The following is a 72,089-nucleotide window of genomic DNA, read 5'->3' as shown; positions in this document are numbered from 1 at the left end:
GCCAAAGTAAAAAAAAGATATAGATAATAAGAAAAGAGCTTTTAGTAAATATAAAAATGAAGGAACACTATCATCGTTTAAACTTTAAAAAGAATATAACAGAATATGCAAAAATTGAAAACAAACGACAGATTGCAAAAGATAGCAGGACCAACCCCAAAACCTTTTTCAAATATATTAATAGTAAAAAGGTTCAGTCCGAGCATTTAAGCCCTTTACACAATAATCTAGAGTAGGTGACTGGGGACAAAGAGAAGGCAAATTTATTAAATAGCTTCTTAAGCTCTGTGTATTTAAAGGAGCAAGGGGGAGCTCTTGTCCATAATGGGCATGGTATTGACACAGCTCCAGATGATCCACATTAGCTCACAATTGATATGATCCAAAAATAAACAGAATAAAGGTGAATAAAGCACCTGGACCGGATGGTATACACCCACGGGTCCTTAAAGAATTGAGCTCTGTCATTTCAAAGCATTGTTTCAAATTTTTAGGGACTCTTATGACTGGCTTAGTACCACTGGTTTGGCGTAAGGCCAATGTGATGCCAATCTTTAAAAAGACGTAAAAATCTTTACCAAGTAATTACAGACCTGTTAGCTTAACTTCTATAGTTGGGAAGATACTGGAGAGTTTAATAAAAGACCACATAGAGGAGTTCTTGCTGGAAAAAAATATTTTAAGCAACAGACAGCATGGATTCATAAAAGACAGAAGTTGTCAAACAAATCTGATTTCTTTTTATGAGAAGGTGAGTAAAACCTTGGACAGAGGAGTGGTGGTGGACGTGGTATACTTGGATTTTGCGTTTGACACAGTTCCCCACACACAGCTAATGTGTAAGGTAAAGTCTACGGGCTTGGAAAAATCTTTATGTAAATGGATAGAAAACTGGCTAAAAGATCGTATTCAAAGAGTAGTGGTTAATGATTCATACTTTGCATGGTTAGGGTTGTCAGTGGTGTACCCCAAGGTTCAGTGTTGGGACCCTTACTTTTTAATATATTTATAAATGATATAGGGTCTGGGATTAAAAATCCCATTTCAGTCTTTGCAGATGACACCAAGCTGTGCAGTGGAATAAAGTCCTTACAGGATGTCTTCAATTTACAAGCCAACCTCAATGCACTGTTTAATTGGGCAACTATGTGGCAAATTACGTTTAATTAAGTATAAATGAAAAGTCCTTCTTCCCAAAATGTGTAATCCAAAAAAATAAAAAAAAATCTTCTGCCAAAGAAATGTGCTTCCACCATCCACCAGTGCAAAAATCAACATCAACCGCACTCACCAGATATTGGTGAGTATTGCGCCTATCTGGTGAGTGCAGTTGATGTTGATTTTGCACTGGTGGAAGCACATTTCTTTGGGAGAAGATTTTTTTTCATTTTTTTTATTACACATTTTGGGAAGAAGGACTTTTCATTTATACTTAATTTATTTTTATTTTTGTGTACACACTTTATAAAAATTTTTGGACACTTTATAAACTTATTTATTATTGATGTTGATTGATGTTAGTTATGTGGTGAGGAGGTTTTGTGTTTTGCGCTGTTTATTATTATTTTTATTAATTGGTGTATTGCACCGGTGTGCAGCAGCATACCTTTACCTTTATCGCCTATTGGAAGTTTTTGTATGCTGGGGTTTGTGATATATAAATTAGGTTTAATGTTGATAAATGTAAGGTTATGCACTTGGGGGCTAAGAATATGCATGCATCATACATACTAGGGGAGTACAACTGGGGGAATCAATGGTGGAGAAGGATGTGGGAGTTCTGGTAGATCATATGTTTAACAATGGCGTGCAATGCCAAGGTGCAGTTTCTAAAGCAAGCAAATACCTCCTTTGTATTAAAAGAGGTATAGACTCCAGAGAGCGAGATATCATTTTACCCCTGTATAAAGCATTAGTAAGACCTCATCTGGAATATGCAGCTCAGTTTTGGGCACCATTTCACAAAAAGGACATTGGAGAACTGGAGAAATTGCAGAGAAGGGCAACTAAACTGATAAGAGTCATGGAGGAGCTCAGCTATGAGGAAAGATTAGAGGAACTGAATTTATTCTCTCTTGAGAAGAGGAGATTAAGGGGGGATATGATCGACATGTATAAATACATCAGTGGTTCATATAGTGAACTCAGTGTAGAGCTATTCACCCTGAGGTCATCACAGAGGACAAGGGGGCACTCTTTACGTCTGGAGGAAAAGAAATTCAATCTCCAAACCAGGGACAGACTGACCATTTGGAAACTCAGGCACTGCCCGAGGGCCTGGGGTCAGTAGGGGGCCCTATGAGATGCCCCTGGCACCTTTTATATAGGCTTTTTTGAGTTTGGCCAAGGACACAGGGGCCCCATGATCCCCTATTGCCCGGGGGCCCCATGAATTGTCAGTCCGCCCCTGCTCCAAACACGGAAAGGTTTCTTCACAGTGAGAGCTGTGAAAATGTGGAATAGAATCCCTCAAGAGTTGGTTCTGGCCAGCTCAGTGGAATGCTTTAAAAAATGCCTGGATTGTTTCTTAGATACACAGAATTTAACTGGATATTAACATTTATAGGTAAAGTTAATCCAGGGAATATCCAATTGCCTCTCAGGGGATCAGGAAGGAATTTTTTTCCCTGCAGGAACAAATTAGATCATGCTTTAATGGGGGTTTTTTGCCTTCCTCTGGATCAACTGTGGTTATAGGATTATAACTATTTTTTTTCAATGGTTTAACTGGATGGACTTTTGTCTTTTTTCAGCCAGACTAACTATGTAACCTGTACAGGCTTTTAAGGATTCACCTATAGCCAATTTTTAGTTACTGTTGCCATTTCACAGGCATGTGCAATTTTAAATCTTGACATGTATTTATTTACTCGATTCAACAACCTGTTTTATATTTTAGCAAAACATTGGGTATTAAACTGTATTTGTGGCCACTAAAATTATTTAGGTGTATTGTTTCCTGAAAATTTTGTGGCATGACATAAACAATCGCAACAGCCACCATTTTATTATCCATGGCCTCTGCTTTCAGAAAGTGTTTGAGGGTTCTAAGAAAATTTCTAGCAAAAAAATACATATTTTAAAATGAATCTGAAAATGTTTAAAAATGCCCCAGTAGGCAAGTGGTTAAGAAAGTGTACTATGATAACTGTTATTTTTTTGGGGAAAAGGAGCCTTCCTGCATGAACTATCTCCAGTGGCCATTTGCAGACCCTAGGCCCCATACCATTACCAAGGCAATGATCATGGTGTGTGGTCCAAAAACTAGTATGCAGCCAGGAAGGGAATTTGAGAGGGTTATTTTAAATCTGCATGTTAAAGTAGGCTTCTTTAGGACAGGTTGCTTTTAAGTGACTGTGTCTATTAATGTTAATATGAACAGTTTTGTGTAAATTTCTTTTAATGAAGGGGAAATGTCTATCGCTGAGTGTTTTTCCCTCAAAGGTCCCAACTATCTTCAAGTTTTTCAGATGTGAAAAGACAAAAAACTGCAATCAAATAGCTGTCAGCAGTTGAGTATTAGTTGTGTTTTTTATTCTACACCCTGTTCCAAATTATTATGCAAATTATATTTTTCTCATTTACCTAAATAATTGATGTAAATAACAGTCAGCATAATTCTCATGTTATTAACTATTAAGAGTACAATTCACATTTTATTAAACAAACCTCCTAATGATAACAGTATTTTTTTTAAACATAAAACACTTACAATGCACTGTTCCAAATTATTACGCACAGTAAGTTTCAAAACACTTTAAAGGTTGTAAAGAACTGAAAATTGTCATTTGTTGTGTTTGCAGCATATTTACTGAAATCAAAAACTATTTCAATCAAACTTTTAACAATATTTTAACTTTTTAAACATTTTAACAGGTCACGTTACATTGTAACATAGGACCCCTTATTTGATAGCAGCTTCACAAGACTTGCATCCATTGAACTTGTAAGTTTTTGGACAGTTTCTGCTTGCATTTGTTTGCAAGATGTCAGAATAGCCTCCCAGAGCTGCTGTTTGGATGTAAACTGCATCCCACCCTCATAGATCTTTTGCTTGAGGATGCTCCAAAGGTTCTCAATAGGATTGAGGTCAGGGGAGGATGGAGGCCACACCATGACTTTCTCTCCTTTTATCCCCATAGCAGCCATTGATGCAGAGGTATTCTTTGCAGCATGAGATGGTGCATTGTCATGCATGAAGATGATTTTATTACGGAAAGCATAGTTCTTCCTTCTGTACCAGGGAAGAAAGTGGTCAGTCATAAACTCCACATACTTTGCAGAGGTCATCTTTACACCTTCGGGGACCCTAAAGGGGCCGACCAGCTCTGTTCCCATGATTCCGGCCCAAAACATGACTCCACCACCGCCTTGCTGACATTGCAGCCTTGTTGGAACAGGGTGGCCATCCACCAACCATCCACTACTCCATCCATCTGGACCATCCAGGGTTGCACGGCACTCATCAGTGAACAGGACTGTTTGAAATTTAGTCTTCATGTATTTTTCTGCCCAATGCAGCCATTTCTGCTTTTAAGCATTGGTTAGTGTTGGCCGAATGGAAGGTTTATGCACAGTTGCAAGACTCTGGAGGACTCTACACCTTGATGTCCGTGGGACTCCAGAGGCACCAGCAGCTTCAAATATCTGTTTGCTGCTATATAATGATATCTTAGCAGCTGCTCTCTTGATCCAATGCATGGATCTGGCATAAATCTTCCTCAATGTGCCTTTATCTGCACGAACCCGTCTGTGCTCTGAATCAGCCACAAATCTCTTAATAGTGCGATGATCACGCTTAAGTTTTCGTGAAACATCTAATGTTTTCATACCTCGTCCAAGGCATTGAACTATTTCACTCTTTTCAGCAGCAGAGAGATCCTTTTTCTTCCCCATATTGCTTGAAAATGGTGCTCTGCTTAATAATGTGGAACACCATCCTTTAGTAGTTTTTCCCTTAAATTGGGCTCACCTGCCAATCTAATTATCACATGTGTCCAAGATTGTTTTCAGTGATCAAAAGAGCCCTGACACACAATGCCATCCATGAGTTAAACTGAACAACAAAATATTTAATCTTTGTGACACATAAATAGAATTTGCATAATAATTTGGAACAGAGTGTATTCCTGGGGGATCTGACATTAGTGAATATGGAAAACCTATTCACGTGTTGTAACATAAACTAACTGACCATGTTCCAAATAAGTTTACAGACTCAGTAAATCATCACATTAAAAGCTATTTTCCTATATTCTTTTTTCACTTTCATTTACCTGATCTTCAGTGCAATGACAATGTATAGAAGAATATCCTCTAATTTTATGTATTGAATAGTCCTCTTGTGAAAATATTCTGTTTTTTAAACCAACCTTATTTCTCCAAACTTTGCAAAGGAATTTGTCCTTCAGTATTGTTGTAGCCCACAATACTGTACACAAGTATCACTTTGATGTTTTTCTTTTAAAACAGTGAAAGAATGGGTACACCAAGGTCAAAACAAGTGTTTGCTAAGCCTACATTATATTGTGAAATAAAGAAAGAACACATCTCTAAGTATCGTAATGTAAAGGCTATATATATCTTGTTTATTCTTCAAATGGACTAACAAGGACAAAGATACAAATCTGACTGGAGTTTACAATGGAATCCAAGTTATTGTGTGCATGGGGATTTTAAAGTAATGTGCTATGTTGAGTAACCTGTAGCAGAATCCATATTTCATTGACATAACTTCAGAAACTTGAAATAAGAGTTCTATGACTTAACATGATACTTTGTACTGCTACTTTATATGTCAGTCTTTGTTTTACAGTCTCTAAAACAAAGACTCTTTACTAGGGTCTGACATTGGTAGTTAGGGATTAGCTAAACTGTCCTGTTTTGACAAAACGTTTGCTGAAATTTCCTCACTTGGAATGGGAATGTTCAATGTGGTCTACCAGTTCAGCTCTTTGGACGTACTATGTACATCCAAAGAGTGAACCTTTAATCACAAGTAGAGATGAGCGAAGTATTCAAAAATTCGATTCGACTGATTCGGCGAATTCGTGGAAAAATTTCGATTCGAGTCGAATATATTCGCTGTGAATTTAACTTAAAAAAGGGTGTTTCTAGGCTTCAGAGAGACTTAATATTAGTGCTGAACACTGTACCTTTAATTTAAATGCCCTTGGAGTCTGCTGGGGAAGAGAAATAATACTGTCAGTCAGTATGACATGCAGATGAGTGCCGTCGATCTTAGAATCACCGCACACTTCACTCATTTGGGCAGTCACGGGGCCAAAACCAGAGTGTGGAGCCACAGTGTGGCGGTGGAGGCAGCAGCAATGGGAGGCCATACAGCACCCTATGACAAAAATGGAAACCACCAGCAGTGTGAGGAGACCTGAAAGTGGCACATGGCAGAGTGTGGCGATAGAGACAGCAGCAATGGGAGGCCGTACAGGGACCCATGACACACTCTGGACCTGGCAGCAGCATGAGGAGGCGGTACAGGGGCCCATGGCAGATTACGGGCCTGGCAGCAGCATGAGGAGTCGGTACGGGGGCCCATGGCAGATTACGGGCCTGGCAGCAGCAATGGGAGGCCGTACAGGGACCCATGACACACTCTGGACTTGGCAGCAGCATGGGGAGGCGGTACAGGGGCCCATGACAGATTACGGGCCTGGCAGCAGCATGAGGAGTCGGTACAGGGGCCCATGACACACTCTGGACCTGGCAGCAGCATGAGGAGGCGGTACAGGGGCGCATGACAGATTACGAGCCTGGCAGCAGCAACTTGGACAGGAGGACGTTCAGCTTCTGCACCGTCTGGTGCGTGCTCGCAAACTGTTGTCTCTTGGAAACGGATTCCAAGAAAGACTGCTGACGGAATCCGTGAAGAGGAGTAGCAGGAGAAGGAGCATCTGAACGAGCGGAATATGCCAACAAGAGACAACAGGGGCCCATGACAGATTACGGGCCTGGCAGCAGCATGAGGAGTCGGTACGGGGGCCCATGGCAGATTACGGGCCTGGCAGCAGCTATGGGAGGCCCGTAATCTGCCAGCACCCTATGACAAAAAATGGAACCCACCAGCAGTGTGAGGAGACCTGAAAGTGGCACATTGCAGAGTGTGGCGATGGAGACAGCAGCAATGGGAGGCCGTACAGGGACCCATGAGAGACTCTGGACCTGGCAGCAGCATGAGGAGGCGGTATAGGGGCCCATGGCAGATTAGGGGCCTGGCAGCAGCTATGGGAGGCCCGTAATCTGCCAGCACCCTATGACAAAAAATGGAATACACCAGCAGTGTGAGGAGACCTGAAAGTGGCACATGGCAGAGTGTGGCGATGGAGACAGCAGCAATGGGAGGCCGTACAGGGACCCATGAGAGACTCTGGACTTGGCAGCAGCATGAGGAGGCGGTATAGGGGCCCATGGCAGATTAGGGGCCTGGCAGCAGCTATGGGAGGCCCGTAATCTGCCAGCACCCTATGACAAAAAATGTAACACACCAGCAGTGTGAGGAGACCTGAAAGTGGCACATGTTTGGGGCATGATTCATGGCGGATTTAGTCAGTTGTGTCAGGAACTGGTGGTTTGAAATCCAGACTAATCCACGCCTGATTCATTTTCACAAACGTCAGTCTCTCCACACTTTGGGTGGACAGTCGTGTCCTCCGCGGAGTTGCAATACCTCCTGCCGCACTAAACACGTGCTCCGATGCCACGCTACTGGCCGGACATGACAGCCTTTCAAGGGCAAATTCAGCTAGTTGGGGCCAAAGGTCAAGTTTCGTTGCCCAGTAGTCAAGGGGATTGTCTACCTCGGTTGGCAGGGTGCTGTCCAAGTAGGCCTAAGCCTGTTGTTTGAGGTCCTGCTCCAGGTCCACCTGATGCTGCTGCTGCTGCTGCTGCGGCTGGTTAGTAGTTTCCTCACTGCGCTGGTGAAGAAAGCTACTCATCATCGACTGCAGACTGAGGCAGCCGCTGCTGGTGGAGCTGCCACTGCTCCTACCACCCCACCCCTCCCCTGCTGCCATGGCAGCGGAACGCGAGCGCACAGGGCCCACAGTGTCTGAGGATGGACGTTGGCACAGACAGGCAGAGACCAGCTGACTACATAGGTGGTTTTTATAGTACGTTATTTTGGCCTCCCTCTCAGCAGGTGTGAAAAAGGCCACCATTTTTGAACGGTAGCGAGGGTCCAACAAGGTGGACAGCCAAAAGTCATCCCTCTGTCTGATGGTTATTATTCGGCTGTCGCTACGCAAGCAAGCAAGCATGCTATGGGCCATTTGTGCCAAGGAATGCGAGGGACTCCCTGCCTCCATCTCCACAGCATACTGCCACGGTGCGTCTGGGTCCTCTGTCTCCTCCTCCTCTACCAGATGCTCCTGCTCCTCCACTCCTGTCCGCTGAGTGGAAAAACCACCCATTTCACTCAATAATTCCTGAGCACCAATGTCCTCCTCTACCTCCTCCTTTTCTTCCTGTCCTGCCCCCACAGGGGTCATGTGGCATTGAGATCTGTGCGCCACGTCTACCGCACCCTGACCAGCCATTGTTAACAGCATTTGTTCCAGGACGTGCAACAGAGGAATGACGTCGTTCATCCCATAGTCCTGCCGACTCACGAATAGCGTGGCCTCCTCAAAGGGCCTGAGCAAGCGCAGGTGTCACGCATGAGCTGCCAATGGCTGACATCTAAGTTACACAGGGAGTACCTTTATCCGCTTTTAACATCAGGAAATCTGTGATGGCCTTTCGCTGTTCGTAAAGGCGGTCTAACATATGTAGGGTTGAATTCCACCTTGTTGCAACGTCACAGCATGAGGAGTCGGTACGGGGGCCCATGGCAGATTACGTGCCTGGCAGCAGCAATGGGAGGCCCGTAATCTGCCAGCACCCTATGTCAAAAAATTCAACACACCAGCAGTGTGAGGAGACCTGAAAGTGGTACATGGCAGAGTGTGGCTATGGAGACAGCAGCAATGGGAGGCCGTACAGGGACCCATGACACACTCTGGACTTGGCAGCAGCATGAGGAGGCGGTATAGGGGCCCATGGCAGATTAGGGGCCTGGCAGCAGCTATGGGAGGCCCGTAATCTGCCAGCACCCTATGTCAAAAAATTCAACACACCAGCAGTGTGAGGAGACCTGAAAGTGGCACATGGCATGAGAGACTGTGGACCTGGCAGCAGCATGAGGAGGCGGTATAGGGGCCCATGGCAGATTAGGGGCCTGGCAGCAGCTATGGGAGGCCCGTAATCTGCCAGCACCCTATGTCAAAAAATTGAACACACCAGCAGTGTGAGGAGACCTGAAAGTGGCACATGGCAGAGTGTGGCGATGGAGACAGCAGCAATGGGAGGCCATACAGGGACCCATGACAGACTCTGGACCTGGCAGCAGCATGAGGAGGCGGTATATAGGGGCCCATGGCAGATTAGGGGCCTGGCAGCAGCTATAGGAGGCCCGTAATCTGCCAGCACCCTATGTCAAAAAATTCTACACACCAGCAGTGTGAGGAGACCTGAAAGTGGCACATGGCAGAGTGTGGCGATGGAGACAGCAGCAATGGGAGGCCATACAGGGACCCATGAGAGACTCTGGACTTGGCAGCAGCATGAGGAGGCGGTATATAGGGGCCCATGGCAGATTAGGGGCCTGGCAGCAGCTATGGGAGGCCCGTAATCTGCCAGCACCCTATGTCAAAAAATTCTACACACCAGCAGTGTGTGAGGAGACCTGAAAGTGGCACATGGCAGAGTGCGGCGATGGAGACAGCAGCAATGGGAGGCCGTACAGGGACCCATGACAGACTCTGGACCTGGCAGCAGCATGAGGAGGCGGTATATAGGGGCCCATGGCAGATTAGGGGCCTGGCAGCATCTATGGGAGGCCCGTAATCTGCCAGCACCCTATGTCAAAAAATTCAACACACCAGCAGTGTGTGAGGAGACCTGAAAGTGGCACATGGCAGAGTGTGGCGATGGAGACAGCAGCAATGGGAGGCCGTACAGGGACCCATGACAGACTCTGGACCTGGCAGCAGTATGAGGAGGCGGTATAGGGGCCCATGGCAGATTAGGGGCCTGGCAGCAGCTATAGGAGGCCCGTAATCTGCCAGCACCCTATGTCAAAAAATTGAACACACCAGCAGTGTGAGGAGACCTGAAAGTGGCACATGGCAGAGTGTGGCGATGGAGACAGCAGCAATGGGAGGCCGTACAGGGACCCATGAGAGACTCTGGACCTGGCAGCAGCATGAGGAGGCGGTATATAGGGGCCTATGGCAGATTAGGGGCCTGGCAGCAGCTATAGGAGGCCCGTAATCTGCCAGCACCCTATGTCAAAAAATTGAACACACCAGCAGTGTGAGGAGACCTGAAAGTGGCACATGGCAGAGTGTGGCGATGGAGACAGCAGCAATGGGAGGCCGTACAGGGACCCATGACAGACTCTGGACCTGGCAGCAGCATGAGGAGGCGGTATATAGGGGCCCATGGCAGATTAGGGGCCTGGCAGCATCTATGGGAGGCCCATAATCTGCCAGCACCCTATGTCAAAAAATTGAACACACCAGCAGTGTGAGGAGACCTGAAAGTGGCACATGGCAGAGTGTGGCGATGGAGACAGCAGCAATGGGAGGCCGTACAGGGACCCATGACAGACTCTGGACCTGGCAGCAGCATGAAGAGGCAGTATATAGGGGCCCATGGCAGATTAGGGGCCTGGCAGCAGCTATGGGAGGCCCGTAATCTGCCAGCACCCTATGTCAAAAAATTCAACACACCAGCAGTGTGTGAGGAGACCTGAAAGTGGCACATGGCAGAGTGTGGCGATGGAGACAACCCGCAATGGGGGGCCGTACAGGGACCCATGACAGACTCTGGACCTGGCAGCAGCATGAGGAGGCGGTATATAGGGGCCCATGGCAGATTAGGGGCCTGGCAGCATCTATGGGAGGCCCGTAATCTGCCAGCACCCTATGTCAAAAAATTCAACACACCAGCAGTGTGTGAGGAGACCTGAAAGTGGCACATGGCAGAGTGTGGCGATGGAGACAGCAGCAATGGGAGGCCGTACAGGGACCCATGACAGACTCTGGACCTGGCAGCAGCATGAGGAGGCGGTATATAGGGGCCCATGGCAGATTAGGGGCCTGGCAGCAGCTATGGGAGGCCCGTAATCTGCCAGCACCCCATGTCAAAAAATTCAACACACCAGCAGTGTGTGAGGAGACCTGAAAGTGGCACATGGCAGAGTGTTGCGATGGAGACAACCCACCGACTGTTTTGCTCGCTGCCAAGCTGCCACCCTCTTCTCCTGATGATGCGGAAGCAATAGCCTGATGACGACGAGGCTGCCAAGTGCGATCAGCCTCATCATCATCAATTAGGGTCTCCGCCTCACTACTAGCCCCCTCGGCTGCGTGTGGGTCAGGAGACAGACCTGTCTCTAGACCGGCTACCGAGCCACTCTCCTCGCCACTACTTCTTCGCCTGGCTGCTGAAGAGGCGGATGTCTCCCCCCGTTCCTGACCGCCCTCTGTTAGCTCTTCCTCACTGTACTGGATGACACCGGGAGCACTAGCCTCTGGCTGCGAATAGTGCTGCCTCGACCCCTTCCTCTGCTGCCACGTCTGCTCGCTCCTAAAACATTGCCTCCTCTGCCACTCCTCTGCATGTTGTCTGACATACTCTTTAATTAAACGATTCTGTGTCCCTGAGTAACAATTCTGTGTCCCTGAGTAACGTTTCTGTGGCCCTAAGTAACATTTCTGTGGCCCTCAGTAACAATTCTGTCTGTCCCTGAGTAACAATTCTGTGTCTGTCCCTGAGTAACAATTCTGTGTCCGTCCCTGAGTAACAATTCTGTGTCCCTCAGTAAAAATTCTGTGTCCCTCAGTAACAATTCTGTGTCTGTGCGAGTAACAATTCTGTGGCCCTAAGTAACAGTTCTGTGGCCCTCAGTAACAATTCTGTGTCTGTGCGAGTAACAATTCTGTGTCTGTGCGAGTAACAATTCTGTGGCCCTAAGTAACAGTTCTGTGGCCCTCAGTAACAATTCTGTGTCTGTGCGAGTAACAAATCTGTGTCTGTGCGAGTAACAATTCTGTGGCCCTAAGTAACAGTTCTGTGGCCCTCAGTAACAGTTCTGTGTCCCTGAGTAACAATTCTGTGTCTGTGCGAGTAACAATTCTGTGGCCCTAAGTAACAGTTCTGTGGCCCTCAGTAACAATTCTGTGTCCCTGATTAACGTTTCTGTGGCCCCAAGTAACGGTTCTGTGGCCCTCAGTAACAATTATGTGTCCCAGATTAACGTTTATGTGGCCCTAAGTAACGGTTCTGTGGCCCTCAGTAACAATTCTGTGTCCCTGAGTAACAATTCTGTGTCTGTGCGAGTAACAATTCTGTGGCCCTCAGTAACAATTCTGTGTCTGTGCGAGTAACAATTCTGTGTCTGTGCGAGTAACAATTCTGTGGCCCTAAGTAACGGTTCTGTGGCCCTCAGTAACAATTCTGTGTCCCTGTGTAACAATTCTGTGTCTGTGCGAGTAACAATTCTGTGTCCCTCAGTAACAATTCTGTGTCCCTCAGTAACAATTCTGTGTCTGTGCGAGTAACAATTCTGTGGCCCTAAGTAACAGTTCTGTGGCCCTCAGTAACAATTCTGTGTCTGTGCGAGTAACAATTCTGTGTCTGTGCGAGTAACAATTCTGTGGCAATAAGTAACAGTTCTGTGGCCCTCAGTAACAATTCTGTGTCTGTGCGAGTAACAATTCTGTGTCTGTGCGAGTAACAATTCTGTGGCCCTAAGTAACAGTTCTGTGGCCCTCAGTAACAGTTCTGTGGCCCTCAGTAACAATTCTGTCTGTCCCTGAGTAACAATTCTGTGTCTTTCCCTGAGTAACAATTCTGTGTCCCTCAGTAACAATTCTGTGTCCCTCAGTAAAAATTCTGTGTCCCTCAGTAACAATTCTGTGTCTGTGCGAGTAACAATTCTGTGGCCCTAAGTAACAGTTCTGTGGCCCTCAGTAACAATTCTGTGTCTGTGCGAGTAACAATTCTGTGTCTGTGCGAGTAACAATTCTGTGGCCCTAAGTAACAGTTCTGTGGCCCTCAGTAACAGTTCTGTGGCCCTCAGTAACAATTCTGTCTGTCCCTGAGTAACAATTCTGTGTCTGTCCCTGAGTAACAATTCTGTGTCCCTCAGTAACAATTCTGTGTCCCTCAGTAAAAATTCTGTGTCCCTCAGTAACAATTCTGTGTCTGTGCGAGTAACAATTCTGTGGCCCTAAGTAACAGTTCTGTGGCCCTCAGTAACAATTCTGTGTCTGTGCGAGTAACAATTCTGTGTCTGTGCGAGTAACAATTCTGTGGCCCTAAGTAACAGTTCTGTGGCCCTCAGTAACAATTCTGTGTCTGTGCGAGTAACAATTCTGTGTCTGTGCGAATAACAATTCTGTGGCCCTAAGTAACAGTTCTGTGGCCCTCAGTAACAGTTCTGTGTCCCTGAGTAACAATTCTGTGTCTGTGCGAGTAACAATTCTGTGGCCCTAAGTAACAGTTCTGTGGCCCTCAGTAACAGTTCTGTGTCCCTGAGTAACAATTCTGTGTCTGTGCGAGTAACAATTCTGTGGCCCTAAGTAACAGTTCTGTGGCCCTCAGTAACAATTCTGTGTCCCTGATTAACGTTTCTGTGGCCCCAAGTAACGGTTCTGTGGCCCTCAGTAACAATTATGTGTCCCTGATTAACGTTTATGTGGCCCTAAGTAACGGTTCTGTGGCCCTCAGTAACAATTCTGTGTCCCTGAGTAACAATTCTGTGTCTGTGCGAGTAACAATTCTGTGGCCCTAAGTAACAGTTCTGTGGCCCTCAGTAACAATTCTGTGTCTGTGCGAGTAACAATTCTGTGTCTGTGCGAGTAACAATTCTGTGGCCCTAAGTAACAGTTCTGTGGCCCTCAGTAACAATTCTGTGTCCCTGAGTAACAATTCTGTGTCTGTGCGAGTAACAATTCTGTGGCCCTAAGTAACAGTTCTGTGGCCCTCAGTAACAATTCTGTGTCTGTGCGAGTAACAATTCTGTCTCTGTGCGAGTAACAATTCTGTGGCCCTAAGTAACAGTTCTGTGGCCCTCAGTAACAATTCTGTGTCCCTGAGTAACAATTCTGTGTCTGTGCGAGTAACAATTCTGTGGCCCTAAGTAACAGTTCTGTGTCCCTGTGTAACAATTCTGTGTCTGTGCGAGTAACAATTCTGTGGCCCTAAGTAACAGTTCTGTGGCCCTCAGTAACAATTCTGTGTCCCTGAGTAACAATTCTGTGTCTGTGCGAGTAACATTTCTGTGGCCCTAAGTAACAGTTCTGTGGCCCTCAGTAACAATTCTGTGTCCCTGAGTAACAATTCTGTGTCTGTGCGAGTAACAATTCTGTGGCCCTAAGTAACAGTTCTGTGTCCCTGTGTAACAATTCTGTGTCTGTGCGAGTAACAATTCTGTGGCCCTAAGTAACAGTTCTGTGGCCCTCTGTAACAATTCTGTGTCTGTGCGAGTAACAATTCTGTGTCTGTGCGAGTAACAATTCTGTGGCCCTAAGTAACAGTTCTGTGTCCCTGTGTAACAATTCTGTGTCTGTGCGAGTAACAATTCTGTGGCCCTAAGTAACAGTTCTGTGGCCCTGAGTAACAATTCTGTGTCTGTGCGAGTAACAATTCTGTGTCTGTGCGAGTAACAATTCTGTGGCCCTAAGTAACAGTTCTGTGGCCCTCAGTAACAATTCTGTGTCTGTCCCTGAGTAACAATTCTGTGGCCCTAACTAAAGTTTCTGTGGCCCTAAGTAACAATTCTCTGGCACTCAGTAACAATTCTGTCTGTCCCTGAGTAACAATTCTGTGGCCCTAATAACGTTTCTGTGGCCCTAAGTAACAATTCTCTGGCACTCAGTAACAATTCTGTCTGTCCCTGAGTATGAATTCTGTGGCCCTAACTAGCGTTTCTTTGTCTCTAAGTAACGATTCTGTGGCCCTAATTAACAATTCTGTGTCCCTGAGTAATAGTTCTCTGTCCCTAAGTATCGTTTCTCTGTCCCCAAGTATCGTTTCTGTGGCCCTAACTCTGTCCCTGTCCCTAATACAGAGTGGTCTGCCTCTGTTCAATGACTGCAGGCAAATGAAGAATTCCAAAATGGCCGCTATTTATAGCTCGACCATTACACAGTGCTAGCTGGCTGGCTGCTGATTGGCTGATGCGATCACATGTCGTTGAGGAATGCATTATGGGTCAGCGCGCCTTGTCTGCGCGCCTTCCCAGACATCCCCGCTCCGTCGCCGCACATGTCAGCCGCCATTTTCAGAAAAATTTTTCCGATATTCGACTCGAATTCCACTTCGGCTACTTCGATTCGCTCATCTCTAATCACAAGCTAATGCTTGTGTGTTTTTTGTTCAGTTGGCTGCCGGCTTGAAAGTGAAAGTAGTGCAGCAGCTCCATAGCTGCCGATCACTGTCACATAGCCGGAAGCACAGTTCCTCCCCCACTCCCGCCGGCAGCCCCCATCCTCCTGTTGTTCCCAAGATTTCTGCTCTTACTGGAGCCTGGGAATACAACTGCCAACTAGGGGAGGAAGAGCGCTGTGAGACCAAGGTAAATCCATGGCTTGATCTCACTTGCAGTGAAACCTGAAGTGATGTCACATCCGGTTTCAGATGCACCCTTTCTGGGCCACTACAGCCAGGGGATACATCTGACCAAGCCAATCTGTGTTTGGTTAAATGGTGTAAAGAGCAGGGGTGACATTAGACCCCCAATGTCTCCATAAAGAGTACCTGTCACCTGTAAAAATGCTATCTCATAGGGGTTTATTAACTCCTTGTGATATCAATCTAGTAAAAATAAATGAAAAAAATGTAAGAAAAAGTTTTATAAAATATAAAAAAAATAAAATAATAATAATATATATTAAAATAAAAAATTGCCTTAACCTCCATTGCCCTGCGCACCTGCACAAACGCAATCCCAGGGTGTGCACGCATATGTAAATCGCAGTCGCACCACACATGTAACATATCACCACAAACGTTAGAATGGGAACAATATTTCTAGTACAATAGCTCCTAGTTAATTCTAAACTGATGAGCTGTAAACACTAAAGCCTCACCTATGGTGATTTTTGGGCACTGTAGTTTTTGGCGATATCGCAGATGCATGCAATTTTAAGACATGGAATGTTTGGTATCCATTTACTCGACGCAACCTCATCTTTATATTTTAACCAAAAATGGGTATTCTATTGTGTGTTTTTGCACTAAAAAGTATTTTTATATTTTTGCATGAAAAATTTGCATTTAAAAAAACATTTGCGCAAATATCATGTAATATAAAAATTTGCAACTATCACATTTTTTTATTTTACAGGGCCTCTGCTTCCAAATATATAATGTTCCGGGGGTTTTAAGTAATTTTATTGCCCAAAATTTAGATTTTTAGATGTATGCAAAAATATTAAAAATTGTTCTGGAGCTGAACTGGTTGATTTGAATGGTAATTATGCTTTGAGACTTAATTTGCTTGTTTGTTTGTAAGTCAAGTTTGCATTAGTTGATATATTTGTTGTAGGTTTTTTTGTGCTTGTTTTACCTATATTTTGGAAAATAGCAGAAAAATACACAATAAATAAGGATAAACAGGATTAGCCAGAAAAGAAAAAAAACTCAACGACAAGGCACCAAACATTTTGCATATTTGATATCATACTTGCAATTGGAATTGGGATTTTTATTTATTACAGCATGCATCATTTCTGATTAAAAACACAATTAAAATAAATACCTCCATTAAATTCAAACAACAAAGCATAGAGCAGGGTTCTGTGCTGGCTGTACATCTCTGCTTGTTCATAAAAGTAAAAAAGCTATGACTCTGTATAATGTATCTGCCGGCACTCTCTGTGTATACAAACAGGCATATATACATTACACAGAGCTGCAGCTCTGAGCAATCATTTACTATTAGGAATGAACAAGCTGCAGATCATTCTTCTCTCCACTGAGCTTTGATCATTTGTGAACTAAACTAAACTACCATTCAACAACTCCCCCCAAAAAAGCTGCTACATCTAATAACAAATAAACTAATGAAATCCCAGTGTTGCAGCACCTACAGTTACCTAAACCAATAAATGTGACAAAACAGCAAAAAATACATATAGAACAACAAAGTAACAACAATACATGAAAAATCATGTGTACATTATAATAATTATTTTCATCCACCACAATACAAAGGCTTACAAAGTTTCCACCTGACTCTCCTAATCAATTACCCAATGCCACAATAATGTGAAAAACACAATAAAAAGGAACATATACAGTATTATAATAAATAACCAGAAAAATAACAATGTGTACAAAAATAACAGTTTATCCAATGTCCTGTGAAAGTGACAAAGATCAATCTTTGTCCACCCTAGCGAAATAAAAATATATACACTGTCCACTTTAGATTCTTGATGAATTGCATTTTTGTCACTTTCACAGGACTGTGGACACATTGTTAATTTCTATTTATTTATTTCAATACATGTTTTTTATTGTGTTTTTTACATTATTTTGGGACTGAGTAACTGATTATGGGCCTGCTCACACTAGAATGCACATTTATACGCATTTCTGTGTGTTCCGGTTTTAACAACCCATTCATTTCAATGGGCTTCCAAATGCATGGGAACTCACAAAAAGTAGTGCAGGCATTACTTTTGCAAATCACACCACATCAAACCACATGGTACTGTGATATCATGTGGCTTGATCACCGGAAATGCGCTGCATTGCAACATGCATTTGGGGTGCTAATAATAATGAATGGCATCCAGACAAATTTTGCAAGGGCAGAACATTCATGTGCGGTGCTGGAAACGCACACAGAACACTCCTTTCCCACAGTGTACTCTAGTGTGAATTGGTACCTAAGGTAGTCAGGTGGACACTTTATAATATTGTGGTGTATGAAGATAAATATTGCACTGTTCACAGGATGTTTGATATGTTGTTATTTGTCGTTCTATGTCTTTTTTTGCAGTTTTGTCATATTAAGTGGTTTATGTAACGGTAAGCACGGCATCACTGAGATATAATTAGTTTAAAGCAGTGTAGATTTTTCATTTTTTTGTGACCTAAGTAACAGGTCACTAAGGGCTACAGCTGGGGGGGGGTATTTACTAAAATGGGAGAATGCAAAATCTGGTGCATCTCTGCATAAACCAATCAGCTTCCAGGTTTTATTGAAAAAGCTTAACAGAACAAGCTGAAGTTAGAAGCTGATTGGTTATTGTGCACAGCTGCACCAGATTTTGAGTGCATCAGGTTTAGTAACTCAAACCCTGTGTATCTGCCTCACATGCTTAGTGCAACCACTGTTTACATACCGACACGGGGTCAGCGCTTGCGCACGCAGGACAACGCGCGCAGGGGGGCAAGGGTGATTTTTTTTTTAGTTATTTTGATTTTTTTCATTATTTTTACACTGTCCCTTTCATTTTTTTTATCATTTTTAATGCTATCACAGGGAATGCAAATATCCCCTATAACTTCAATGGGCATTGTCATATATTCTTTTTTGAGAAATCTCGGGTCCATCAGACTCTAGATCTCTCCTCTGCCCTTACATTATCTAATCTCACAAAGATCGGTGTGATCAGATGCTTTTCCAATTTACAAGTGGCGCTGTTTATATCCTGCGAAACTGAAGTGATGAAATGCTCGTAGCTTCCGATTTCTTGGACTATAGAGATGATTGGCACCATTCCGGTCTCCAATCAGCTCTATGGTCAGCTGGCAGAAACACCAGCTGCATTCTCAGGTTCCCCCGATGGCATGGGACTGCCCGAGAAGGCCGTAGAAGGCAGCGGGGGAGGGGTCATCTTCTTCCACTGCTTGTAAAAGCAATCCTACAGCTAATTAGTCACTAGGATTGTTTTTACATGAAAGACCATCGCCGGTAGAAAAAAACAATACCAGGATGATGCCTGCAGCTGGATGCATCATCCTGGTATAACCACTCAAAGTCCAGTGATGTACCAGTAAAATCGCTGGTCCTTGTAGGTGAATATGCTATGTTCTTTTTTCTTTATGCAGCCTGTGGGCTGAAGGAAAAAAATTGAAGAAATTTCTGCCAGAAAAATTGTGTGGTATGCCCACCGATAGAATATACCACCCTGCATCCACCTACTTCTAATGGTGGGCACACATGAAATGTGGCAAACAATATTATAAAATATATATGCGGAAGCATAGGGGCCATCCACCCACTGGCCACCCCAGGCCCCCATGCTTCTGCATATATGCTCTTTTTTTAACTGTGGATGAAAAATCTCATCCAACAGCACTGCACACACCTACTTTTTGTTTATTCTGAGAGCAAGACGCTGTTGCTATCAGAATAAACAAGTCGGTGCTGCAGCTGAATGACATCCTCATTTCTCAAGCAGACTTTTTCCCCCTTTCTAAGATGGGTATTTACTAGCCATTGGGGGAAGCCCCGGCAATTAGGTCGCACGGTGCCACATGCGTCAATTCCAAGATTGTACAAAGGTCAATTCATTTTTTTTTAGTAATGCCCATGTTGAGGGTTAGGCCCCCAAAAACTTTAAATTCAGAAACTGTAATGGGTTTCCATGTGAATGGTCTGGCAAGGTTTGAATTTGGGTTGGCGGCAATAAACTGTTGTGCATATAAATTGCTTTGATCCACAAGCAATGCATACAGATCTTCCGTGAAAAACAGCTCCAAAAAATCAAGCAAATTATTTAAATTTGCTGTTTCCCCCTGAATTCCAGGTTGGACAGTGAATAGGGGAAGTACGGGTGCTGCAGAATTTGTGGGCTACCAATTGGGATTTGCAAGCACGTCCAGAAGGATACCAGGGGCTCTACGGGCCAGTGTGTGAATTCTTGGTGGCTATGAGACACTACTTGTGCTCGCCACCACACCAGCTTGTACTGCACTTATGGGACTCGCCACTTCACCAAGTGATACTGCAGTGCTGGTATGTGAAAGACCAGGACGTACTAGACCGCTGGTGCTCGCCAGTTCACCAAAAGGTAGAGCGGTACTAGTACTGGCACTCTGCTGCATATGAGAGTCATCATGCGATTGTAACATCTCAGCAACCTGGGAATGGGGTTGGGTACGCCTGATCTTAGCAGTGACATCTTCTCTGTCGTCTGAGCTATCTGTCAGGGTGCTGCTGCTGTATACAGGTTCGTATTCTGAGGCTGATTGTGTCAGTGAGTCTTCCCCTTCGCTCTTATCTGACATGCTCAGAATCCTGTAGGCCTCTTCACTAGAGTACCATTCCATTGACATTTTGGCCACTAAATTTATAGGTACCTAGTGCGAAAAAGAGCACCTGGCTGTCAAAGACTGTTTGAAGTGCTACAAAAAAATTTACCGGCAAGTGCTAACAGAGATCCAGCCTGATTCTGCAAACACTGCGGTTTTGTGTGCAATGTATGAAGTGACAGGGACCTACTGACACTGCACTTGCTGGGGGCTAAATGCAGGTGCTGGCAGGTGTCGGGGCTGATCCTGCTAATGCTGCATTTTTGGGGACACTATACTAATGTGAATGATGGTATAGTGATGATCTGATCAAAGATATTGATCCGTGCAGACAGACACTATACTAGCAATGGAGGTTTATTGTGTATGTGAATGTGTTCCTGGCAATCAAGGGGTTAAATGTGATTACTGGTGTACTGATGGACAATCTGTTGCTATCTGGGAGAGGCTCAAAAACCACGGGAGTGCGAATCACGTATATATACACATGATTTTGCACACCCACGCCGCCCTGTACCAGTATTTCTACTACAGTGTGGCGTGGAAGCGGTTAATGTCCAGTAAAAAAAAAATGTAAAAATCTAATTTTGTCATAAATTTGGCCAAAATGTATTGTGCGACATGTCTTTTCTAAAAAAAAATCCCAATACATGTAAATGATTTAGTTTACGTGAAGGTTATAGCGTTTACAAATGGCAGTATAGATACTGGATTTTTTTTTTCACTAATAATGGCGACAATCAGTGACTTATAGCAGCAGGCATTCTGACACTGGGGGGAACTGACTTGGTGTCACTGACATCCTCAGTGACACCAATACAGTGATCAGTGCTAAAAAAAAAAAGCACTGATGCTGTACTAATGGCACTGGGCAGGAAGGGGTTAACATGAGGGGTGATCAAAGGGTTAACTGTGTGCTGGGAGTGTCTTACTAGGGGTCAGGGGGGTGTGCTTCACTGTAAGCACACTGCTCTGGATGGCTGTACACATCCATCCAGAGCAGTGTGCCCGAGCCAACAGGGAGGAGGACTGTTAGTAAACAAAGCAGACCTCCTCCCCGTCGGTGATCGCCGGTAATCACCGGGTGTCGGCGGGTAATCACCGTCCGGGACCCGATGGTTGACAGATGCCGCCACAAATGGCAGCGCAGGTAGGGCACTTGTGCATGCCCCATACTTGGAATTACAAACTCATGTATATATACGTGATTTTGCGCACCTGTGCCGCCCTGTAGCATACTGTCACTGTGCGGTCTGGAAGCGGTTAAACAGACCAAAAGAGAGCAAATAACAGAGGTTTATTTAAAGGTCTACACTACACACTCTTTAAAGTGTAACTAAAGGCCATTTGTTTTTTCATTTTAGATAGAGTGGAGATGGATTAAAACCCCTCTCAGGTTTTCTTGCTGTCTGTGTTCCAGGAAGGGAGATTCACCCTCTCTACTTGCCTTTTTTACGTTATCATCGAAAGAGAACAAAAAAAAATTGTTTTTGGCTATGGGATAGGAAGTCAATAGAAATCTTCCCAAAGGCACACAGATGGCAAAAAAAAGAAAACAAAAAAAAACTGGCGGCGGTTATACTGTATCCAAAATGGGGGGGAAAAAAGGTTTTGTCTTTTTTTTTTTATATTTTTTTTGTGGGGGGGGTTTTAGTGGGTGGTGGGGTGATGGTGGTGGGGTGGTGGGGTGGTGGTGGTGTGGGTGGTGGGAAGGTTTTGTCTTTAGTTAGAGCTGCAATAGCTGAAAAGCTGCAATAAATCACATTTTTGTTCTGTGGCTTAATACCGCTTTAAATATTACACATTCAAGAATGAACATAACTAAAGATTCAGTTAGTTTATTTTATATAGTTATGTCTGTTTTTCTTTAGTAGCTGTTTATCATATTTACATAGAAAACAGCAAAAGCGCTAATGGGAGGGGGGGGGGTGTCTGTCCATAGCAACCAGCAAGATGCTTGTGATGACACTTGAGCCCCCCAGTTGTTTCTGTTGTAGATCTAAAACTTACAGTCACTTTCTTACACCAGTAGCAGACTTGCAGCAAATATTCTATTCATTTGTTGCTTCTTCAGTACCAGCAGTGAATACTGTTATCACAGATAAGTGGACTGTCTCAGCATTGGAAAGTATGTCTTTAATGCTAGTGCCGTTGTTCCAGTTTCTATTGGTGTTGAAGTCACGCTCTCTATTTCCAGAGCTGTATCTGTGATACCTCCCCCACTGACTTTTCATGCTCTATATTACAAAATGCTTTTTTTTACTGTTTCCAAGGAAAAGGGCACCACTTGTTTGACATCCCTATGGCAACCTCATCGGTTTCTTGCTTCACCCTCATTCCATCCACTAAACCAGTGTGTGCTTGCACAGCACAAGTAAACATGTACATTGCTGTATTCACCCAAATATATGTTTTAGATATATATATATATATATATATATATAGCATATATAACTTTAGGTTGCAGAGATACGAAGAGATGCATTAAGGGTTTACAAAGCGTATGACTTATTCTCTCTCTCCCTATCTAGATATTATGGTTGCGCCAATACCGTTTTTGTATCGTGTGTACAAGTACTGATATTTGTGCTCAAGTACTCGCTGATGCCAATACCTTTGCAGTGTGATTTGAGCTCGTACAAAATGATACCCCAACTTCACAAAAAATAACTATATGTTGTGTTAGATTTATAACACAATCATGCAAATATATTTATATTAATGACTCTAAATCTGATTTTTACTCTTTTATGCTTTGTGAATGACATCCAAGACGTGTGTAGCAGCAAAGAAACAGACTAGAAAACTGCACACACAGTAATTGGTCAAGCAGGTGTTTCCAAGTATGATGAGGCTAATGACCAATTGTACAGTTGCAATATCATTTAAATTTTCAGACAGGGTATTTGGCTCCTGTTCCCTTAGATAAGATGCACAGTCACTAGCAGATAACTTCCCACTTGTTTCCCACCAGAGAGCTCCTTCCCACATCCGCCCAGGGGGTGCAGGTGTACTCACTCAGATCATCTCCTGTACAGCTTGTGGAATGGCTGCCGCTACAGGCCTATCAGCTGGGCTTCTCCTTCCTTACCACACAGGTGGTCCTCAGGGGACAGAAAGTTCTGAGGTTTCCTCCTTTCCTGCTCCAGGCTCGCAGGCGGGCCCCATGCCAGCTGTTCTCCTGGCAGCCTTCCTCCTCCAGCCACACATCTTCCTGACTCTCATTCCTCTCCCACCACCACTCTCAAACTCCTTCCACTGAGCAGACTCTAACACCCTTAGTCCAGCCCCTTGCCAAGCCTCCTGTTGGGGATTGGCTGAGGTCCCTCAAGGGTGCAGCCAACCGCTCCTTAGATCCACCCACTGCCTCCAAGGCCCTCCTCCGAAAGCCTCAGAGCAGGGGGAAATTCCAGTGGGGTTGGCCTGCAGAGTCTTTCAGCCCCGACCTGAATTTGACCCCTCTGGCTATTTAACCATTCAGCTCCTGTCTAACTATTAGGGATCTAGCCCCACCTAGTGTAACTAGGAGGGTGCTACATCTGTGTGACAGATTAAACTGCGTACACTCATGTGCATTGCATGCAGTTTTATTCTAAAACAAATATAGAAGCATTGAAACTGCAATGCACTCTTTGAATACTTTATTAAACATTAAAAGAAAAGTTTGGGATTTTTTTTCTACTTACCTAGGTGGATGCAGGATCGATGCTGCATCTGTCCCCTGCTGGTTCTAAGGGTGAGAACTGAGCGATCAGACACCGCTGATCACTCAGTTCTCCCTGCCATTCGGGGGGGCGCAGAGCTCCATTAAGCACTCTGCCCCCCCAGCGCTCACTGGGGCACTAGGCTGTAGAGGGGGCAGGAGCAGCTGGCATCAGCTGGCAGTGAACATTAGCCTGCTATTGGCTGAAAATGGGTCACAGGAGTGCAAAATGAACTGTAATCCACAGGAGAAGTACAGCTAAACCAGTTTTGGCTGTACTTCTCTTTTAACAAACAACTATAATCTAACAACAAAATACTAAGCAAAAAATGACAGATCTGTCAAAAAAAAGAAAAATTTCACCCTGCAAGTTATGCATCACATACTAGTGCATTATGATAACTTACCTTAAAACAAAGCTCTCCAGAGGCGCACTGTCACTGCTGACAGGGCTTCCATCTTCACCCAGTCTTCATTCCGGGTTCACAGGCTCCGGGCTGCTTGATTGCCCGAGCCCCGATGATATTACTCTCACGCATGCCTGAAGGAGTCATGGCCACTGCACAGCTCTCTCAAAGGACAGCATGCAGTCCATTGATGGCTCAGTTTACATGCACTGGTGAGGTCCCCAGTTGCTGTACCTTCAGGTAAGTCTTATTATAGGCTTACCTGTAAGTATAAATAAACAAATAGGACTTTACTACCACTTTAAAGGATAAGTTCACCTTAAACATTGTTTATTCAGGTAAATGCAAGGTTCCTGCAGACTGTCAGTGTGAGCTGTCTGCTCATACCTTGTATGGGCAGGCAGTTACACAATGACAGAAAGAATCAACAAACTACCTAGAATGCAACAGTGCCCTGATAGTTCATTGAGAACTACAAGCTGACACCTTTTGGTACTTGTTATTCATTTATTCACAGAACTCTATGAATGAATGATGTAAAAGTGTGGACGGAGCTCCGTACAGCCACGCTCTTTTCAAAAAGTGGCAGCAGGTACGGGGAGAAGATCCCTGGCCTGTTGTCACGAAGAGGGGGGGATGGGTGGAACAGGTAACATGTTCCCAAAGGGGAACTTAACCTTTAAATACACCCACATACAAATACAACTCTTGGCACTCCTCAAAGTGGAAGCTCCTGTTTAATAGCTGAAACAAGGATTTTTCTTTATATGTCAAAAGTATATATCTTACATATACTTCCATTTTCATAAAAAAATCCTGACTTAACCTTTATGAGAATGAAGCACATTGGTGGGATACTGTAGCATAGATACCCCCACTATGTGTTTATTGAACTGACAATGAAATACACATAGTCTCTGTGAAGCTTCAATAAAAGTTTATGGCGAATGGCATTGCATGTGTGGTCCCAAGTGTTAAAGGAGAAGTAGGATCAAAGATTATTTGGTCCTATTTCTCCTATGGATCACAGGAGTGCACTTTGTTCTACACTCCTGTGACTTCTGCTGACAGCAGGCTAAAGTTCTTGGTGTAGAACTGGCAGGGAACAAATGTTGCATTGAGCAATGCTGTATCCACCTAGGTGAGTATGACTGTTTTTTTATATTCCCAAACTTCTCTTTTAAATGTGAAGGAACTGTTTAAAGGTTGATAAAGTATTTGAGGAGCACATTGCAGTTTCAACATTTCCATCTTCTTTTTTGATATGGAAATCATGATACTACTCAGTCCTCATGTTGATATTAGCTTTGTACTTGTAGCACCATTCCCAAAGGAGCCACAGGATTTGACCCTCATGCCATGCATCAGTGAAGACTCATTCTGTACCTGGACCCAAGCACACAAAGACTAAAACCCTACAAAGGAAGGAGCCGGTTAGGCAGACCAAGAAATACAACTCAAGCAGCCCCTCATAGGCCCACAAAAAGGTCCTCTTCTCAAGCTGGCATCCAGCAGATATCCCTCTTCCTAGAAATCAGAGTTCAGCCACAGTTACCACCAGATCTCCACCATAGTTTTTCACTTGAACAAGATGCTGTAGCAACCTGGACACTGGAACCACAGGAAAATTAAACAGCTGGAACACTCTGGAACGGCAGTACAATGTCTTTTTCCTCTGGTCACTTCAGCAAGCTGCATACAGTTCACTTGCAAAATGGTCTCTCCTGAAGCAGCTTCTGTTTGAGTTCTTGGCATACTCTGCCAAGCTCAACATTCTCTCAGCAGCAGCACCGTTAAGTAACACACATGCAGCTCTCCCCCTCTACAGCGCTGTTTGGCACTCACTTGCACAGTCCTGAGACTGCTCAATGGACTTGCTATGGCTCTAAACTGGGCCCTGCAATATATCTGTAGACTTTCTGTTCTTGGATCATAATTTTTCATGGTGATTGGATCAAGGTATCAATGCTACCAGTGTGGATATCAAGGCTGGGATACTTCCTGACATTCATTAAAGCTGAAGAAGTGGCTTGGATAAGCTACAAACATCTTGGATAAGCTACGGACATCTTCAGCATTACAGAAAAGGTCCAATTGAATGTGACTAACTACTACTAGATACACAGAATGATATCAGTTAGCCTTTTCACAAGCGCATGAGTTTGATGCACTTTATCCTTTTGCTTATTTCTCAAGCTAATATTAATTAGTTTCAATAGCTACACTTTTTTCTGCAGACGGATATGCATTTGCTGCTGTCTAATGTTGCCCAGATCCCTCATGTTCCTAGACACATGCATATACCTTACCCTTTCAACTTTTGAACCAGTAAGGAACGCCCTTCTAAAAACAACATTTATTTCATATATTTCTCCACAAAAAGAAAGCAATTTGCTTTGGATCACGTAAGCACTAGGCACAGGTGAAAGTAGACTTTATGCCGATGGAAAGGTAACAAATTAGTTGCATCTCCTGATGGTGGGATATGGTGTGCATTCATCAGGTACAATTTAGTAGTTGTTCCAGCAACAAATCTTAGATGTAAAATATGTATAAGAAGATGTGGAAAATGATTCTGAAGATGTAGATGACGATGCATTACCAGATTCTATACTTACAAAAGGGCTAATGCATATTTGCCTAAAAATACAGAATCTATACATGTGGAAAACACATTTTGGTAAGCAAGTGCAGACTCTGCAGGTATGGAAGGTATAACAGAGCAACACATTACAGATTCTGCAGTGTTTGAGGAAGGCATGTCTTCGCATAACATAACAGTTTCTATAGCTGTCTGAGGCATGTCTGAACATGAAGTACTAGGTTTTTTTTTTTTTGCATTCAGATTTGGTCACATACTCATGTCTCCCTGTGCCACCACCTACAGTTTCCTCTAAACAAGTTCACCTGGTTACTGACAGACAAGCTTGACATTGCACAGTTAGAAATATCATAACAAAAAGAGCTGATCCTGCTTCAATTATTTCTTTTTTGGCAGCCTGTAATTTCTCTTGTGAACCAGTTTTGCTTTTTTTTTTTTTTTTGTGCACCTCTTCACTTTTCTCATTTGTAACATGTGAGGGCAATCTATTGGTAACACATAACATTTGAAATGCCTATGAAAAAATGTATGTGCATAAGTGTAGTATCAAGTTTGTGGACAATTTGGCAGTTACTAATGCCAGGTGTCAACATTGTTACATGGCACAGAACTTTTCTCCCATTCGACCTAGCGCATTACCTTCTAAAAATGAGATTTATTGAATAAAAGTAGTATACTCACAATAGAATAAAATCAAAAGGCACATCACAAAAAAGACAGCATGGTCCAATCTCCCTAGATGGTGGCTGTTGGGGGACTGTAGGCCTCCAAATGGCTGACGAGTTTCGAGGCAGAACCTCTTCCTCAGAGCCAACTCTGTTTTATTCAGTAAATCAAATTTTTAGAAGGTAATGCACTAGGCCCGTGCACCCTCTGTTTGTCTCTTTACACACAGCTTCTTTGGATTTCCCTGGTCCGTTGAGGGCAGCAAGGCTTGCATTCCAAAAAAGGACTCAATGTTGGGTTGCTGACATTGTGGAGCTCATCGTCCAGCGCAGGAGTTTCAGAATTCATTTGCTCCTGCTTTTTTTATCAGACTTTTCTCCCATTGTGTTTGACTTTAGACTAATGCATTAGTCAGTGAGAATTTTTTGGGCTCATTTTAATAAAAAATAGTTTGCTTACCTCAAACAAAGGCTTCATGTTGTAAACATCTGGAAGACATCTCTGTGTTCCATCTTGACTGGACAAAAATTGTCCTGTGGATGGCATCAGGAATGGGTCACTGCTGCTGGAGGACATCACTGGGTTACATCTTGCTTGGTGAACATTGACTTTTGGATGGAATCAGGAATGCAGTCAGCAGGTGGAACTCCATGCATCTTGTCACATGATATACAAGCTCCTTTGTGCCTGTGCTTGTAAATTACATATTCAGCCAGCAAATGGAGCTCTCAGCTCATTTTCACATGCAACAGGGTAGTGCTGTTCCTGCATGTGTTTCTGAGAAAATGCCTTTCTAGAATGCTCTATATCCACTTGCTGACCATCTGTCCGCAATGTACTGCAGATGGGCGGCACCTACAGCAAAGCAAAGTACGCTTACATCGCTCTGACTGTACTTACACCCACAACCGCTGTTCCCACCGGACACAGCAGAATGAAGATCGCAGTGAACCCAGTGCGATCACATGATCACAATGTTAGCAGACGATTTGTACCAATTGACTGTGGGCCAAAGCAATTTATACACACAACAATACATGGCCGCCCACCCAAATTCAGCTGTTGCCAGTCAATTCACATGGAAACCTGACAGTTTTTGAATTTAATATTTTTGGGCCTAACCCTCAACTTGGGCATTACAAAAAAGAATGTATTGTGGTCATATTGGTCCACAGAGCCGATTCATCATATGCCCATGTTCTCTGCTGTTACATATATGCCAAGAGTGGTTTTACCGGGATGATGTCTGCAGCTATATATCATTTTTTTTAAGCTGGTGGTCAGCTTTCATATAAAAGCAATCCTAGTGGCTAATTAGCTACTGGATCATTTTTACAAACAGCCAGAAGGGACATCCCCCCCTCCGCCACCTTCCACAATTTTCTTGGGCTCTCCCGTCCCACATGGGAATCCAAGAATGCAGCTGGCAGTTCCACCGGCTGACCATAGAGCTGATCGGTGACCAGAATGGCTCCAATCATCTCTATGGTCTAAAAAACCGGAAGCCACGAGCATTTCATCATTTCCATTTTGCCAGATATTAACTGCGTCATTTTTAAATTGGGAAGGCATCTGATCACACTGATCTTGGTGCTTTAGATGCTTTAAGGGCAGAGGCGAGATCTAGAGTCTAATAGAGCCCAGATTAGAGTATCTGTCATTGCCTATTGCTTTCACAGGGAATATATACATTTCCTGTGATTAAAAATAAAAGTGATCCAAAAAAGAAACAGTGTAGAAAAAAAAAATTTTAAATTTACATTTTTTAAAAAAATCTAATTTTCCCTTCCCAAAATCCCTTCCCATGCTCATGCGCAAATGCAAAAATGTAAGCATCAGTCCCGTGTTGGTATGTAAACAAAGATTGCACCATGCCTGTGTAAATATAAAGTGGTGGCCTGTAAAGGCTTTTAAAGCGTCGATTATCTATATGAAACAAATCTATGTAGTTTGTCGCTGTTGCACCAGAATGCACAATTTTAAAGTAAGTCATGTTTGGTAGCTATTTACTCATTGTAACATTATCTTTTATCAAACAATTGGGCAATATATTGTGTTTTTGTGCATTGAGATTCAAAAAAGTGTGTTTTTTCCCAAAAATTTGAGTTTGAAAAATTGCCACGCAAATACTGTGTTACATATAAAATTGCAACACCCAACATTTTATTCTCTAGGGCCATGGCTTTAAAAAAATATATTATGTTTGAAGGTTGATATTAATTTCTAGCAAAAAAAAATGTTTTCATGTAAACAAAAAGTGTCAGAAAAGGTTTGTTCTTCAAATGGTGTTATAAGAGTGGGTGATGTGTGGCATAAGCTTCTAATGTTGGCCTTGAAATGCCAGGATAGTAGAAGCAACCCCCTAAATGACCCTTTTTTTTGAAAGTAGACACTCCAATGTATTTGGTAAGGGGCACGGTATGTATTTTGCAGATCTCTTTTGTTGCCAGAAGTTTTTGGAAAATGAAGAAAGAAAACAAAAATGTATTTTTTTTTTTCAAAACCCTGCAACAAAAATGATATCTGCAAAATACTCACCATGCCTCTTATCAAATTCATTGGGGTGTCTACTTTTCAAAAAGGGGTCATGGGGGAGGGGGGGGTGTTTGTACTATTGTGGCATTTTAGGGCCTCCGAAACTGTGATAGGTAGTGAGGAAGTGATATGAGGAAATATGCCCTTTGAAAGCCTCAAGGTGGTCATTGGATTTGGGGGCCTGTATGTGGATAGGCTGCCAAAAAGTCTCTGACATGTGGTATCCCCATACTCAGGAGAAGTAGTAGAATGTGTTTTGGGGTGTTATTCCACATATAGCCATGGCATACGTGAGCAATATATCATTTAATTGACAACTTAGTGTTAAAAAAAATTATTTTCCAAACATTTGTGGCAAAAAGATAAAATCTTCCATGGACTCAACATGCCTCTCAGCAAATTCCTTAGGGTGTCATAAAATGTGTCATTTGGGTTTTCTTTTGTATTGCCCTGGCATTTTAGCACCTCAAGAAATGTGATAGGTAGTCTGAAAGTAAAAGCTGCGTAAATTCCAGTATCTATACCATAGTTTGTAGTCGCCATAATTTTCACACAAACCAATTATTATACATGTACTTTTTACCAAAGACATGTAGCAGAATACATTTTGGCTTAAATTTATGACTAACTTTGAGATTATTGGATTCTTTTTTATACCCTGAAGCAGAATTTTTTTCAAACTTTTCAGTCTTTTTTGGTTTATATCACAAAAAAAAAACCCAGTGGTGATCAAATATCACCAAAAGAAAGCTCTATTTGTGTGAAAAAAGGACACACATTTTGTTTGGATACAGCGTTGCATGACCGCACAATTACCAGTTGAAATAGAGCAGTGCTGAATAGCAAAAAATGTCCTGGTCAGGAAGGTGGGTAAATCTTCCAGAGGGCAAGTGGATATAGTACAACAGACAGACCCGCAAATTAATCTTAATTCTTGCACAATTTTTTTTTTGGTAAGTAGTTTATTGAAATTACTTTAGGTTTTTCCTGTTTTACTTACTAACAAAGAAGTCTCTCATTCAAGACCACCACAACAGTAAATAAAGGGCTTTGCCCTTTAAGGGAGCTTGGTATATGCTTAGTATTATTGCCCTGGTTGCGTACTTCGTATGGTACAAAGCAAGGAATTTCTATCCAAGGAAGTATTATGGGGTGCATCCTGGCCTTTTTCCAGTTTGATCTGGATCAGCTTTTGGCCTTGAGTACCATTAAAGGTAAGATCTTGGCTCTCGCACAGACAGCTTACTTCTTACTCCTTGGTGGAAGCCTTTGTATACATATAGTAGTTTCCCCCTGTATTTCCACTTGTGACTTCATGGAACTAGATTCTGTTCTTCAAAAAAAGATCTTTAAACCCATCAGAGAAATTTCTCTGTTTACTCTCCCTCACATGGTAGCTTTCCCTATTGTCATTGCCTCTGTGAGGTGAGTTTCTGAGTTAGTGGCCTTTTTGTCATTCTTAAGGTTCCCAATATGGGGCAACTTGCTTCTCACTCTACTATTTTCTAGGTGGCTTAGGCAGCTCATTGGTCAACCTTTACCTGCCAGGGTACACTCCACTAGAAAAACTTCATGAGTTTTTTTAGCATCTGTTGCTAAGATTGCAAGGCTGCCAACAGATCTTCTGTTTGCATGTTCTACCTCGCGGATGCACAAGCCTGCGCTAATTTCAGCTTCCTTCCAATGTTAAGTCCGTCATGCACCTCTTTGGGTTGCAAGCTACCTCAGTTGTATTATGTTTTCTTGAAGGGTTTGGTATTAGGATTTAAAGTGTTACTAAACCCAGCACCCTGCATTCACTATATATGGTCTCCCACATTGCACAAAACATGGAAATGCAATTATTTTAGTAAATATAAACTGCTAAATACATTTTCTCATCAGCAGTTAGAGCAGTCTTGTGACTTCTATCAGTGTCCAGCAGAGCACATGTTAAAGCTTGTAGGAAGAGTTTTCATTCTGCTCTAGGAGGATGCAGAACCCTGACCTCTGTCTGGACAGTGCTGATTGGCCCTGTGCTGATCACATGCACTCTCCCAAGGGAAATAAAATATCTCTATTAATACACACCAAACTGAGCATGTGAAGAGTGACTCCACACAATATATCTTATCAGGAGATAAGAGGGGGAATACTGGAAGAAGGGGAGGATCAAAGAAGTCAGGGTTAAACAGCGTTTTTACACAATGCAGAGGATTAACCCCTTAGGTTCCGGAGTGAATATAACAAGCATGTTTTACTGCATACACAGACTGATTTTACTGTTGTGGGTTTAGTAACAGTTTAATTTACTATGTTGCCTACCTATTAGTTGAAGTGCTTTTGGATATCCCTTTTATATCAGAATTAACCCTGGTTCCCCAAATGACCAGTAGAGAAAACTGGATTTGTGTTCTTATTGTAAATTTCTCTCCTTACCATCAACTCCCACTACTGCATTTCCACAGACCTGGGATAGGCAACTGTTGGCTCCAGCTGGCCTGCTTTGTCTGCCCTCCATTGGTTGCTCTATTGTCGGGGCTCTGTTTGAGAGTATAGTCTGCTGCCTATCTCCCTACATGTCATGCCCTGCTTGATGTGTTACCTGTTCATTTGTTTTATTGTTGCTGACCCCTGCCTTGTACCTTGAGTAATCTTTTGGAATGCCACCTAACTTGAATTCAGATTGTTTACTGGATTACACAATTATGTTTGCTAGCCACCTGACATCAGAACAGTCTACTGGATTACAATTGCCCACTACCTGCCATGACCGCAGAATTGTCTGCTCAAATACACGTGCACACTGTCTACCAAATTCATGCACTGCCCAGGATTCCGTCACCAGCCACAGTCTTCTGTCTGACCAATCTACAGACTACAGGTACCCTTTCTTTTCTCATTTGTTCAGTCACGGTGCCATCTGGCCATCTGGAATTATAGCATTGTGTTGTATGTGACCTGGGGGCAACCAAATACTAGTGACCCAGCTTGCCTTAAGGGAAAGAGGGATGCAAAAGACAGAAGAAACACTTGCCAGCTATAGTTCCTGACCAAGGCATCAGGCTGAGCATCACAGAAAGCACCATTAACTGGGACAAATAACAATCACAGACTTTTGTTCAGCCACATTTTTTATCTTGCACTATCTTAAAGTGCAAAATAAAATATAAATGTTAAGCAAATAATGTGCACAGCAGCACTCAAAAATCTGCAAATACATATGAACCATAAATTAAAAACCAAAATATTGTTGCACTCTATTATTAACCACTTGCCTTCCTGAGTTTTTACCCCCCTTCCTGATCAGGCCATTTTTTTCATTACGGCGCTGTGTTACTTTAACTCACAACTGCGCATTCATGCAATGCTGCACCCAAATGGAATGTACGTCCTTTTTTTCCCATGAATTGAGCTTTCTTTCGGTGATATTTGATCACCTGTGCATTTTTTATTTTTTGCGATATAAAAAAAAAGAATGACAATTTTGAGAAAAAAACAATATTTTTGACTTTTTGCTATTAAACATGTCCAGTAAAAAAATGAAAAAAATCAAATTTGGTCATAAATTTGGGCCAAAATGTCATCTGCTACATGTCTTTGCTAAAAAAAATCCCAATATGTGTAAATTAATTGGTTTACATGAAATTTATAGCATTTACAAATGGCGGTATATATACTGGGAATTTATTTTAATTTTTACTAGTAATGGCGGCAATCAGCAACTTATAGCGGGTCTGCGGCAGGCATTCTGACACTGGGGGGAACTGACTTGGTGTCACTGACTTCCCCAATGACACCGATCAGTGCTAAAAAAAAAGCATTGAGACTGTACTAATGGCACTTGGCAGGAACAGGTTAAAATGAGGGATGATCAAAGGGTTAACTGTGTGCTGTTTTACATAGTGCTGTGTCCGTGTGCTTCACTGTAATCCCACTGCTTTGGATGGCCATGCTGTGCACAGCCATCCAAAGCAGTGTGCACGAGCTGACAGGGAGGAGAACTGTTTTGTTTACAAACAATTCTCCTCCTCGTCGGAGATGCTCGGCAATCACCGGGCACTGGCGAGTAATCATATAGTAAAAAACGTTTATGTTACACCTTTTTTTGTCGCATTCATTATCCAGTTTCTTTTTGTTATACCTTTTTTCCATGTTATTGACACTACCATGTGTGCAATTTTACATTCATTACCATTTTTATTATCATTGCTAATAACAGTATATATAGTACATCATTTTCTGTTTTATGGTTCAGTGCTCTCTTTTTATTATCATTATATTTTTATAGCTTTGTGCTTTGAGATTATGTTCCACTTTGATATGTGTTTTTCCATGTTACTGTGTCTTTAAATCTCCGCTGAGCACTGTTGTTCCACGCCTGAAAGTGTCCTCTATTTAAACTGCTACTTCCCCAAGGTCCACCAGGCCAATAGAAGGAGCTAGAGGCTGGTTACTAGGCTCCTTCCTGCACAAATGCCGCACTACAACACCAATATTCTGTAGGATTGACCACTACAGTGTCTCTCACCATCTCCATCAGCCCAGCTGCTATTGCACCAACCACCAGTGACTCCTGCAGGATGTTTTGAGGAATGGTCATCTCTCATACACACAGATGAGCTTGTTTTATTACATCCTTTGTGAGTGTTTTTAATCCTTTGCTAATAAATACAGTGTTTTTATTACACTCAGACGGGCACTTCTTGTCTCTTTTCTGCTGACGAGTAATCACTCGCCGGGACTAGCAGTGTGTTGAAAAAAGTGAATAAAGCTCAAAATCCTTCTAATAGCTTTTATTTCCATACACACAAATGCATTGGGAACACTACACATTCTATTCCAAATCAAAACATGAAGAAAAATATGTCAAATTTGTGTTGTTCCTCTAAAAAGAAATTGAAGAAAAGTGAATATTCGACTGTTCAAAAAAAATAGCAGTGTTTGTATTCTTCTTTACAAACTCAAACATTCACTATATAAACTGAAAAATGTTTGAAGATTTTGCTTTCCTTTGAATCACTTAATGAATATTTAGTTGTATAAGCACTGTTTCTGAGAACTGCTGTACATCTGTGTTGCATGGAGTCAACCAACTTCTGGCACCTGTGAACAGGTATTCCAGCCCAGGATGATTGGACTACATTCCACAGTTCTTCTCTATTTCTTGGTTTTGCCTCAGAAACTGCATTTTTGATGTCACCCCACAAGTTTTCTATTGGATTAGGATCCGGGGATTGGGCTGGCTACTCCATAATGTCAATCTTGTTGGTCTGGAACCAAGATGTTGCACATTTACTGGTGTGTTTGGGGTCTTGTTGGAACACCCATTTCAAGGGCATTTCCTCTTCAGCATAAGGCAGCATGACCTCTTCAAGTATTCTGATGTATTCAAACTGATCCATGATCCCTGGTATGCGATAAATAGGCCCAACACCGTAGTATGAGAAACATCCCCATATCATGATGCTTGCGCAACCATGCTTCACTGTCTTCACAGTGTACTGTGGCTTGAATTCAGTGTTTGGGGGTCGTCTGACAAACTGTCTCCGGCCACTAGACCCAAAAAGAACAATCTTACTTTCATCAGTCCACAAAATGTTGCACCATTCCTCTTTAGGCCAGTCAATGTACTCTGGCAAATTGTAACCTCTTCAGCACGTCTTTTTTTCAACAGTGGGACTTTGCGGGGGCTTCTTGCACATAGCTTGGCTTCACATAGGCGTCTCCTAATTGTAACAGTACTCACAGGGAACTTTAGACCTTCTTTGATCTTCCTGGAGCTGATTGTTGGCTGAGTCCTTGCCATTTTGGCTATTCTTCTATCCACTTTATTAGGTACACCTTGCTAGTACCATGAAAATATCCCCCACATTACATTACACCACCAGCCTGAAACATTGATACAAGGCAGTATGGATCCATGCTTTCATGTTGTTTTTTATGCCAAATTCTGACCCTACCATCTGAAAGTTGCAGCAACCAGTCTGCCTATTCTCCTCTGACCTCTGACATCAACAAGACATTTTCATCACAAAACTCACCAGATATTTTCTTTTTTGGACCATTCTCTGTAAACCGTAGAGATGGCTGTGCATGAAAATCCCAGTGAATCAGCAGTTTTTGAAATACTCAGACAAGCCCATCTGGCACCAACAACTATGCCACGTTCAAAGTCACTTAAATCCCCTTTCTTCCTCATTCTGATCCTCGGTTTGGACTTCAGCGAGTTGCTGCCATGTGATTGGCTGATTAGCAATTTGCGTTACCAAGCAATTGAACAGGTGTACCTAATAAAGTGGCCAGTGAGTGTACATTTATAAATATCTGGTGTTTGATTTTGCACCTAACTCTCAATTTTGAATGTTCTTTTCAATCTGGCAAGGCGTGACAACAAATTTCCATCCAAATTTGAGATCAGAATTAAAAATAGGGAATCCATCTTCTCTGTGTGTTTTGGGTTTTCAATATAACATTTATAATTGTACTATTTTTATCACTATTTGTTATTTAATTTCTTTTATGCCTTTAAATATACCAGCAGGCACCATAAATGCATCATGTTGTCTCAGTTGCATTTCCAGTTGCCATTGAAATGCTGTTAAAATGCCATTAATTATGAAACTGCAGCTATTAAAATTAAGAAGACGCTATAATAACCTGCTGCTCTCATTTGATTGCAAGTTTAATATGAAGTACTTTTCATTGTGTGGCTAATTAGTGACCTGGCAGACCTCACTAAGCCATTTCCTTCCTTATTAAGTCAACTTCCTTTCATGAACCTTCAGTGCAATTGAAAAGTATTTATACCTAATGTAGAATAGCAAACTAAATATTCTGGTCAGTTGTGTAGTGGGGTGACCACTGTATCATCAACAGTAGAGTAGTACAGAAGAACAGTTATTTACAAGGCTGATGAATAAATGTCCTTTATTTTGGAGGAATGTTAGCACTTTACACATTTTAATTGCTAACGCTTCAATGTCTTACATCTCCCTACATTTTTTACCTTCTACCCCTTCCCTAATCAATCTCCCACAGGAAAACATATTGTAAGGATGTGTTGATTATGCTTGTAAGCCTAGTTGGTCTGATGGGAGCCATTGGATGCCCCACTTTTAAAGTTTTGATTGTATTATGGGACAAGTAGGTGAAGAAGGTAGTAGTATTTATCCTAATTAGGTTTTATCATTATAAGGAAATGTAATATTTTCTTATAAGGGCTGTAATATTGCATAAGAGGTGTCCAACTAATGGTTATAACACAACAAATTATCTATGGAGCAGGTTTTCCATTCTTTTTTTCTAGTTTATTTTCCCAGTTGTGGGAGAGAGGTTTGTGTTGCTGAAAGCAGAAAAAAATTTTTTTACCACCATTTGCATGCCACTGCTCTTTTTGCAGGTTTTGTTTTATTAACTTATCACTAGCTGTCAAGTTGTAAAAAAAGGAAACCATGTGGGGCTCCACTTGCCGGGCTACTTCACTTATTCACAGTGTTCTGTGAATGAGAGACTACAAGTCCCAACAGCCTTATCGGCTGTCGGCTTGTAGTCCTCAATGAACTTTACAGCGCCATGGTAGTTCATTTATTCTTCCTGTCAGTATATCTACTTGCTCGTATATCCCATACAGGCAAGCAGATATACTGTCAGATCTGCAGGAGACCTGCATAGCACCAACGATCTGCTGATCGCTGATGCAATGCTTACAGGCTACTGTAGACAAAAATAATAAATACACTTTTTTTACCGGCAAAAAAATGTGCATTTATTTTTTTTTTTACTAAAAGGTGAACTTATCCTTTAACCACCTCCCGCCCGTCATATAGTACAATGACGGGCGCAAGGCGGTTCTCTCATTCTGGGAGGACGTCATATGACATACATACAGAGAACACTGCTTGCTTGCTTAGGCCCCATTCTCACCCTCGGGTAGAGGGAACGTGCATTCCTGCATAAGGGTGCACCAGTTCAGAAGTGTAGGTTCATGGAAAAAGGATGCCGCTCAAACCAGCTCAAACCCACGGAGCATTCGTAGAATTTCTTTTGATTGTGTATGAACCATTACACAGACCTTGCACCACCACCATCATATTTTTATTCCACCCTGGATGCATAAACCAAGCTAAAAATATTTACTGCATTTCTTTTTTGTGTATTTGAACATTATTTTTGTACCGTCATGTTAAATGTTTTATTTTATTCCTATTTGCCCTCTATTTTTACTTTCAGTGAAAAAAAAATGAACAGGAGGGGGGGGGGTCCATAAAAATTTAAAGGAGTATCCATAACCCTCAGGATCCTCAGGAGCCATTAAAAAACAACTCTTAGAAATACAAATGCATTCCACCAAAATGACAAAACTTCCTAAAATCTACAGATTTTTACCAAACTTTCAGGAAAATGTAAAAACTCACAAATCTTCTTATCCCCTTTCAGAAGTGAAAATGAATAAATGCACTCTGGGCTGCAGCTTTTCCTATTTATTGAACAGTAGTCTTGATCACCCCTGATATGTTTTGAGCTGAAAATTACTTTTTCAAAAAGCTTTTAAGTGCCAAATATGTCAGAGGTGATCCCTGTTAATGTCCAATAAATAAGAAAAGTTACAGCAACCTGAAATGCAGAGATTAATTTCCTTTGCTGACTGATTTGCTGGGATGCAATTAGCCAGACCAGCACCAGGGGATTTCACTGTGAGGCCTGTAGAGAGCAAGTCACCTAAAATGGTATACATGTCATTGCATGGTCTTTTATGTAACGCCCTCCAGGTTAGCTTGGTAGTTTTTTTTGGTCAGTCAGAGACTGAGCAGCAGCCTGGGATGAGTCAGCCTGCAAGTGAGGCAGGAGTTCACCTCAGGACAAACTAGGGGGTTCTGAAGGTCAGAGCTTCTTGAGCCCTCCCATCTCTCCAGAAACCTGAGGGATGGAGGTGGGGGGGAAACACGGATCTGCATACTTGAGGGACCTTGACCAATCCCCTGGCAGGAGACTGGGCATGGTGACCAAGGCAACCCTTAAGTATCACATACCCTTGGTGGAAGGGAGCAGTGTTGAATGTAAGATGGAGCGAGAGGCTTGAGTGTGGAGCCTGGGAGGGAGCCCAGGGAAGGGGCCTACTTACAGGCAGGTGCTGGAGAAGAGGATCTCCACTGTAGTATCGTCTCCAAGGGAGGATATCCTGAGCAGCAGGGAAGGAGCCAGCCTAGTGAAAGGCCTGAAGGCAGCCACCAACCCATTAAGCTATCAGGACAGTATACCCCATGGGCTGGATAAGGGGAGAGAGCAGTCAGAAGGAAAACCCAACTAGCTTCTCATCTGGGGCTGATGTGCTAAATTAGCAATTTCTGGGCCCCTTTGCCCAGGGAAAGCCCTCAGTACAGCTGGGTGATGAGGAGGATTCATCTGGGGTCTGAGGAGGTACACCAGAGAGCTGGAATCCTCTTATAGGAGTTACTATTTGTGTCCACATCTGTACATAGTTGCTAAGGAATTTTCCTTAAGTTTGCAGTTTCCTTGGGCATCCCATACACCCTTCAACCCCATCCAGGTTATTAACCTCTTAATAAAATCACAAAAACAAGCTCAAGGATTGTTTACTGACTCTCAATGCAACATGTGTGTCAGTAATCCAGATATGCCAGAGATGTGTGGACTGACACAGGGAATATCAGGCTTCAGGAGTGATGTAGATAATACAATTTATTGTGAGATACACCAGTATACAAAATTCACAGTGCAAACAAAAACCAAATAACCAAAACCTTCACCCAATATATACATATACAGAAATAGAAGCGTAGTCAGGGCTAGCTGGGGTCATACACAGGAGTTCAAGCATGGGGCGCAGGGAGGAAGACAGGACACGGAATAAAAGCATATTCAGGGCTAGCCGGGGTCATACACAGGAGATCAAGCATGGGGCGCAGAGAGGAAGACAGGACATGGCATAAAAGCGTAGTCAGGGCTAGCCAGGATCATACACAGGAGATCAAGCATGGGGCGCAGGGAAGAAGACAGGACACGGAGCAGATCACAGGAGAAGGAGAAGGTAACAGGTAACAGGTTCATGGGAAACAAATACCAAGACACTGGCCACAGGCCTGATTACTGTTTAACCTCCCTGGCGGTATTCCCGAGTGTAGCTTGGGGTAAAGTTTCAGTACTACAAGCGGTAACCCCGAGCTACACTCGGGCTTACCATGCGGCTCTGCTCCGGGATCTGTTCTTCTCTTATCTTGTCCTGCGCTCCTGCAATGTCCCTCCTGCAGTGTCCCCTGTAATGTTCTCCGGCCGATGCCGGCATCTGTCTTCTGGGTTCCGTCCCCTGCGACGTCAGGACGTACGGGGACGGAACGGTGGGAAATTTGAAAATTACAAAAAGTGACATTCACTAAATAGACTAAAATAACATAGTAAACCATTACTGTATCAAACCATTTCACATACATTTTGTCCCAAGTGCTTTGTCCTGTGCCCTGCCTGCATTTTTACTGTTCTTTCTGCCTGGAAACTGAGAAATGTCCATGGCGTCCAAAAACGTCCCTTCAGGTCAAAATTGGTTTTAGACCAGCTAGAGAACAGCGATAGTAAATTAGAACCACTGGCAGAATTGAGTGATAATGATTCGTGGGGAGCTTCATCATCAAACACTGAAAACGAGTTTGCGACTTTGCTCAGTGATGTGCGAACTTGAGGCTATATTTCAAACTTCAGTGTTTTTGGTTTGATTATATTATTGAATTAAATTTATTATTATTATATTATTTTTTTTTTGATTATTTATTAAATTATAATTTATGATTTCGTGTTTCAAATTTTAACATACCCGGGATGTTTACTAGACTCTTGTTCGGTCAGATTTCAGTGAGTTATTCCTAAAAATTACAGGCCTACAATTACAAAAAAAAATACATATTTCCATGCAAAAAAATGTACCGCTTTGAGCACAGAAATATGGACATAGTCAGACCGCTAGGGAGGTTTAGTACACCTCCTGCAATCAGCCTCAGGTGATGGCTTGATTGCAGAAGGTGAGATCCTGGCTGCTGAAAGGCACTCGCTGGTAAGTCCCTGTACTGCAGTCCATAGAGCAGGTGAGCCACAGCACCACCAGCAGTAATCCCTTTCCTGGCCATGTGGAAGAAAATTTGTGTTGTATGGCTGTGCAGAGGTGTGATGGGACCCAAAACCCAGCAACTCCTGAGAGGTAGTGCTACATTTATATTATTGCTTACCTGTAAGGGTACCCAAATCAGACCAGTAAAATGTCTGTCAGCACCACATCAATTTCTCTCTCTGTCTTTCTCTTTATATATTTATGCAAGCTGTTCTTTCCATAATGCACTATAGCACAAAGCAGGCCTTCATTCGTATTACAATTGTATGTTTGCTGAGTGTTTTGCTGTGATAGCTGACTGCATTGTACCACTGCAAACTGCTGAGATGTGATCGCAGCCTTTCTAATTCCTGGATAGCAACAGCAGTTTACTAATTGATAGAACTATTTGCTTGAAGTTGCTTTATAAAACATCACTTACTTATCCTGTTCTTAGAGTTCTGGGAAATAGGCAATGGGGCTGAACTTCAGATTAATTTACTTCTGCACATAGAAAGCAGTGGAAAGCCGTGTGTTTGCGTCCAGCGGATTTCATCCCTACACCACTCATGATCTGTGCTTCCTTTTTGTGTGTCAGTCACTCATTAGTTCCTCAAATAACAAGGAACACACTCAGTCAGTTGGCATTTTCCAGTGTTTTAATTGCCTGCTGTGATATAATTATTGTGACATTTTGGAATCTTTTTAACATCCTGAATTAAATATTCTGACATCCCACAGAGCAGTTCACGAAAACAGTGAAACTGTAGTCAAGTAATTAGCTGTCTACAGCTGTCCTTGTGTGTTAAAATTAGTTCTCAAAAAAAGCGGAGTTTGAATTCTAATTGTTATACAAATAAGTGATAGGCCAGCTACTTACCTTACTGACTGTCAAATATTCACAATAAGCCTTGCTTTCCAAGCTGTTTGAGAGAAGAACTGTCTATAATGTCCCATGGCAGTATGGTGACAGTGTGGTTGGTTTTCATTATAATCAAAATATGTTGTTGCTTTTAAATACTCTAAATAAATACTCTAAATTTGAATTACTCCAAATGTAAGGTAAAGTGTCTCTGTTGCCAGCAGGGCTGTGGATAAGGGGGTACCACCGGTCCTCCTGTATGGGGCCCAGGCCAGCAGGGGGGCCCAGGCAGCTGGGTAAATCAGATGTGTGTAGGGAGGGTGATCAGCATGATGGGAATGCAATTACTGGAACCAATCCCCTGTATGGCTCTCTCTGCAGCAGCTGAAAGCTGGTTTCTCCTCTCCCTTCGCTAGCATTCGGCTGCTGCAGAGAGACATACAAGGGATCAATTCCAGTAATTGCCCCCCCCCCCGCTGCACCCATCACCTCCCTGTGCATCATACATTGTTGCCCAGGCCCCTCTGTGTGCCCACCCATGCAGTGCTCCTTGGTTCCCTCCTCTCCTTCCCACCAGTAACGGCAAGCACACAATAGGATCCTTCAGGATGATGAACACAGCAAGTGATCGGTACCAATTACTCACGGTGTTCCTTCATAACTGAAGCGTAGTTAACCGGTTATTTTTTGGTGGGGAGGGTCCTGTCAGGTTTGATGTATGGGGGCCCGTGGTTTCTAACAGCAGCCCTGGTTGCCAGACCATTAATTTCTTTTTTTTTTTTGTATACAAATGATTTTATTTTTCAAGAAATAGACTGTAAAGTGACATTACAGCTTCAAAAAGTATGTAAAACAGAAACAAGGCACAACTGAAATGTACATTTTGGAAAGTACAATCATGTAGAGTAAAGAAAAAGAGAAGAGAAAAAGAGAGAAAAGAACTTTAGTACATGAGTAATATAAATAGAGAGGTAGGCAGAATTATACAGCTACCAACAGAGTAACTCGATCAATCTAAACATGGGTGTTAGTCATGTAATAAATGTCTATGAGTTCTCCAAATTTCCCATTTTCTATCAAATAAGTGCATCTTGTCCAGTAAAGTCTAATGAATTCTTTCCATGAGCATCACAGCATCAACCACAGCATCAACCCTATGCAGAACAGAGGCCAATGGTACCGTGAGAGATTTCCAGATTTCCAGTACAATAGCCCATAGGGTGGATATACAAATGGTGTGGATTAGCCTCATAACCTCATTCTGAACTCCCGAGATATGGGCTCCCAATAGGCTGGACTGCATAGTCAGATGCACCGGAGCACCCGCCAATGCAGAAGCCACCTCAGAGATCCTGTGCCACACCAAGGAGAGGCCTGGGCAGGCCCAAAATGTATGCACCAGAGTACTGGCAAGGCCACAGCCCAGAAAACATAGGTGGGACATCCTTGGATACAGGACATGTAGTCTAGATGGGGTATAATACCATCTGGTTAATACTTTGAGGGCTGTCTAATTGACAGAAAGGGATCTGGAGCTCTTGCGTATGTTATCCATCATGGAATCCCAATCCTCATCCGAAAAGGTGATACCACTATCAGTTCCCATTTTTGTCTATAAGGAGGAGGTGTGGGAAAAGAACTAACCAAAAATTGGAGATACAAATCTGAAATAATACCCCTGTCCCTAGGAGAGTCACGGCTAATTCATTCGAAAAAAACGAAATCGGAGATGAAGGTATACATTAAAAAAATGCCTGATCTGTTGATAATGATAATATTCACAAAGCGGGATATCAAAAAGTGTGCGTAGCATCTCAAAGGTGATATAAGATCTTCCTCTTTGAAAGTCAGATAACCTAATAAAAGATCTATCATACCAGCAATGGAACGCCTGTGGAGATGAAAAAGCCGTAATAAAATTCGGGTCACCAAAAAAAAAGATGCATCTGGAGAGACAGAGGAGACCAGATTTAATCTAAGTTTATATCGAGACCAAAGCATCAATGATTGGGCCACAATCAGACCATTAATTTCAACAACAATCTCCCCATAAGACTATGGGGTTGCTTTACTAAAGTGAAATATACTGCAAGTGCAGTTGCTCCAGATCTTAGTAAATGAAGTAAAGCTTCACTTTGCAAAGAATACCTAATCACATGCAAGGAGAATTTAAAAAAAGCTTTTTTGTTTCCACATGTTTGGTTGATAGAAATAAGCAGAGCTTCCCTCCATTTTAGAGTTTCCAGATCTACAGCAACTGTACTTAAAGTGGAGTTCCACTCACCCTGTCAAAAAAATAGAAGTCAGCAGCTTCTACGCAGTCCGTTTCACCAGCCATCCTGTATTCCAGGAGGCCGGCGTCTTCAGTGTGGACATCCGGCTGTGACTGCTTGTGGCTTCACAGCCGGGTACCCACTGCGCATGCGTGAGAAGCGCTGCGCTATGTGAATAGTCCTGTAGTCTTCTGGGACCGGTCACATGTTCCAAAAAACTACAGGGAGGGAGGGAGGACACCTTCCGTTTCAGATCGCCTAGGCGATCAGACCGGAAGTGGGAGCGGGTACCTGTCAAATTCGGGTACCCACTCCCCCCCACTCCCCAAAGGTGCCAATCCTTAATGGGGAGCGGGGGATCAGTCCCTAAAGCGGAACTTCCCCTTTTGGGTGGAGCTCCACTTTAAAGTGCACTTGTAGTGCACAGACAATTTGCCTTTTGTAAATCAAGCCCTATATGTGTATTTTATGTATCTTATGTATGTTATTTGCCTGTAAAAGCTGTTGTTTTGTTAGCATCCATAAATCCTGAGACTGCTACTGGGCTCCGTCATCTTGGATATGTCAGCAGTCTGCAGTCTTATCCTTTGCTCATCCCTCTCCCCACAGGGGCCACTGAATAGATGCCAGGGGTTTTTTTTCCTCAGTAACTGCCCTGCAGCCAGGCACACAGTCACTCCTTTGGCTCAATGAACAGTCTAGGGGTATGTTTTTCTGATGCATTTTTACAGAACTTGAACTTGGATAGGTTCAGGGTAGCTGTGAGATACTTAAAAAAAACTCATAATAATGAACTTAACTCTTAGTAATGAACTTGAGGGCACTAATCTTCATCTTAGTAAAGAAAGCAAGGGTCCATCAGCCCAGCTTTTCAGGAACACTTTAGTAGTGAATTTCCTTTAGGTATAACTAACTCTATTGCAAAAGTAGAAGCAGAAATGTGAGCAAAAATCTATGCTTACAGCAAATAGTGGACTGAGCTTTGTCCGCTTTGAACAGAACTGACTCTAGGCCACAGCACACAGTCTCAGGGATCTCTCACATCATTCTGTACTCACTAATGTCCTTGAATAGTTGGTTGCATCCTTTCAATATCTTTCATACACTTTTCCAGTGATACCAGACTAGATCCTAGATGAAAAGTCCCCCAGTCAGTTTCACAGTTTTGAGCAGAATAGGCCTCTCAGGTAGCCTAGTTGAGACCTCAGTGAATCTCAGACACATGGTAGGTTTGCCCAGGGGGCAAACAGCCGCCCAGGCTGGGATCTCCTTCTCAGGGACAAGACACTTCTGTTCCAGGTCTCAAAGTGTTTATACACCTTTCCAGCAACCACTTGGCCACCTCTCCCCAGGGATTAGCCAGGGATGCATAAATATACAGTTGCTGATTTGACTCTTCCTACCTGCTACCTTCCAGAACATTTCCAGACAGACGGGGGAAGCAGTCAACCCTGCAGCCAGTGAGACACAAAATAGCCCTGAATAATTACATCAGCTACACTGATTACAGTGAGCCCAGAACTAAACCTAAATCTAGGAGGGTGCTACATTAGCTACAAAAAAAGGTTATGTGGGGAGGTGAGGGGAGAGGCAGAGATTGGACACTCCCAGAAGAGGAGAGGGCTCTGACATGCAAGAAAGGAGGGAGCTATGCTAGGGAATCGGCTCTTCTGGTGTAGTCAGATTTTCCAGGAATTTCAGAGGCACACTGCAAGTTAATAAAAAAACATGAATGGAAAGAAAAAACAGTGCAAGGAAACATTTTAAATGCTTGATTTTTCTGTGCTTTTATCTGCATTTTTTTAAGTTGGTGACAGGGTCTCTTCAACTGCAACAGTGGTGCTGCTAGCCCATGTTCATGTTTCTGTCTCACCCTATGTATCTTCTGTGGCCTGAACATGTAACCTTTGATGTCACAGCAGATACATGGAAATGGGACTCTCCAATCAGACCAGACTGGGAAAAGAAGATGTTGCTTCTCTGCATAACCATAGCAGTCTCACTGCTGGGCAGTATCTGAAGTTGAGGGATATTTACAAGAGAGATGTGTTTCTAAAGGACAGGACATTGACATGTCTGTCCAAGTAACAGAATAGTCTCTCCAAACCAGGATTTTCTAAATGAAAGCCTCTCTGATGTGGAAGTGCCTAAAAAGTAATGGTTGTTTCTATCACATAGCATTGTGGCTGTAACATGGCAGTGTCTTTCGGGTGGTAATAATCCTCTCATACAATGAAGCCAACTACTTGGTAACATCCATTGGACCAATTCTTTATTGGCTACATGCGTTTCGGCTGAAGCATTACTCATAGCATGTTACGATGGTATTTCCCTCTATTTGGAGGATTTCCTCTCACTTCCTGTTTTGGCTATAGCACAGTAAGTGAGGGAAAACCTCCATAATAACCCTTTCTTACGCTATCCAAATATGTTTTGCTTTCAATCCTACTATAATTGGGACTGTATACATATAATATTATGTTGATAGAAAAGGTAAAGTATTGTGAATGTAATATCATGGTACCATACTCTACACTCATATGTGTATTTATTAATTTATTCCCATATAATACGTACAGTATATAGATTGGATGATTAAGTGTATATCATAAAAAGAACCAGATCTTTATTTCATGGCTTACCATTGAAGTTGCCACCTCATTAATGGCAAAGAGATCTTGGGCATCATGTAACAATCCAGAAAAGCCCTGGTCTTCAAAATGTCATGATGTTCATATCTAACATCTAATCCCAATGTAGCCACACTTTGCAGGGCCAACCAATTTTTCACAAACTTGTATCACTGCATTTCCAAAACTAGGTTAAAATCTGATATACTCCACAAAATATCATCCAATTCCTTGTCCTAGATCTTATATTTTTTACAGAGACCTCTCTATTCCAGTTAAACTTTCTAACGTTGCTAAATTATATTCAGTCATCTTTTCAGTAATCTGGGTCCACAAGATACCCAGGATCCCCAAAAACGTATTTATTATCAGAACTATGTGGGTGGTTTTTAATTTCCAAATCTTTCCAAGTACAACAGAGCTGTGCAATTGGCTCAGTTGGCTTTAATATATGCAACCTTATCCTCCTTTGGGTTTCCTAATGTACTTTTATGCTGGAGTGTCCCTAACTTTTTTTGTGTTTGCTTTAGAGCCAGCCTGAGCATTGTTTACTTTTGTGTGCTCTGTAGGTTTTTCGATAAGCTTAGGGTATTGATTTCTTTTGTCTGCTACTGTTGAGAAGGTTCCAGTGGTAAGACTGGGAAGAAACAATAACTAAGCTATGAATATTTATCTTCTTCAGCCAACTACTGGGGAGTGAGTTCAATAGTGCGAGCTGAAAGAAGATGATAAACGTCTGGAGCAACCATCCAGAGTGTTTTGCCTCCTATGTCCAACCAGATGGTCTGTCCAGAGGAGACTGTACATGCAATGCCTGTCTGTCTTTCTGTTTGTCTGTGGGGAGTTCCTTCAATTAAATTATCTTTGCTACCTGTGTAGGCCAGATTTGCTGCTTTCTATTACAGGTACCCGTAACCCTCTTTCCCAGCTGAAATCAGTAATAAAATTTGAAAATTAATAAAGTGATTGGCGCCCAACCTATTTACACTGCCATACAATAACGATAAAGCCTTAAGAGCAGATGCACCATGGAGAGTAAGTATTGGGCATTAAGACATTTTAGTCTGTTTTACCACATCGGGGGTCATTTACATCTCACTGAAAGGAGTAGTGCTACAACCAAAATCTATGAGGTATGGAACCTTTGTCCCCAGATTTAAAAGCATTCTGCCCCTTAACTTATTTTTCCCTTTTCCAAATTGGAATTGTACACTACAGTCTAGTCTTCTAGCCTGACAGAAATTTTCCATAACACTGACTTTCTTCTTAGGCTCACCCCACAAGATTTCATACGGTAGAAATCAAATCCCTTTTTTAGATTGGCAGATTTCTTCAGTTTTAAGCATACTTTCAGTATGCCAAATCCAATGCAGTCATAATCTCTCCCACTCAAACCTAACTTCTACAAATGTTCTACTTCTTCGGATTGCCTGCCTCTATACCAACCTCTTTGAAAGTGATTACATACAAATCTATTTGTGTTCCCACATCTCCAAGGCTTGTCATCTTCTTCTTGTACTGTAAAATTAATCACCTGTGAGTAGTTGAAAAACGTAGGGTGCATTCCTCCTTACAGCAAAAACACGCTGCCCAGGAGCCCTGATGCTCTGTACATTCCAGCCTCAGACAGGAATAGGAGTAGGCGGATGCACAAAACTAAATCTGAAGGAAATAAGTATTTGATCCCCTGCTGTTTTTGAATGTTTGCCCACTCACAAAGAAATGATCTGTCTAAATATCGAATGGTAGGTGTATTTTAACACCGAGAGACAGAATTGCAACAAAAAATTCAAAAGAAAGGCATGTTTAACAAATTATGCACTGATTTGCATATTCATGAGGGAAATACGTATTTGATCCCCCTCACAAAACATGACTTAGTACTTAGTGGCAAATCCATTGTTGACAATCACAGAGGTCAGACGTTTCCTGTAGTTGGCCACCAGATTTTCACACATCTCAGGAGGGATTTTGGCCCACTCCTCTTGGTAGATCCTCTCCAAGTCATTAAGATTTGGTGGCTGATGTTTGGCAACTTGAACTTTCAGCTCCCTCCACAGATTTTCACTCAGATTAAGGTCTGGAGACTGGCTAGGCCACTCCAGGACCTTAATGTGCTTCTTCTTGAACCACTCCTTTGTTGCCTTGGCCATGTGTTTTGGGTCATTGTCATGCTGGAACACCCATCCAGGACCCATTTTCAATGCCCTGGTTGAGGAAAGAAGGTTCTCACCCAAGATTTGATGGTACATTGCCCCGTCCATCGTCCCTTTGATGTGGTGCAGTTGTCCTGTCCCCTTAGCAGAAAAACACCCCCAAAGCAGAATGTTTCCACCACAATGTTTGACAGTTGGGATGGTGTTCTTGGGGTCATAGGCAGCATTCCTCCTCCTCCAAGCACGGCGAGTTGAGTAGATGCCAAAGAGCTCGATTTTGGTCTTATCTGACCACAACACTTTCAACCAGTCCTCCTCTGCATCATTCAGATGTTCAGTGGCAAACGTTTTGAGCAGAGATACCTTGCTGGTATGGCAGGATTTCAATCCTTGTTAGCATAGTGTGTTACCAATTGTTTTCTTGGTGACTGTGGTCCCAGCTGCCTGGAGATTATTGACAAGATCCTCACGTGTAGTTCTGGGATGATTCCTCACTGTTCTTATGATCATTGCCACTCGGCAGGGGGGAGGGGCCAGGAGCACTGGCGGTGGACCCCCAGAAGAGGAGGATCAGGGCTGCTCTGTGCAAAATTATTGCACAGAACAGGGAAGTATAAAATGTTTATTATTTTTAAACAATAGAAAGTGAACCTTTAGAATCACTTTACCCTAGGTTCACACCTAAGTGTTTTCTGCAGCGTTTTGCAGAAACGCAGTACAGAACATTTAACATGATTTCCTATGGGACGTGTTCACATCTCCGGATTTTCACCCGGAACTTTTTTTGGAAAAGTTCAGCGGCTTTTTTTAATGCAAAAAGTTGCGTTTTTGGTTCTATTGACTTCAATGGAAATGCTGCAGAAAATCAGGTAGTGCTTTTTTGCTGCATTTTTGATGCTTTTTAAATCTGTCTAGCAACAAGAAGAATCCAAAAAAGAAACAAAAAATGCAAAACACATCAAAAACACGAAAAAAATGCAATGCAAAAACAGGTCAAACGCAACCTGCTTAGTTGTGAACCTAGCCTTAGGATATACTATATGCTCTTTTTGCAGTTCCACTGGATTACCTTCCTCTTCTGTCTGTTAGCTGCTATACAGTACCAGAAATTCTCACTGCTAGTCTGATTTCAACTTTTGGTTAACGTATAGCAACTCAACACAAGGTCAATTTCAGGTAATTACTGTAGCTGAAATGAGAAAGACTTCTGAAGGAATGTGTATAGTGAATGAACTAAAAGATGTGTTTTATATTTCTCTGGAGCTGTCACTTAATACTGTGCATCAATTCTCCACTGTAGGTCATTATTAATTTTTCAGATTTAAAATTTGAAGGGTTTTTTTTTTTTTTTTAAGAATGAGATCCTTATTTCAAGAGAACTGTATTCTCTTCATCTTTCCATTTATTTCTATCCCTTAGGAGTCATGTAATGTCAAGATACAGCCCAAAACAAAGGAAGAGAAGCTCACTGATTAAAAACCAAGCCACAAATGTATGCAAAGAGAACATTCTACCTGGAAACAAGATTGATTGAGGATCATTGACGTTTTTCCCTAGAGTCCTTAGAGGTTCTCTAGAAAATATATATATATTGATATTTATCCATGTTCTTTCATTATAAATTTCAACTAGCCTGTCAAGCTGATCCTTCTTTTGAAACAGCAAAGTGATATTATTGATTAATGGTCTGAACCACCATAATGGTGGTTTCTTTGTTTTAACAACGACTCTAACCTCAGCAGTCTGTTTTTAAAGATTTCAGTGAGTAAAAGTTAAAGTGGACTTGAAGTCGATAAGTAAAGATCTGCTATCTAGAACTGGTAACTGTGCCTAAGCAATATTTAACTTTGTTTTGAATTGCTACTGAAAAATACTGGCACCCTTCCTGTGCCTTGAGATTCATGGCTGTATACTGCATGTGCTGTGCATTTACGGCACTTCTACCTCTGATTACTAGTTTCAAAAGATTTGGAGTGATATTTGGTGATGTCACTGCTGTGCTGCTTTCTTTTCTCCTTGCTGGAGAGTTAATTGAACCTGAGGACCTAAGACAAGCATCTACCTGCTACTATACATGACAGATATTGTGCTCAAAGTCTCCTGCATACCATCCCACTGTCTCTCTCTCTGCTCCAGGTGCTGTTCTCTCAAGAAGTATGTCTTGTTCCATCTCTCCACAGCAATACAAAACCCTGAACCAAACAAGTATATCAACTAGGTCTAAATGTGAAAGTAAATACGTCAGCTGCAGTCCTCCCCACTCTTGGCCACACACACTGATGCGTTTCACTCTAATTGGGCCCAGTCTAACTGCTTTTGCTTCATTTTGTGGACATGTGCTTTCTGCATCCTCCTGCTGCTTTTTGAATATTCTCCCACCAGTCATCAGAATACCGATCATCAATAAGGAAACTATAAGATGAGGAAGTAAAACCTACAGTGCAGAACAAAGCATGATAAATCATTAATTGGGAAATGTTTAACATGGAGGCTGCAGGAAATACTGGTGACCAGTCCTTGTCCTCTGCTTGCCTTTTTTTGGAAACAGCCCCCACAGTTCCTCTTTAAACAGCTTCACCTTTATCAATGTCTGAAATAAGATATGTCTGTGTTGCCAGAGATCCGATCATAATTGCAAAATGTAGGCCAACTTGAATTCATTGGGGAAATATCCCAGCAGATGTTTCGCAAAGCCTCTAAAGGCAACCATATAATTAAAGCTGATGCCAGAGGGTGTGTTGCCAGATGTAGAATCACACCAAGGTGAAGCAACTATTTGCCCTAATGGGTATTAGTCCCTTGCTGTCTCAGAAAGCTGTAGAGTTTGGCTTGTAAATGAGGAAGCAGTGACAGAGCAACACCTCACTGGTCCCACCAAAGAAGGAGCAACCTCATGGAAATGGATAGTAGTTAGATTAGTGGTCTGTTACAGGTCCTATTGCTGGTTGACCAGTAACAGGATCCTTTTATGACATCATCTAATGCTGACCATAGACATATAGAAGTTTTTTGTTCAGCCTGCAGGCTGCACAGCGTGGATGGATGAGTCTACCTCTATGGGTTATTGTATTTTGACAGCCACCCCTGCCAACTGTCAAAATATCTGAACAGGGCCTGCATCTGATTGAATGCAGGTGCTGTTGTACAACAATTTTCCGCCTTTGATATTTCAATTGAAAATGTTGGGCAGGAGGCAGCCGACAGGGACACTCACTCAAGTGAATATCAGCTGGTTTGTCTTGAACTGGTAAAATTTTGGTCCAGAAATAAAGGAAAGAAAAAAAAATAAGGAAGGTAATAGAGTAAATATATAAAGTAAATATAGCAAAATGTAAATACAGTATAATAGAGTAAACCTAAAGAGCAATTCAGTGTACTGCTAATGCTCTCAAAGAAAGGTAACCTTACCAATATGGTCTTAACAATAAGGACAAAAAACATCTGTGTAATTTTCCTAAATTTCACATCTCCTTACAGTCAGAATAGACAAGGTTGTTGCCTTCAGAGTTACATAATTCTGGTAGCGCGACTCAAATCCTACTTTGTGTGTGTACTGTCTGCTTTCCCTCTGCTTATGGTGCTGGTCCCAAAAGGAGCATGTGTCTCTCCACATATATGCTACTATACCAAGCAGCGGCAGACTGACAACTCATGGGGCCTCCGGGCAATAGGGGATAATGGGGCCCCTGTGTCCTCGCCCACACTCAAACCACACCCAAAAAAGCCAATGAAAGGTACCAGGGGCCCCTTACTGACCTCGGGCCCTCGGGCAGTGCCCGAGTTTCTGAATGGTCAGTCCGCCCCTGATACCAAGTTCAGGCCACACTCTGTTAATGTCAACTGTTGTCTCATTCAAAATTTTCGGCTTCATTTCCTGTCTGTTGGCTCAGCCCATTTCATCCGGGGTTCCCAACCCTTTGGTGTTGGAAACCTGGGACTCTTTACATTTTATATTCACAGCATGGTAACTGTGTGTAACATAGTCAAACAGGGTACCCCTTCTCCCACCTCCTTCTATCTTGATTTGTGCCCACTATTGGTGGTTTTATAATAAAGCAAAGCTTTTCATTTGCAGACTCGTCATCTACGGTAAGAAGAAAAGAAAAAAAATAATACAAGCTAATTGGACATAAAAGTGATCCAGTTCTTAGGCTTCATATGATTTGTGATGACCTTCTCTCTCTGTTTCTAACAGTGGTACACAAAACATTTTGGGTGACAGCTTTATCTTGCTTCATTTTGCATTTATGCATTGTACTGCTGATTTTGCAGTATTATCTTGGTCAACAATGCATCTGAATTTGAAGCGAAAACTTTTATTGTTTTCCCTCATCACAAGGTCACATACACAGACCAATTATTGCTTCAGTATCAATATGTTAGTCAATAACGCTCAGTATTTTCCTGTAACAATGCAGGCAGCTTAGAAGGTGCTTGAAAGCTCATGATAATAACAGAAATTCTGTGCTGTGCCTGGGAGGTGTTAGTGGATGTTCAACAATGGGGATTATGTCTATGTTTAGGAAAAAATGCTGTTATACATTGTAGTGTATTGTTGGAACCACTTAGAGATCAAAATGTGAAAGTAAGCTTCAAAGTTTGAAGCAAACAGGAAAATAGTTTACGTCAAATAATATTGTATGCGTTTCTCCTAACTTTATAGGTAACCTACTTTGATATATTTACATTTATTATGTGGATAAGCTGCACATTAAAAAAAAAAGGAGGTAGAGATAATAATAAAACACTTTTATTAAGGACCCTCTAAGCAAGACTTTAGTCTTAGAATGCTCTTACACAAGTCCTGCTCTGTGTATGGTGAGATTCTGTAACATTTTTTAAATAGAATCCTCCAGTCCTTCAAGGGGTCCAGGAGGTACAAATCTTTTTCACACTTTGCACCAGAATTTGCTGCCCCTTTGTAGTTTTATTTTCAGGTTTTTATATTTATTTTTTACTTTCAGAAACACACAAAAATATAGAGTTGGGGTTTAGTCTTTAAAGGTTTTTTTTGGGGGGGGGGATAGTTTATTTTATTTTAATGAAATTTTGCTAGGGGCTTTTTTTCTTTTGGGGACAGCAGCATGCAATTAATTTTAAAATGTCATTTTTAGGGTTGCAAGGATTGGTGCCGATACTAAGCATTTGCATAAGTAATTGTACTCGTGCAAATGCTCCAATACCTAAAACCGATACCTTTTGTGGTGCGATTTGAGCCCATACAAAATGAATGGGCTCAAATTGCACTGTAAAGAGTTGCTTGTGATTTGAACAGGAACACAGTGCGATTTCTGTCCAAAACACATGTGGTTGTCATAGTGACTTCAGCCTGGGTTCACAATGGAGCAGTGCAGGAAACTGCATGTGATTTGGACAGGAATTGCAACGCATTCCTGTTCAAATCACATGCAATTTTTTGTCAGTGTAGTGGTGATAGTCTTTCCTGACTCCACTCTGTCAGACAGCTGCTGTAGGTCCGTACCTCAATATCTGCCTTGGTAGGAAGGGCTCTAATCAAGGTTCTCAGGTCCACTGGCCTGTCAGATGGAGGACTGGGAGTCAGAGAATCCTGCAAATGTAGAAATGGGTCACCGCTGTCTAAGCTGAAAGGAGAGTTGTACATTGCTGATGGTGCTGGCTGTGAAGCAGGTGCCAACAAAGAGGTCCCGACTGTTGTTGCTGCCACTGCCATCTTGGAGCGCCCCAGGATGGCCGAATTAGGGGAAGGTTTTGGGAATTAGCGCTGTATCTCTCTGGCTGGCTTATTCACAGGTACATGGGATTCCATGGGTCTTTTCCTCCAATTAGTGCTCATAGCAGAGGTGGCAGCTGCATGAATCCACCAGATTGCAGGGTGAGAGACGGGAGCTCAGCTTGAACATGTCCAAACCATGCTCCCACGAATCTTTGCAGTGTGATTTGAGCCCATTCATTTTGTATGTGCTCACATTGCACAGCAAAGGTATCAGTAATTAGTATCATCGAGTACTTGAGTACAAGTATCAGGACTCGTCGATAAAATAGGTATCGGTGCATCCTTAGTCATTTTTATTACCAGTTCCTACCACTTCTGTTGAACTTTTATTTTGTCTATACTATTATTTTGTCCTGCCAACATTAGCAGCTTCTACTACCTCTGTTGGACTGCCACCATTAACAACTCATACAACGTCTGCTGGCCTGCCTCCATTACTTGTTATATGTAAGCCATTCAATAATTTAAAAGTAAAAAATCTATTACAAATGCACAACATATGCTGCCAGAATAAGGCGTTGCTGACACTGTCTGTGAGATTCATATTGCACCAAAACACCACATAGAACTTAACCTCCCTGATGGTATTCCCGAGTGTAGCTCGGGGTAAAGTTTCAGTACCACAAGCGGTAACCCAGAGCTACACTCGGGCTTACCATGCGGCGCTGCTCCGGCATCTGTTCTTCACTTACCTTGTCCTGCGCTCCCGCGATGTCCCTCCTGCAGTGTCCCCTGTAATGTCCTCTGGCCGATGCCGGCATCTGTCATCTGGGTTCCGTCCCCTGCAAGTGTCGTGATGTACGGGGACGGAACTGGCGGGTGATTTGAAAATGACAAAAAGTGACATTTACTAAATACACTAAAATCACATAGTAAAACATTACTGTATCAAACCATTTCACATACATTTTGTCCCTAGTGCTTTGTCCTGTGCCCTGCCTGCATTTTTACCGTTCTTTCTGCCTGGAAACTGAGAAATGTCCATGGCATCCAAAAAGCGTCCCTTTAGGTCAAAATCGGTTTTAGACCAGCTAGAGAACAGTGATAGTAATTTAGAACTACTTGCAGAATTGAGTGATAATGATTCGTGGGGAAATTCGTCATCTGAAAACGAATTTGCGACTTTGCTCAGTGATGTGCGAACTTGGCGCTCTATTTCAAATTTCAGTGTTTTTGGTTTGATTATATTATTGAATTAAATTTACTATAATTATTATATTATTAGTTTTTATGATTATTTATTAAATTATAATTTATGATTTCGTGTTTCAAATTTTATCATACCCGGGATGTTTACTAGACTCTTGTTCGGACAGATTTTAGTGAGTTATTCCTAAAAATTACAGGCCTACAATAAAAAAAATACATATTTCCATGCAAAAAAATGTACCGCTTTGAGCACAGAAATATGGACATATTCAGACCGCTAGGTAGGTTAAAGACACCCTCCAAGTATGTAACTGAAAGGATTGCTGTTTTACCATGTTGCCTTTGAAGTTGCATAAAAAAAAGGAGCACCCCCTCGCCACTGTAAGTATTTTATTATTTTTTTTGCATTGTGCCCCCCCCCACGGCAGTGCTTGATTAATTAAAAATGAGGCAGTATATTAGCTAATATTTAGTATTTTTTTAAATCAGTTTACTGAACAATAATAAAATGGTTCAAAGTAAAAGCTCATCAATAAACAGTAGTTACACTATATTGCCAAAAGTATTGGGACTACCCTCCAAATCATTAGATACAGGCGTTCCAATCACCGCCATAGCCACAGATGTATAAAATCAAGCACCTAGGCATGCAGACTGCTACTACAAACAGTTGTGAAAGAATGGGTCGCTCTCAGGAGCTCAGTGAATTCAACCATAGGACCGTGATAATTTGCCACCTGTACAATAAGTCCATCCGTGAAATTTCCTTGCTACTAAATATTCCACAGTCAACTGTTAGTTGTATTATAACAAAGTGGAAGCTACTGGGAACAACAGCAACTCAGCCACAAAGTGGTAGGCCACGTAAAATGACAGAATTGCACAGTGCGCATAAGTCGTCAACTGTCTGTAGAGTCAATCACTAAAGACCTCCAAACTTCATGTGGCCTTCAGATTAGCACCACAGTGCGTAGAGAGCTTCATGGAATAAGTTTCCATGGCCGAGCAGCTGCATCCAAGCCTTACATTCAATGCAAAGCATCAGATACTGTGGTGTAAAGTACGTTGCCACTGGACTTTACAGCAGTGGAGACGTGTTCTCTGGAATGACGAATCACGCTTCTCTGTCTGGCAATCCGGTGGACGTGTCTGGGTTTTGCAGTTGCCAGGAGAACGATAGTTGCCTGACTGCATTGTGCCAAGTTTAAAGTTTGGTGGAGGGGGGATTATGCTGAGGGGTTGTTCTTCAAGGGTTGGGCTTGGCCCCTTAGTGTCATTGAAGGGAACTCTTAAGGTGTTAGCATACCAAGACATTTTGGACAATTTCATGCTCTCAGCTTTCTGGGAACCCTTTGGGGATGGTCCCTTCCTGTTTCAACATGACTGCACACCAGTGCACAAAGCAAGATTCATAAAGACAAGAATGAGTGAGTTTGGGGTGAAGGAACTTGACTGGCCTGCACAGAGTCCTGACCTCAACCAGATAGAACACCTTTGGGATGAATTAGAGCGTAAGCTGCGAGTCAAGCCTTCTCCTCCAACATCAGTGCCTGACCTCACAAATGCACTTCTGGAAGAATGGTCAAACATTCCCATAGACACACTCCTAAACCTTGTGGACAGCCTTCCCAAAAGAGTTGAAGCTGTTATAGTTGCAAAGGGTGGGCCAACTCAATATTAATACCTACGGACTAAGACTGGGATGCCAAGAAAGTTAATGTGAATGTAAAGGCAGGTGTCTCAATACAGTGTAATTTAATACAGTGGCAATACAGTGTAGTTTAATACAGTGGCAATACAGTGTAGTTTAATTGCTGTAAACACATCCACTTTACTGACAACATACGTATGTGGTGTTGATACATCTGAAATATTCTAACCTGCAAAGAACTTATGCTAGGGATCTTAACACTACTGGTAAAATGTTGACCCCTATTCAACATAGTTAAGAGAATATTCAATATGTAGTAATGTTTACTTTGGTGCTGTACAGTGAGGTTGATTCTTTGAGTTCATCAACATAACATTTCTGTTAATAAAGCCTTTTATGAAAGTGACAGTTCTGCTCTGTAGTGTTATTATTATCACCATGCTTCTTGCTCAGATATTTCACTGGAGAACTCTAGGGATGAAGTCAGAAAAAGCTAATGTAATATCTTATGAGTGTTTCTTCATCCCTGTGTTATGTCCACAAATTATCCAGAGTATTGATCATATACAAAGCTACTGAGCTGTTTATAAGGCTAGTCTTCAAGTCTAAATTAATCAACATGCAGGCTAAATTAACTTTCCTTTTCAAATGTCATTTTCTGGAGATGCTACTTCTTCTGAGTGACAATATATAATTATATTACCTACTCATTTTTTCTCTAAGGATCTTTAAGGTGAACATACATCATATCCTAGAAATAGTTTCATGTTACTTACAGTGCCAAGATAATGTTGCAAACTCTGCTTGGAACCATTTTAGGTTTACCTTCCCAGCAAATTAAGGCAAATGTCATGCTTACCCCCATACACCAGGGGCTCTCGCAACTCCTCCTGTGCTTTAGCACACTTTCAGTGTTTCAACCCCCTTACCATAACCTGAAAAAGTGTTAATAGAAAAGGTTTCCTCTAAGCAGTCCTTCATATTCTCAGGTGACTTCTATGGCACCAACTAAATTCAGGGACTAGATGTGTGTGATTAACAGTAATGCAGCTGTGAGAGACCAGAATTAATAGCTATATAGCAAAGGAGATCACACACACAAGAGTTCTTCTTTAACAAGAGACTTGCTGTAATAAGAAATTCTGTCACTTTACCCATTCACCCATAATTTATTGTGCTAATTGTAAAATTGTAAAGTTGTGGGTTGAAAGCATATCTTGATATTAGTTCTCCTAAAAGTATGCGTTTGTTTTTCTTCTAAGATAACCAGTCTGGCTGGGTACACTTGCCCCTGCTGCCTTTAAAAAATATATATACTGTATATTCTTTATTGGCACACATTTTCAACACAAAGGGTACAGGGATAAGGAATAGTACACACTTGAAAGTGGATGCAATTTAGAGTAAATATTAACAGAGTAGATTCAGCCAAGACCAGACCAATAACAGCAAATTTGGTTTTAAGCAATGTCTCTACATCTTGCAGATAAATTTCTCAGTAAGTTGTCCCAGCTGCAAGCAATATGGAGAGGCAGATGGAACTTGGTTGCACTTGTAGTTGTCCTGCTTACACATCAGGCCCTTTTAGGCCTCCATTTTTAAGTTAAGCCACTTCATTACAGGCCATTCTTGGCCAGAGACTCCGGAGGTAGCACTACTTTCAATTATGCCAGGGTCTATAGCCCAGCTCAAATGGGGTATCTTTCCTCAGTGCCGCAGCCTGTGAACTCATTCCTCCACATTGGAAGACAACTGTGGTCCCCTCCTTTAGAGAATGGGTGGAGGAACTCCATCATGAGGATAGAAGAATTAATTTCTAGACTACATGTTTGGTATTCACAGTTCATATAGCTATGGTTTACTTGCATTGATTTATCTGCATCTTCAAAACGTCAGCCATTTCTTTGACATCCCCTACCGTGAGTAGGGCAATTATTGTGGGGTTTGGTGGGCACCAGTTTGTACGCCTCCCATTTTTTTACTTTTTCCTGCACTCTCTCTTTCTAGTATTGTTATATTCCCCATTTTCCTATTACATTTTCCTCTTTTTCATTCTCTTCTCCAACCTTCCTCTTTTCCCTTTCTTTTCCTCTCAGAACCATAGTCATAGCCTTGTCCACGATAAAATGCTCTTCCTTTTTGGGACTCTATATTTGATATATACTTTTCCATCCTTGCTATAGGCATAGCCTAACCTTTACTGCTACAGTGTTAGCTGCCTTGGGTAATTTGTCTTTGTCATTGTTTTACATAAGTATGGGCTACTCAAGACGTGACACCATGGACATCTTATCTGTACAGTCGTTTATCTTTTTTTTCCGTGTATTATGATTGTTATATCCCATATTGCAGTTTTGAATGTTACTTCATAATGGATCTGTGTCTCTGTTATAAAAAAGTGCAATAAACTTTATTGTTTAAAAAAAAAAGTTGTCCCATTGATGCAGGCTACAAATACATAAATTATTGTTTAGTCTGAGACAAATTCAAAGCTATGGAGAGATCAGGATCAGTTGAGGAAATGCATGTTCAATGGGAGGATAAATATACAAATGAGAAGACCGGAAAATGCAAAGCTGTAGAGTAGAAAGAAGGTAGATAAAGAACAAGAGGTAGACAGAGAACGCCTTTAAATGAGAGGAAAAAAAGGGGTTATTAGGGTGATATCATGGCATCTTGTGGAATAGAAAAAGGTTAGTCTATCCAAAGTGAGAAATACAGTAATAAACTCCAATAATAGGTTTAGAAAAGAAAAATTTCTACTCTCTCTGTATCTTCCCGTGGGTTAGGAGATTTTTTATTGGGTATACTAACAGTTATTGTCCTAGTAGTGTTTTTCTTGTTGCTAGTGAACATACATATGTCTTAATATTGACTTTCCACATGACCACAGGATCTGGTTCTTTCATTAACAAGGACTATTCTAGTAGAAATAACAGTCAGACAGGGGAGAAGATTGAGCTGCCTTTAAAGCTGAATACCAGGCAAACAGCTTGATACACAGATGAAATACATATAAGGGAGCTGTTTTACCTGCCAACGGATTTGTATTTCTATCCAGTCAGTTCTGATATTTGTACATTTCTGCCACACAGCACAACTTTGGCAGGGCAGGAGACCTGACTTTTCTTTTCTGCAGTTCAGTAACCATTACAGGTCTAATACTTTCCCCAACCTATGACTAGTCAGTGAAATGAGAAGGAAGAGCACTGATGGGCTCATCTCTCTGTAACTCTGCTTGTTCCTACTTTCAGCATGTTCCTTGTTAACACATGACTAATGCAATGCAATTTACTGGCTCCCTGGGCTGCTTCAACATCTCTCTGTCTGGGCATTGCTGTACAGAAGATTGCAAGAGGCTGATATCAAGTTACATTCAGGCAATAACTCTGCTTTCTTAAAAAATGTATTTATCAATGAATACAGAGCTGTAATCATTTACATCTGCATAATGTTCAGCTGTAAGCAAAAAATAACTGTGACAGGCATAGAGCCCATAGAAGAAGTTTTCTTGGACTTGAAAATAGAAACGTAGTATGTTATGAACAATCAAATGTTTACAGATTTTTAAAGCGTAACACCACTTTTGTTGAGATAAAAACATTCCTCTCTGAGTGATCTATGTGCAATGCAGGGATTTTAACATTTGTTGCTGATTCCTACCTTTTGTTATTCTGAAGAAACCGCTATTTGTTTGTCTTGGTCCATGTGCTGAGTGAATGAAAATAGGAGTGGTTTTATAATTATCACTCAGCTGCTGCACCTGCAGGGCTCTAATGAGGAAAGTCTGGGTCTGCATCCCATTAGATGTGATTTCCCTTTGGGAGTATCTCACCAAAAATGACATTTTTGTTGCAGGGAATGCCCAAAATCTGACCTGTATCTTAGTACAGACATCTGGGCACGTCAGTGAGCCAATGACACAAGCAGGAAATTACATTTTTGGGGGTGTTCTGCACACCTTCTGTGTACAGAATGCCTCCAGTTGCCATTTTGCATTGCATTTTACAGAAAATTACTGGGTTGCAAATAATTTTAGTCTCAGCTGACTATAACACCTTTTTCCATGTGGCCTCTGAATCTTCAAGGTGTGTTTTGGCAAAGCTCAGTGGTGGCGGCATGTGGCCTTTCTTGAGGAGTGGCTTATTTTATTGCAACTCTCCCATACAAGCCACATTTGTAGAGAATTTGTAATATTGTTGTCATATGCACACAATGACCACTTTCTGTCATAAATTCCTGCAACTGCTGCAGAGTTGCTGTAAGCCTCTTGGTAGCCTCTCTGACCAGTTTCCTCCTGGCTTTTTTATCCAGTTTGGAGAGACCAAATACCTTCTATTTCTTAATAATAGACTTCACTATGCTTCTAGGCATTGATAAAGCCTTTGAAATTTGTTTGTAGCCATCTACTGACGCGTGCCTGTTCACAACTTTATCCCACAGATCTTTTGACAGTGCCTTGCCACCCATAGTTGATTGTTTGCGTTAGTTGCACTACAAGCGACTGAAATGCTCCAGGAAAGCTCTTTTCATGCTGAGCTAATCAAAATGACCACAAGTGATCACAGTTGAAAGTCAAATGGTATTGTGTGCTTTTGAGAAGGTGATTAGCTACACCTGATTGAGTTTACAAGTAATTTTTAGGAGGGGGGGTAATTCTTTTTCCAACTCAGCGATTCTGGGGGGTTTTTGTAATTCCTTTATTTATGGCATTTTGCATTTAAGACATAATAGCCAGAGAAAAATAAAAAACAGCGTAGAAATGTATAATGGTTACAAAAGAAATGGCAGTATACAGGTCAAAGAGACCAATGTTCGGGTAAACAAACATCAATACTATATGGGACAGAGTAGGCAGGAACATATAGTGGACCGCTACATGGCACTATGCGGACCCTAGCAGTAGAAAAAGTGATGGTACACGGACAAATATCCAATTGGACAGGTCACAATAAGATCCATACCTTCCCGGTTTTCAAAGCTGGGAAGAGGAAGCCCCGCCAAAGGCCCGGGAACAAACTAAAATAACAGTTCAAATACAAAAAATTAAAATTAACATTGGGAATTGCGGCTGCAGTGATTCTGTTTTTGAATTATTTAAAAAAAAAATTCTGCCATGTTGGTTTTATATCTTTCACTTGGATGTTTGATAAAACAAAAAAAACTGTCTCTCTTCATTTCATCCTGCAAATCAACAAAATGTGAATATTTTAAAGGGGAGTGATTATTTTCCATACCCACTGTATAATACACTTAGTACTCCCTTAAATGTATTGTATTTAGCGGCGGTACTGCTTTCTGAACATGAACATGTGGTATTATTTTTGCCACAGCTGCAAAGTATCACAGCCATGGCATGTGTGCCACTCCCTCCAGCAACCATATTAGCAGATGGGGTAGTAAACCATGGCTGGCCAAAATGCAATTGGACAGTGGAGGCTCAACCACCTAAACATAGTAAGGGATATATGATGGTTTTAGAATGTATTCTCCCTTACCGGAGTTCTTCTTGCTATCTGGCTAGAGATGTCTATAAACATTTTCTATAGATCTTTTATGCTACAGTTATATTCCTAGCTCCACTTTCTCTAAATTCAGTCCTAAATTAAATCATGTCACCTTAGATTAACAGCATGAGTCTATTTCCTTAGCAGGCCAGATTACCTAATTACAGTTTATTACTATATGGACTTCTTTAAGATGGGTGCAGTATGTTAAACTACTTTCAGGAATCATTATAGAATGCTACTAGGTATATCTCCATCACCACGGAAACCTTGATTCACTTAATTCAAGTAATGACCCTCAATTTGTCAGATCGCAGTTCACACTGCTTTTTCTAAGATTCACAGTTGAGCAGGTTATGTCCTTCACACTTTGCAGTGATAATAGTAAAAAAGCTTCTTTTAGAAATGAAAAAGAAAGATATAATATGGCTAGAAAGCTATTTTCAACAAAAGAAATGCATCTACAGGAGTTAGAGCATGTTCGCCAGACCATTGTGTCACCTGTCTCTCTCTGCTCTTCCTTGTTTTTGAAAGAGAAAAAATAGGGATAAAGAGAGATTCAGGAGTAAAAGACTTGCTTAGAGAAGAAGAGTTCAGTCCAGTCTTAGAAGAAAAGGGTTGCAGAAAAGCATCAAGAGAAATTGGAGAATGTTCATACACACAATATGAAAATTGTACAAAAATGTTCATACAAGGAATGATCGAGTCTGACCTTTCGGAAGAAATAAAACAAAGGTGCAAGCTAAAACATTTTTATTGTATGTGAACACAATGTCTAGTTTAAGCAACACCCTGTGTACAATAATTGTACTGAAATAGACAAATAGAAAAAAATGTGCATGATCAGACGCAAAGAATGACCTGAAAGAAGGTGGTAACGAAAATATTAATCGTTTACAAGAAAGAACATTTGGCTACATCAGCCAAGATTTTTCGTACAGGTTAATACCATTCTTGGCTATATCATGATATGCATCTTCATGGAAAATTAGATGATTGGATTAGATTAGATTTTCTCATGGTGTATGCAAAGCTTTAGATAGAGTGTTCATACAGAGCTGTGAAAAAATGTTTGCCCACTTCCTGATTTTTTTTTTAATTATTATTATTACACAATGATAACCTGAGCAAATACAAAATGCAGTTTTTAAACAATGTTTCCATTTATTAGGAGAAAAAAAGCTCTGTAAACCTGCCTGGCCCTATGTGAAAAAGTAATTGCCCCCTAGACCTAATAACTGGTTTTGCCACCCTTGGTGGCAACAACTACAATCAACCATTTACAAAAACTGACAATAAGTCTTTCACATCACTGTGGAGGAATTCTGGCCTACTCTTCTTAGCAGAATTGTTATATTTAGCCACATTGGATGGGTTTCAATCACAAATGGCCTTTTTTTAGGTCATGCCACAGCATCTCAGTTGGATTTAAGTCCAAAGTTTGACTAGGCTACTCCAAAACCTTACATTTTTTGAACCATTCAGAGGTGGACTTGCTGGTGTGTTTCGGATCATTGTCCTGCTGCAGAACCCAAGTGTGCTTGAGCTTCGGAAACTGATGTTCAGACATTCTCCTTCAGGATATCCTGGTAGAATGCAGAATTCATGGTTCCATCAATTATGGTAAGTCATCCAGATCCTGAAGCTGGAAAGCAGCCCTAGACCATTACACTACCACCGCCATGTTTTACTGTTGGTATGATGTTCTTTTTATGAAATGCTGTGTTATCTTTATGTGACGCACACCTTCCAAAAGGTTAAACCTATGCCTCATCAGTCCACAGAATATTTGCCCAAAAGTACTTGGGATAATCAAGATGTTTTTTGGCAAATTTGAGACGAGCCTTTGTGTTCTTTTTGGTCAGCAGTGGCTTTCACCTTGGAATTCTCCCATGGATGCCATTCTTACCAGTCTCTTTTTTATTGTTGAATTATGAACACTGACCTTAACTGAGGCAAGTGCAGTACTTTAGATGTTGTTCTGGGTTCTTTTATGACCTCCTGACTGAGTCGTTGTTGTGCTCTTGGAGTAATTTTGGTATGAATGACACTCCTGGGAAGATTCACCACTGTTCCAAGTTTTCTCCATTTGTGGAGAATGGGTCTCACTGTGGTTTGTGGGAGTCCGAAAGCCTTAGCTGTTAACCTTTAAGGTCCTAAGAACTGCTGGAGCCTCACAGAATGGACGTGTCTGAGGGAGGAGTAGTAGAGGATAATTAACCCTTTTGGGCTACTTGCACTAAATGACCTCCTGTAGCTAAGGGGTCCCATTCTCACGTGAGCAGAAACATATCACAATGGTGATTGGTTTACACATGAAGATGCCTTGTGATGTTATGAAACACATGAGCACAAGATTGCAGCACTATTTGAGCACATTATGATTTGGTTTTTTTTTAATGGGCATTGTGTTTGAGTCATCATTTTGCTTGACGCTGTTAATAATATTTATATGCCTGATGTGAGCACTGATTGGTTTTACACTGAGCAGACCAAGGAGCACAGTTTTTATCCCTATTGCATTAATTTATTTTTCGGTGCTGTGGGTTTTTTAGGTTTGTCACTTTGGAGCTAATGCACATTTATTATATCATGTTTTGTTTTTTCAAGTGTTGCACTTATTTCAATTATTGCATGTAAGTTTGATGGTGGGAACTACTTTTTAGTGCAGACTTGCTGGTAGGTAAGACCATACAGTATGCACAGGTTTTCTTGTTTGTTTGTGACTTAATGAGATAACAATTTATGAGAAATAGGTCTTTCGAAAGATTATTGTTCATTTCATGTGAAAAGGTTACACATCTTGATAGCATTATGTTTGCGCATTGAGCTTTTTAATGTTGCGTTAAATGGTACAACCTAACTTAATGCATTCAGAGCAATATTGTAAAAAAAAAAAAAAATGTCTCAGTACTTTAACTACTTCCTCATCCCCAAACATTTACATGCTGTCTTTGTCGGGTCCATGTGATCTATCAGCATCATTCCCAAACTTTCTGGATCCACAACAGAAACAATTGAGTACTGTCCGTGATACTTTTTTTATTTGCACTAACATACAATTTTGAGGACAAGCTTTCGGGGTTTGTCCCCTTCTTCAAAGTCCAAGCAGTACTATACAAATCACAAAGTTTCAGCAGAATGTTAGAAGGGATGAAAAAAAAAAAAAGAGGCTAGAGATAAGATACAGCAAAAGCGAGGCGGGGGGAATACTACACTCACACAGAGAGAGTCAAGCTTGAGCTAATAGTCATAAAATTGTTGGATAATGAGTGAGGAATCCCATGTCCAAATTCAGGCCGTTATCTCTTGGGTCAAATAGAATTATCATTCTTAGTTCAAAAGTTTTTCTTTCCTGAATGGATTTGAAATTTCCTTTAAGAACTAAAATATTGAGGTCTCCCATTGTGTGGCCTGGTTGTGCGAAATGGTGTCCTACAGGTGTGCAGAGGTCATCTTCTTTATGTTCCTTGATGGTATGTCTGTGCAAATTCATCCTTGTTTGAAACTTCTGTCCTGTTTTGCCAACATAAGATCCTTTGCTACACTTTCTGCACTGGATAAGGTACACAACATTATTGGAGGTGCAGCTGTATGATCCGGAAATATTGAAGATCCCTTTTGAGTGTCTGACACTTTTTGATGGATTGATCTGGTTGCACAGTTTGCAGCGTTTCTTATTGCAGGGTTCGCTTCCATTATTTGTGACCTCATAATCAGAAGGAAGTTTCCTACTGATTAGTTTATTTCTGAGGTTGGGGGGTTGTCTGAAGGCCAGTATTGGTGGTTGCTGGAATATTTCTTTCAGAGTTCCATCCTCTGTTATTATGGGTTGTAAATCTTTGATTATTTTTCTTATCCCTTCTAGCGCTGGGTTGTATGTGGTTACTAGAGGTACACGGTTGTTTGTTTTTTTCTCTTTGTACTGAAGTAGGGTTTCCCTTCGTGTTCTCAAGGCTGTGTTTATGCTGGTGTTGATAGTTTTGTCTTTGTAACCTTTCTTATGGAAGGCGTCTGCTAGTGTCCCGAGATGTTTATCTCTGTCTCTTGGGTCAGAACATATTCGGTGGTATCTAATGGCCTGACTGTGTATGATGGCACGTTTCGTGTGTTTGGGTGGGAAGCTGGAACTGTGGAGGTAGTTGCATCTGTCAGTGGGTTTCCTGTATATTGAGGTGTGAAGCGTATCATCCCTGATGTATACTGTGGTGTCTAGGAAGTTGACGTGTGTGTTTGAGTATTCCATTTTTAGTTTGATTGATGGATGAAAAGTGTTCATCAATGAGTAAAATTGTTTTAGGTTTTCTTCACCTTCTGTCCAACTGATGAAAATATCATCAATATAGCAATAGTATCTGTATGTTTTTTGTTCCTTGCTGTTCGGGAATTTTTCCTCCAGGTCAGCCATAAATAAATTGGCATATTGGGGTGCCATTTTACTTCCCATCGCAGTACCCATACATTGAAGATAGATATCTTCATTGAAGGCAAAGTAGTTGTGTGTAAGTATGAATTCAATGAACTGTGTAACATCCTCAGCAGTGTATTTATGGTTTGGTGAGGATGATAAGGATCTGTGACATGCAGCTAATCCATCCTTGTGAGGGATATTACTATACAGGGATACTACATCCATAGTCACTAGAAGTGTATTAGATGGTAATTGCTGTATGTTGTTGATCTTGTTCAGAAAGTCAGTTGTGTCTTGCAGGAAACTAGCAGTATTCATGACTAACGGTTTTAAAATCTTTTCTACAAAGCCTGAGATTTGTTCAGTGAGTGTATTCATACCTGTTATGATGGGTCTGCCTGGATTTCCTGGCTTGTGGACTTTGGGCAGCATGTTGAAGTCTCCGATTTCTGGATGATCCGGAATCGCATTTATAAGTTCTGAATGTAGGTGGGCTGGAAGTGTTTTAATGAGACCTTTTAATTGCTTTGTAAAGTCCTGGGTTGGATCATAAACCAGTTTCTTATAGTAAATGGCATTTTCCAGCTGCCTCTGGCCTTCTTGTATGTATTTGTATCCATCACAATAACTGCTTTATCCGCTGGTTTGATGGTGATGGCCTGATTATTGCGCAAATCGTGTACAGCCCTTCGCTCTAGTGGTGAAAGATTGTACAGAATTTTCTTTTGCTGGGTGGATATCAGGGATGTAGCTCGCAATCTGAAGCTATCAATATAGGTGTCCAGTTTGGGATTGCGGCCTTGTGGAGGTCTGAAGCAGCTGTTCTTTTTCTTTGTGTAGCACTCCACTGTCCTAGGATTCCTTTTATTATTGTGGAAATATTCTTTGAGCCTTAGTGTCCTGAAGAAATTCTCCATATCTGACAATAATTGTAAATGATCCAATTTGGTGGTTGGGCAGAATGTAAGGCCTTTGGAGAGGATGGTTAATTCTGGTTCAGAAAGTTTATGATTTGACAAGTTGATGATTCCAAGTTCCTCTATTCTATCCACATTTTCAGTCAGGTCAGCATTTACACAAGGGATACCTTGGGATTCCGGATTAGATTCCAGGTCACTGATAGTAGGAGGTATAGATGTTGGGTTGCTTTTATGTTTAGGTTGTATCCAAAAGGTCTGCTCTTGGTGCAGCTTCTGAAGTTTTTTTTGTTTCCCATTCATGGCAAGTTTTTGTGTTTGTCTTTGTAAAGTTTCCAATTCATTCTTGATTTGGTTAATGTTGGTAGGGTTCAATGATGTTAGGGTTTCAAACAAAGACTGCTTTTGTATCCAGATAGTTACCCTTTTTCCATACAGTTTGTGAATGAGGTGATTTCTTAATCTCTCACTGGTGCATCTGCAAAGTCCTTCTACATAAGGAGAGTTCATTGTATTTACGCAAGGATTTTTAATCCGGAGGCCTTGAGGTATGAGATTCCTCTTTTTGCATCTTGAGAGAAAGAAAATATCACTGTTGATCTGTAATTCCTTTGCGATTAGGTTGGATAACTGCTTCTTTATGCGGCTATATGCAGTATCTTCCATTTTGCTTGAGTTGATTGTAGCCATATTAGTGCATTTGCGACAGAAACAATTGAGTACGGTCCATGATACTTTTTTTATTTGCACTAACATACTATTTTGAGGACAAGCTTTTGGGGTATGTCCCCTTCTTCAAAGTCCAAGCAGTACTATACAAATCACAAAGTTTCAGCAGAATGTTAGAAGGGATGAAAAAAAAAAAAAAGAGGCTAGAGATAAGATTAGGGATCTTCAATATTTCCGGATCATACAGCTGCACCTCCAGTAATGTTGTGTACCCTATCCAGTGCAGAAAGTGTAGCAAAGGATCTTATGTTGGCAAAACAGGACAGAAGTTGCAAACAAAGATGCATTTTCACAGACATACCATCAAGGAACATAAAGAAGATGACCTCTGCACACCTGTAGGACACCATTTCGCACAACCAGGCCACACAATGGGAGACCTCAATATTTTAGTTCTTAAAGGAAATTTCAAATCCATTCAGGAAAGAAAAACTTTTGAACTAAGAATGATAATTCTAATTGACACAAGAGATAACGGCCTGAATTTGGACATGGGATTCCTCACTCATTATCCAACAGTTTTATGACTATTAGCTCAAGCTTGACTCCCTCTGTGTGAGTGTAGTATTCCCCCCCCCCCCCTCGCTTTTGCTGTATCTTATCTCTAGCCTCTTTTATTTATTTTTTTTCATCCCTTCTAACATTCTGCTTAAACTTTGTGATTTGTATAGTACTGCTTGGACTTTGAAGAAGGGGACATACCCCGAAAGCTTGTCCTCAAAATTGTATGTTAGTGCAAATAAAAAAAGTATCACGGACAGTACTCAATTGTTTCTGTCGCAAATGCACTAAGACGGCTACAATCACCTCAAGCAAAATGGATCTACAACAGACACTGAGAGCAGCACAGCAATGGGTTCCTGCTGCCATCAGTAAAACTGCTAGAAAGAGGAAGTAGGGGAGAGGCTTGTCTGTGCTTCATGTGTCTATGGACAAACACAGCTCGGCTCTTGGAGGAAGTATGAACGAGTGTCTTCTTAGCACATGGATATGTAAGAATACATCTACAAACAGGAAGCCAGGGACAGCAGCCTTAGAACCCCCGATTACACTGTTCAACAGGTAAAAAGTTTTGGGCATAAAATTAGCTAATCTTACATAATTTTGGGGTGCTGAAAATGAAAATGACCCTAAAAAATGTTGATTGGCTCTAGTTTCGATGATATATTCACCCATCTAATGACGTAAGCCATTCAAAACTATGATGCAACTACAGCTGCATATTGCGCAATTGATACTGGTGACCAATAGAAAATTGCATGTATACTGAGATGATGCAATATTAGCCTTTAATTGCATCACTTCACTGCATAAAAGCTGCAGTATCTGTAGCTGATTGTAGTTCAACAGCGTCTTTACATTTCGTTTTATGCTTATGTAGGCTACTCAGTAATGCCTCGAACTTGTGTGAATAAAGCAGATAATTTCTGCTATATCTGCGGTGAAATAACTTTTATCTCACAAAAAAGGAGGATAACAGGAATGATTAAGAAAGCCTACAACTTGTATTTTGGCTGCAAGATAGGAAACCAGGACAAGAGCTGGGCACCACATATATGCTGCAATTCTTGTGGGACGGCACTGGAGCAATGGTTGAATGGAAAAAAGGCATCTATGCCTTTCGCTGTGCCAATGATTTGGAGAGAGCCAACAGATCATGTTAGTAATTGTTACTTTTGTATGGTGCCTCCAATTGTAAAAGGGCTAAATAAGAAGAAAAAGTTATCTGTGCACTATCCAAATATTCCATCGGCAATACGTCCAGTTCCTCATGGAGAGGGGCTACCAATTCCTAAAGCACCAGAATCCTTCGTGGTTGAGTCAAGTGAGGAAGAACCTGAAGCGTGTAGTCACGTGCAGTTGTAAGAGATAGCCCTTTCCTCGAATACAAGAGAAAAGCCAAGAGAAGCAAAACCGACACAAACTGAAGACAAAACTAGTGAGAATCCTAAGTATTAAAATGATTCAACTTAGCTTATGGCTATAATTTTTCTTGGTAATCCTATGCAATATATTATGCCATTTAGGCTTTGTTATGTAGTCAATATCACTTGCTTTATATTTGTGGAAAGACATCTATCTATATAATTATTGTGCATTATGTAGTCATTACGCCTATAGTAGAAAACTTTCCGTTTACAGAAAAACTAGAGCCAATTGACAAATTTCATTGTTATATTTGAACTCAGAATGTGAAATTCATTAAGAAATGGATCCTTTTGTTTCCAAAACTGGCAAAAAATAAAAATTTGTTGGAGGAGGAAAGATCATTTTCAGAAGAAGAGTCTAGAGACTATAAATTATATGTATGTGTGTACCTCCTCTTCTAAAATTTTAGAAAAAGAGGGTTTAGTACTGTATCTCTTTAAACCTTGATGATACGGCAACACATATGCGGCATCCAGGACGCAGACTTTAAACCTGTGTGCCACATATGTGTGTTCCCTGTGTTTGTGCTGGGAGTGCGCTGCACAGCATGCTCCCAGTACACAGGCTGGGTTCTCACCGAGAACCCTGGGTCTCGTACTAACCTTCGGAAACAGGAACTCCTGGTTTCCGGTCACCTGATCTCTGTGATAGCCTCTGATTTGCTATCACAGTGATCAGTCACTGTGCATCCCATGTATTTTTTTTCTCCTCTGAATGAAGAGAAAGATGCATTGTATCTTTCTCTCCTTGAAGGGGAGAAAGATGTAAGCAAACAAAGAGTGTAAAAAATTATAAT

The sequence above is a fragment of the Staurois parvus genome, unplaced genomic scaffold, assembly GCF_062004578.1.
Source record: "Staurois parvus isolate SC_StPar_1 unplaced genomic scaffold, SC_StPar_1.0 ptg000186l, whole genome shotgun sequence".
In the NCBI taxonomy this organism is placed as follows: Eukaryota; Metazoa; Chordata; class Amphibia; order Anura; family Ranidae; genus Staurois; species Staurois parvus.
The sequence above is the reverse complement of the archived record's forward strand: the minus strand, read 5'-3'. Positions refer to the sequence as shown.